This window comes from Enoplosus armatus, chromosome 1, assembly GCF_043641665.1.
Source record: "Enoplosus armatus isolate fEnoArm2 chromosome 1, fEnoArm2.hap1, whole genome shotgun sequence".
Classification (NCBI taxonomy): domain Eukaryota; kingdom Metazoa; phylum Chordata; class Actinopteri; order Centrarchiformes; family Enoplosidae; genus Enoplosus; species Enoplosus armatus.
The window spans coordinates 23,616,508-23,688,596 of record NC_092180.1 but is presented as its reverse complement, the minus strand read 5'-3'; the positions used below and the strand labels follow the sequence as shown (position 1 = coordinate 23,688,596).

General features: G+C 41.8%; 2 protein-coding genes across 2 annotated transcripts; one reads left to right on the top strand and one right to left on the bottom strand.

The window, feature by feature from the left end:
• The first annotated feature begins 17,926 nt into the window (after positions 1-17,926).
• Positions 17,927-45,033, top strand: adcy7 (adenylate cyclase 7). The gene is made up of 26 exons (XM_070906567.1): positions 17,927-18,091; positions 23,897-24,094; positions 24,435-24,599; positions 25,213-25,362; positions 28,648-28,808; positions 30,505-30,616; positions 30,888-31,015; positions 31,552-31,710; positions 32,277-32,409; positions 32,786-32,974; positions 33,218-33,261; positions 34,992-35,051; positions 35,947-36,024; positions 37,263-37,332; positions 37,461-37,558; positions 37,683-37,767; positions 38,776-38,913; positions 39,052-39,155; positions 39,597-39,841; positions 40,000-40,106; positions 40,379-40,537; positions 41,265-41,411; positions 41,680-41,787; positions 41,946-42,060; positions 43,605-43,729; positions 43,859-45,033. The coding sequence occupies exons 1-26, from the start codon at positions 17,927-17,929 to the stop codon at positions 44,003-44,005; spliced, it is 3,390 nt and encodes a 1,129-aa protein (XP_070762668.1). The 3' UTR covers positions 44,006-45,033.
• A 90-nt stretch (positions 45,034-45,123) lies between these two features.
• On the bottom strand, positions 45,124-53,581 carry brd7 (bromodomain containing 7). Its single transcript, XM_070904510.1, has 17 exons — positions 53,480-53,581; positions 52,910-53,103; positions 52,686-52,779; positions 52,537-52,594; positions 52,208-52,352; positions 51,711-51,821; positions 50,977-51,140; positions 50,008-50,122; positions 49,560-49,635; positions 49,035-49,142; positions 48,808-48,943; positions 48,118-48,229; positions 47,965-48,012; positions 47,164-47,251; positions 45,946-46,089; positions 45,407-45,547; positions 45,124-45,302 (listed from the first exon to the last, which is right to left on the bottom strand). Exons 1-17 carry the CDS (start codon positions 53,526-53,528, stop codon positions 45,232-45,234), a joined length of 1,854 nt encoding a protein of 617 aa, XP_070760611.1. The 5' UTR covers positions 53,529-53,581; the 3' UTR covers positions 45,124-45,231.
• Between the last annotated feature and the right edge of the window lie 18,508 nt (positions 53,582-72,089).

The window sequence follows — 72,089 nt, the reverse complement described above, 5'->3', positions numbered from 1 at the left end:
TCAGGATAAACCTACTGTACCTATCTAATGCTGATGACTTCCTTCCTATCTCTGCATCAGTAGAGAAATGTCATCCAGCTCTGTCTTCTCTAAACACACTCATACAGAAACACACACACACAGAGGCAGGATTGCTCACATAACAGGCATTTTCTGTTGTCATTAGACCCCATGATGTTTTCCAAATGCTTCTAGCCTCTCATAAAGCTGATGATTTCATCCCCCCTCTCTCCCATTTCCCTTATCTTCTCTCTCTTTGTCTCTCATCTTTCATCCTCACTTTCTCTCATCCATTTTCGGGTAGGCTCTCTGCTCGCTCTCCTCCTCAGGCTTGAGATGAGAATGGTGGACAGTCTGCTAATCCCTGAACACTCGCTGGGGACTAATCGGACTCATTAACTCCGACTCTGGTGCTTCCAGCCAGAGATCAACACTAATCCTTCTTCAGCACAGCCTTTGCCATGCATGTTGTAGGCTCTTTCTCCTTTCATGCGCTGCTTTTTTTCATGCGAATTAAGAGAGCGATCAAACTTAACAGAAAGAAATTATGTTACCTGTACAAAGTGATTTTGCAATGCCGTAGTTGTTTAAGAAGACACAGTGGTCCACTTTTAGCTTCAAACATCACCTCAAAATTATTTCTGACACAGTGTATTCATAATGCACTTTTGACAACGTGTGTCACGTCATAAAGTTTAACATGGCGAGGATATAAATACAGGTATGAAAACAGCAAAAACATTGGTCACCAGAATGTCTGGATTGTTTTCACACTGCTTAAGCTCGTTTGATCTATCTAAAGTGAACCTAACCTCATCTCAGTGTGTGAGGCTACAGTGAGATGACCTTTACTCGATTGATGCCTCTCTCCATCTCTCACTCCCAGGATTTCCCCCATATTGTGCTGTGAATTCGTAGGATGCTTCCCCACTGTAGAAGAATGACGAATACGAGCAGGACGCCACTGAGACCGGGCTCTCTAAAGTCACTCAGGGTTCAAAGGTTTCTGTCATTGACGTCATTGAATCAGCGGGAGACTCAGTCTCACTGTTTTTAACTGTCCAATAGAATTTCTGAGCAGACGTTTTTATTTTCCTTTATGTTAAATGCTTGTTTTTCTTACTTTCACCTCTTGACACAAAGACAAGACTCCTTGTCAGTTTGCATCCACACAAATTCATTCTTCTAAAATCAGCCAATTAAACTTTATAAAATCCTAACTGATTGTGGAAAGACTTGGCATCACACAGTCCCCACAGTCAGTCCCATCCTAAAACTCTGCAAACTAGATATATAACACATGCTGATGAAGGACATGATCTGCTCTTTTTTTTTTTAAATCTAAAAAAAAAAAAACATGTCACCAAATCTGTTCAAATTGATCTAAATGAATGCGGTCAATACTTGTACAATACTAGTTGTTTGAAATGAAGGTGTGACAAGTGGTTTCAGTTTATATACACCTGTATCTGGAGGGTCCAACATCTGGTTAGTAATTTCCCCAGTAAACTACATCACAAAGACAAAGGAACATTGTTAAAGAAATCTGTTACAAGATTATTGAAAACCACCAATTAGCAAAAGTATTTCCAAGGCCCTCAATACAGTACTGTGATTCAGTGGCTGGCACTCTTGCCTCTCTTCAAGGAGGTCTGGGTTTGAACCTGACTTTTCTGGCTGGGCATTTCTGTGTGGAGTTTGGATTTTCTCCTCGTGTCTGAGGTTTCTACGAGTGCAGACATGCTGGTTGGGTCAACTGGAAACTCTAAATTGCAGCACAGTATTTGTCTGTATACAATATGTCCAGGGCATACCCTGCCCTCTTGTCCAATGCGTTCTGGAAGACGCCTGAAACCCTGAGAAGGACAAGTAGGCACAGAGAATGGATGGTTCATCATAACAAACGAAAAGAGTATAGCTGTAAATATTGACTGAATATGATGAGAATATTTATGGCTTGTCATATCTGTTTAAAATATAATAGTGTGACTGGAAACAATAATTTGTCATTTTAAAAAAGCCACAAACGTGTGGATAATAAACTGGATTATTACAGAAACTGTCGATGAACCTAACCACTATAGCACCCTGTGTGTATGCATAGTTGGGATATTAATTATGTATTGTATTTTCATCCTATATTCTATTGACATCACCTAACCTCTAATTTTCAGTCACACTTGTTCAAGACTGCTAATGTACCTTGCTCAGGAAAGCTCTTCAGGGGCCATAAAAGGCTGTGCCCTCTTTTACTTCTGCTGTTTTGAGAGGATCGGAGCGGCTGAGATGGGATGCTTTGGAGTGCCATTAGAGAAATGCCTCTTCACCCTATTGTCTGTTAGATTGTTCAATTTCCTCAACACCTTCCCCGCCCACAGACCCTTTTGTGAAAACGCTAATTGCAGTCTGCCTTCAGCAGTTTGGTGATAGAAATGATTTTCAATGTAAGCACACCCTCAAAGTAAATCATTTATTTATATCCAAAAAGATGCCATCAATCATGCAGTCAGACTCCTAAGTCTTGTGTAATATGCCTATAATGCACTGGGTTGAAATAATGTGTTGGCCATCAAATGCTTTGAGCCACATGGATACATAGAAGTAACCTCGTGTGGCTTACTTTTAGATCGAATGCACTGTCGAATGTTGAAATACCCTGCAGCCAGTATGAGCCGATGCATGCCTCCTGTGAATGCTCGTTTGAGTGTAGATGGTGCAGATGTGTGGGTGTCGTGCTCTCACTCTTTTTTCTCCCCCCCATTTCAATTTCAGTGTTTTTTGTGCTTGCTGAGGTTCAAGGACATTATGTAATGCTTATGAGAGCACCCCATCTGGAGAAGTGCCATTGAGACACCGAGTTTGCAGAACTCACTTTAGAACTGAAAAACAGCTTACCTGTGAAAGACATTAGTAACTGAGGACACTAAATGAAAAGAGGAATCTGCAGTGCAGAAGGTAAACAGCTCTCAGGCATGAAAAATCTTCATCACGAAAAAAAAAAATACTTTTGATGGATTTTAGGTCTTAGAGTCTTCATTTTTGAAGACATTGTTAATAATATTTGTCTTACAGTAAATCTAAATTTACTCTAAACGTCAGCTTCACATGTAGAACTTAAAGGCAGAATTAGCAGGATTTTCCTAAAAATGTATAGACTCATACAAAAGAATCCCTCTCAATCATCACTAATGACCCACTAGAAGTGTGTGGCTGTGTCTGTATCTGCCTGTATTTTCTTATTTTGCTGCCCAGCCAATAGCAGCACGCAGGGTTTGATGGCGGGACTCTATAAAAACGTATAGACCAGGTGACACATCGTAAGCACGCATCCAAGAGGAAGCGACAAGCCGGGGAGAAGGGGCCATCTTTGAATGTTGTGTTTACAAACCACGGGTAATATTTGTAATTAATTTGTAATTAGTTGGTACACTGAGGTCTGCACTTGCTGTTTTGTGTTGGTATTGTATGAGTATGTGCATTCGCTCTGTCAGAAATGTGTTTGCATGCCGCAGGGAGGCTTCAACAAGCCACTCTTTGTGCTCGGCTGGCTAATGAGTGATTAGCCAGGATTGGCTGTCTGGTAGACGACCTATCAAATTAATACAGTGGAGATAAATGGGGGATATGCAACTGGATAGAAGCTGGATGGCTATACAACTCAAACTGTGCTGCATAAAATTTCAAATGTATTGCAAGAAGAATGTCCTGATCTGATCCTAAGCACCAGTTTTGAGACCGATCCCGGCATATTTTAAAAGATCTGTATTTGGCTAAAATGAAGCCGATCAAAATCAGAGAATTTAGCTCCACATGTGAGTGAAAATGAGAATGAATGTGAAAAATTGTAACTGTTCTCCTGTGCTAACAACTCCAACAGAGTGAGACATCTTCTCTCTACACAACTATAGCCTGGTTAGCGTTGCTCTCTGGGACCGTCTCGAATATGGCTATCAAAGGGTTGGGATCAATCAAATAACAGTGGTGTGAGGGACAATTACAAGTAGAATCTTATATGTTTGTTTAATGGGAATCATTTAATTTAACCAAATTTGAACGAAATGAATCACTTCCTCATTTTTCTGATGCACCCTTTTGACCTTGCTATGGCAACCGCCTTCTTTAAAAGGTCTGGTTTCTGTTGCTGTGTCACACAATACACACACACACACTGCGTCCTTTGTGAGACTGTTCACACAGGCCACTGCTGTCACCATTTGGGAGGCAGTGATCCAGTAGAGCGACCCAAAGCTTAAGGCTCAGATGTCACATAGATTCAAAAGGATGCTATTCCATTAATGAATTATGGTCAGCTGTGATGTTATCCTGTCTTCTAGCTGATACAAGAATTATAGAAAAAAGGTTTTTGCTGAGCAGAAGTGATCTGTGTTATGTGTCAAGGCTACATCCCTCTCATTTGTCATCATATGAAAAAAAGAATTTAACTTTTACAGCCTTTAAGGGACAAAGGCAGAAACCATGTGCCCATAAAAAAGTATTTGTTTCTTATCTGCATCTGTGCTTATCTATCCTAACTAGATCACCGTTTGTCCTGACATAACTTAAAATCATTGGTTGCTTTCATAACAGCATCCATCTGTGACCAACAGTGGCTACAGGTTCCCTTTTTATGAAGCTGTCCTTGCAGCGTAGTTGGGGAAATGAGTCACGGTTGCCAAGGAAGTGAGACGGTGTGCAGTCGACTGCATGTCACAGGGTATGGTTGGCCTTCACTCACTCTCGGAGTACTGAAAACCTGTGAGCTTGTTTGACGTGTAGAAATGCGTTCAGATTTGGAGAAATGAAGAGAGCAACAGAGAGAGGAAAGTAGAAAGGGGAAGAGTGCCAAAAGAGTGGGAGGGATAAAACTGTAGAACTTTTGGAAAAATGTGTTTGTCTTCATGCTGTCGGCTCATTTACAACATTCTGAAACTTGAAACATGGTGCAATCTGCTTTAGATTGACTGTCAGATGTCCGTCTGTCAATGATAGATAACAGCTGACAGTATATTCACCAAAAAGCTCTCTGTGTTCCCTTTTCAGATGAAGCCAATGTGATGCAAGAAAGTGTGTGTGTGTGTGTGTGTGTGTCAATACAAGGTATCAAATTGGTGGTTTTACTGAATTAGGAAATCCCAGTGTCACCCAAGCTGACTGGGCAGGATATCCAAAGCTGCTTTCTCAACGGTTTCAAGGAAAGTCTTCGGTAAAAGGCAGATTGACATACTGTCTATCTGCCTTTTACCGAAGACTTTTTATGCTTAAGGAAGTGCATGGACACTCTTACTAAATCAAGTACAGTATAAAATACATCTTATATGAATTAAAGAATGAGTCTGGGGATCACCAAATCCCATGAAAAGACGAAACCAACAATGAATTGAAGTATTGTCTATATCTAAAGCTTTGTCCCTGAATACACTATTTCCTGCTGTTTGAGTAACATTTGCCAACAGTACCCAGCTGTTTGATTTATTTAGCCGTTTTTGAAAATGAAAGTATATGTTTGTGACCTGTTTCTTAACATTGATGTCTTCATTAGGAATAAATGGGCTTGGGCTGAGAGACGGGTTAGCGCATTGTTGGTTTTGGTATTTTCATGGGGTGTTGTGACAACAACAAAAATATGGAATATCACCACACTTTAAGTCAATATCGGATCAAAAATTAAGCATGCTCGACTAAGAGTCTGACTAAGCGACAGTGCATATAAGTACCTAAAAAGTACTGAGATTTGATACCCAGTCCAAGCTATAGTTTGAATCAGTATTGTTTTTCAGGAGGGTTATCTCTCTTTCCACAAGCTACATATGAAAACTAGCCATTTGTTGGCTCTTTTTGGAGTGAACCATAACTATCCATTGCCCCTGTTAGATGTACAGATGAAATCATCCTTTTTAGTTCTGGTTGGGGTCATGAGTTCTTCACACCTGGATGGGCTTTTCTATATGCAGCACAGAGTGAGACTGTGACTCATATTTGGGAGGGGCTGTAGAGAAACTCATCATTCATCTTGAGCCAGTTCCTTTGAGAAATCAAGTGGGAGTAACCTCGCCTTCACCCAACTCAGCCAAAAACTCTTCTCCCCACTCAGCCACAGAAACCCCAGGAAGGGTGCTGCTGCCTGCAGACATTCCTAACTGTGTGGCGGTCCAACAGCGATGCTTTCCTGCACATTCCTTGGCTCGCAGTGGCAAAACATAGGGGGTGGCTTTTACAAAATGTTTAGCTCTAGCTGTGCCCCATACTGTCAGGCTGCCGCAGACAAGGCCTCCATTGAGAGTCACGAAGAGTAGTGTGCCATTGGAGAAGGCAGATCCAATGTAAAGACCACCGAGAGGTGGAGTAAAGAAGCTCAGCTGAGGCTGTTCAACACAAGCTGGACGTCAGTTGTATGAAAAGGCAGTACAGGAACACAAATGGTAAGAGTGTTAATGAAGACACCCAGTAAGGAGACAAGGATGCTATTAGTTAAATCCTCAGGCTCCATCCTCTCCAGTCATCCATAGCTCCCAGGAGGCATTTGAGGTAATGAGATCCCTCTGTGTTCCTTCTGCGTCACTGCCACCGTCTGACCTCTCTGCTGCTGCACAGCTGTAATTGAAGGCTTAGCAGAATGTGCCGTGCCATGCAGCGCTTATAGCACATACAGTCAGCATTTGTCTTCCCTGTTACACATGTATTATTTTCTTAGCACAGCTATTCATGCAAGTCTACACGTCTACACCAGGGAATCACTCGATCAACCTTGTGCTGAGGCAGTTGGGTAATAAAAGTTTGGTTTAAGTGAAACTCAAACAGTTTATTATATATTTTTTTACCTCTATGGGGAAATGGGTCCTATCTATTTGACCCATCCTAACTCGAGTCATCCAGCAGCCATAGCTCAGTGCCCGTGGCCCAGCTCATTCCTAATACCTAGTGCTCAATGTGCCCATGCAAACACTGTGATGCAACACCACTAATCACTGAGCCACTGTACCACCAATCAAAGTTTTATCCTGATGGTCCCTGAGCAACTCTGCTGGGGCACTTAGGGTTTAAGTGCTTGGCTCAGGGGCAACTTATCAGTAGTTTTTTGAGGGATGGGAGAGTTTCGCCTGTCACCTCACACCTCTTGTAATAACACTGTTGGTTGCCATCAAGAGGTTCCTGTGCCTGAACCATGTTGTTTGGCTCTGGCTGGATGGTGTAGTGTATGTAAGTGTGCGTGAGGGTGTGTGGAAAGGGTGTGTTTGACAACACTCATCGGTTCTCAAATCTTGAGCCTGAGCCAGACAGCTGTTAGCCTTTGCAGACAAGCTGACTCCTCCCTGCATGCAAATCTCAATGTCATGTAATGAGTCCACACTAAAGAAGTATATACTTGAAGACAATTTAAGCTTCTCGTATCCTTTTAACTGTGATTTGTTTCTGTATTGAAACAACTTTGTAGCATGTTTGGGGTACAGTCAAGTTCCTGTTTTTTGGACCCATCAGAGACCCATCGATGTGCCCACCTCCTGTATGTCTATGCATGGACAAAGAAGACCTATAACCTATTGGCATAAAAGGCACAAAGTTGAATGGGGGTATAAAAGTAATTCTCAAAGCTGAGAGCACCATGGCAGATAGCACTGTATAATCAGTTTCAATTCTGTATCATTTGGGAAGAGCATTTTTGCCATTTTTGCCAAAGTACATGACCAGTTACATTACCCCCCCCCCCCCCCCCCCCCTGCACACAAATGCTTTGACTAAGAACGTGCTAGTGCATCCTTCCTGGCTTCCCACCCACAAATGTCTGCAACAGCTGTAGCAAAGAAAATAAGCCGACTCGGAAAGAAACTGGAACACATGAGCAAAGAGCAAGTTCAGGCAGGCCGATGGTGACCACAGAATCCGAGAACAAGTTTACTTCACAACTCTATGAAACGGTTGAGCTAAAGGTGACGCTACCTAAAGCACATATGCTGTTTAAGGATTTGTTGATTGGTTTGGTGATTTTGAAATGAAGTGAATCCCACCACAACAAACTTGAACATTTTTTAATTTTTTTTTAACTTATTTCTACAAATTTAACGCACAATTCCTTTTTTTTACTCTGATGCTTGCCTGGAACATTAGCTTCCAGGATCAATGCTTTGTCAAAATCCCATTGTTTGCCTACCTACAGTACTTCCTGTGCCACTGGCTGCCAAACAAAACCAAAACATAGTAGATCCACTGTATGCTGTATGTTTGGCAGACATTGGACATCGTTTGCATCCATATTCTCATGTTTATTATCTAAGGTCACATTGCCGTGACAAGTAATAAATGCCTTCATATGGCCACAGTCGCACCTTGAAATGTTCATATCCTCACCCTTCATTTTAGCAATATTACTGCAACATATAGGTCCCGTAAGGTCCTTTTATATCCTTTTGTGTTGGACAATTTTCCTTCGCTTTTCTTGAGAGCATAACAGTGACACTGGTTGTTACAATATAATAACCCATAACTCTTAGGGTCACATGTTTAGCCATTTTTGCAATAGTGTTTTTGTCTCTTCAAAATATCCTTTAGCAAGACACTGAGCCTCTACTGTACATGCCCCATGGCTGTGGCTCTTACCTTTCCCTGCACTCTGCAGTAATGCGCTTCCAGTATATGCTGCTCAAATGCCAACCTGCATATTTATAAGTACACCTTATGTAATGTGGTAATTTGAGCACTGTGAATTTTCAATTAAAAATCAAATCAGAATCTCAAATATTAATCTTTCTCACCTAAATACTCTGGGGACATAACTGGAATGTGTTACCTTTGGTACAAGGTGACAGATATGGCCTTGCAAGAGGCACACATTAAAATCCTGTTTTAAACCCAAGCCAACTTTCATTTACATAATATTGCCACTCTGTTTGCAGTGCTTCTGTTGGAGACCTTGAAGACTGCAGGAAGAGAGGAAGAGCATGATATGCAGCAATGAGTTGGAACGCTATCATAGCCACATCATTTGATATAGCCTAACACAAGAATTAAACATTGCTAGGGATGAAGTCACAGTCTGCGCATGGACTCACCCAGGGAATTTTAATCCCCTCAATCTAAAAGCTTTAGTCTAATGTCACACTAATACACTACTGTATCTGAACATCACATCGGCCAGCATGAGAGTTGCTGTTTTGGTTCTAGTAAAAGCTGTGTGGGAATTGTTGGTCTTATCCACCTTGTGCTATGGACCACTAGCATAAACTACATCTTCAGTAGGTAGTTCTATATTTCTTTGTCAGATCCGTGTATGATCGCCATCTTGCCTGACTCATTGTCAGTTTGTGTGAAGGATTTTTTTTTTAGCAGCATTGATGGAGAGAATATGTAAAGTAGCACAATACACCCTGACACATAGTAAGAGGACAACAAGGCCTTATCCACAATGGATGGAACAATGACAATAAGACATTGAACAGTAAACTACATGTATAGTATTGTTCTACGTGCACAAGCCTTATTGACTTTAAGCAGAATTATATCACGATGAACATAAAAACATATTGTAGTATCATTTTTCAAAATTTGTACAAAATTCTGCTGTCCAAATCCATCAAAATTATAATATTCTCTGTGACATGCACTATAGTCTTACATATTCCTGTGATGCAGAGAGACTGATTGTTGTACGGATTTCTTCATAGAGCCAACACAGAAAATTACTGATAAAACCACAAACACCAACACTAAGTAAATCATGGAAAATGTACAATCACTTTTGGTTTTTATAATGCGAGAGTCAACTTTAAGTTGACTTTTAACTTGAAGCCCATGTTGGCAGTGCAGGCAGAGTCCATTTATATTATCGGCTAATTTAACCTTGAGTAGGCAGTTGACACAAACCTCAGTGACGTGATATAATTTAGGTTACACAAGGCAAATTACGTTTGAAATGGTTTCTAGAGATCGCAGTCTATGAGGAGTATGCCTAGTCTATGAGGAGTATGCCTAGTGAAAAAACAATACAAGCTATACAGTACACACACACACACACACACAGAGTATGTCTGACAGCAGGTAACCTCCCATTTTTCTTGTGATATTGTGTAATAGATATTATGTAATTCCATTGTCGGTGCGGTGTACAAATCACCGCTGTCAAGGCCCCATTAACCTAAATTTGTTTTTGATGTGGAACAAGACCTCACCCTGTTGTACAAACATTCATGAGCTAATATTGAGAATCTAAAATATATTTACAGACAGAGCACATATACACACACAATGGGGTTGTAACAGATTTTAAGTCAGAAAAGGGAAAGTTTAGCCAACTTTCTCTGTGTGTTTACTGTGAGTAAAACAGCACGTGTAGCATGAGTACACCCTTCCTGTTATGTATCCCATTTTCTTTTTTATTTCAATACCTTACTCACTCATGAGGCTGTAACAATGCAAACTTCTCCGCTGAGGGATTAATAAAGGATTATCTTAGTCACAGAAATAGAGGAGACATCTCTCTCATGGGTTACGTCTTTCAGTGACCGTGGCACAGGATGCAGGTCAGACATCACAGCTGACATGTGAGGGTGTGGTGGTGATATGGAACGTCACACACAAGAAGAAGAATTGGTTTGCAGGTCAAACTATTACAGCGCTACAGGGATTTTCCCTGGAATTCAGCTAAAGCCCTTGCAGTGTGGCCTCCATTGTTGGTACTTCCCAAAGATAATAGAGAGTGTGTTAATGAGGACGGCCATCATGGAATATGTATCTGTCTAATGCTTGACAATTGCGTATGGGGAATACTTAATCCTCGCTTCTGTAGCATCAAAGGGCCTCTCTCATAAGCACTGTAGGCTGGCTTGTAAACCTATGTACTTACACACTGCTGTGCAAACCTTATTGATGTTCCACATATTAGCTGCTGGTGTTTAAAGGGATTTCATCCTCCTCATCGAAATGCTGTTTGACATTGATGGTCAAACAGTGCAGTAACATGGGTGCATGAACAGTATGAATCACGAACACTGTTAAAACAACACTAGTTATGACAGTAGATTGTAGAAAACATGCACCAGATGGCCCTGTCAGCAGCCGGGGCTTTATGGTAGCCTGGAAAATTACCATCATCAGGCTGATCTGAAGCTGCCACCCGTCTCTGTTGCAGCCACTCTGCATGATGTCCACGTTAGGTTTTGTTTAGCTGTGTAAACAGCTCTCTGCTGTTGTGCTGGTTGCAGATGTTGAGGTTTTTCTTTGAATGGCAGCGCCGGTAGTAAGCTGGCTGGCATACTAAGGGATAATTATGGTTTTCTTATTGGCGTTGGCGGTGGTGTGGAAGGGGCTAGGAGTACAGAGGGGCCGTGCTGCTCCACAGTTACAGGATGGTGCGGGTCCAGTTACGAAACCTGAAATGGGGATGTGGCTGGCTACACCAGCTGGAAACAATGGTCTCTCTCACTGTAGCGCATTCTTTCCACCCTGCTTTTCTTCTCAAGTTTGTTTCCAAATGATGTATCTTTTGGAAGAAAGAAAAAAAATCGAACAAAAAGAAACACAACATGCAGCTCATCTTTCAGTGTGTATGATTGGGCATTATATATGTTTGATATACAAACAAAAACACTGGAACTGAGCTGAATGAAAAAAGTAACAGAAATATTTCTAAAAAAAAAAACCCAATAATTCCCACAAAGTGTGGTTCAAAATTCATACTATGAGAAAGTTAAATGTTTTTTATGGAGACTGTCTTGTCAATAAAGACTAAAACAAGAATACATTCACATTCACAAACAAGTCAAAGGTTTTACACTTCAAGTTCTGTTAGCTGCTCTCTAAAGAGGGTGTCCACTGACTTCAACATAAAAGTCTCCGCAGTAAAATCCTTTTACTAGTCAGGGTAGTATCTGTGAGAGAAGGGAGAATTCCCCTTGAAGAAGTTTTTGTTGTTGTTTATTACTTTGCAAGACCTCTTGCTACCAAATATGTTTCATCAACCATAACTGGTCTCATTGAATAAGTCAAACCTTTTCTGAGCCTCGCCTCTTTTTGTATGGCTATGATGACATTATGCTAAGGATGACTAGGGTCACTGATAGACAACGTTTTTCCCCAAACGCCATATGAGAAGGAAATGGCGTAGACTAATTCAATGAATGCTATTTCAATATTGGATTTGCCTCATGGCTGACATGTTCAGACCTAAATTCTGTGTTTCTTTAAATCAATAAACCCCTCTTTGGACTGCTGTTTGTGTCAAGCAGCAAAATTGATGGTTTCACTTGTGGCGGTGCGACTCCACTCCAGTTTGTAGAAGTAAATGTGAAACACTTGAGCAGTAATGGCCAGCTTCCGAGCACGTGGTGCTCTTGCTTGCACTTCCTGTATTTATTATAAGCAATGGCATTTGAAGCTTAAATCAGTGCTGAGATCGCATCCTGTTAATATTGTTAGGTTTCAGCAGCTCCTTCTGGCGAATGCGGCTAATTCAATACCAGTAGACGGTACTGGGAGGAGAGGAGGGGAGATGGGGAAAGGACAGAAGGCTTAATCTAATCTGCCCCGTGCATTGCTGTGCATACATCAGTCATCTGTTTATGGAAAGGCTCTGTGTATGAGCAAGCTCCTGCAAGATTACTTTTGTAGCCTACCTCCCAACCCAGTTCTGAATGGGATAGAATTTGTCCTATGTACATACTGAAAATAACACTGGGTGATTAAGTCTTCTTAAGTCACTGATTACGTCATGGCAAATATTAATATTTGTACTGTAATATGGATTCATAATAGCATATATTTTTCAGAGGAAATGTAGGACATTTCCCAGTCATTTACTGCAGTTGAGTTGGGATGCGCTTCAGACATCGTAACTACAGCTATTTTCCAAAGCAGCCCGAGCCTTTTTGGACTGATGACATTTTTTCTTTTTCCATGCGCTCATTGGTCGTGCTTAAGAGAACAGCTCCCCTCCAAATGACCAGTAAATCCACGAGACAAAAACAAAATTGTGAAAAAAAAAATAGAAGTTACTCTGTTGGAGATTGATTCCTCAAAATTGCTGTAACTCAAAAAAGTGTTGCCCTCTATAACACCTTAAACTCTACAAAACACTGTGAAACACAAGTGAATTAACTGGAAGATGGTCACATCTAGGACTCCCACTCTGCAGTTATATTAAACTGGAATATATTATCTTCATTAAATATATATAATAGATAAGTTCCCCGGGTATAAACTGAGTTGAATGCTGGGTTGGACATTTCTTGGCTTGAATATGAGTCTTAACTATGGACAGAAAAGTAATTTTGATTATATAAACATCGAACTGACCAAATAAAGTAGACAAGAGAACAAGAGAGCTCGTATGTGGGCGAGCGAGAGGGAGCCAGTGTACACAGAGAACTGAAACTGGCATTACCTACTTTTGGTATGTACTTATTGTAAGTTGGTGTATTTCTATGATTTTGCGTAGAAGTGTAACTATGAAAGTACGCTGCAGAATGGAGTCTCAGATGAATGGGTTCAACGTTTAGTATTTGCTTGTTGACGGTATGAAAGGATTATTAAGAGCCTAAAAGGCATATTTCAGTTTTTTTTTAATTGAATGCTTGACCGAAGCAAGCCAGTTTTACACCTAATGTCTGTGAGCCTGGTTCCTCTGGTCTAGCTGACCTTTACCCGCATCGCCTTTAACCCTGGATCTGTGGAGCATGGGCTGAGAAATGCTGTTCGCTGTTTTCTTTTACAGAGGTCACTCTTTGTCCCTTTTTTTTTTTGTCCAAGCTTATTGAAGGCCAACACAAAGACGGCCATAAAAGCAGAGTGATTTGCTTAGGAAAGAGACCTGCCTGTTTGCACTCCGTGAAAAGGCTTTGAATTGGACGTAGGTTTGGTGAAGATCTGACCAGATCTTTAGATAAGACTGGTTTATTACCCCCGAGGTGATTACTTGGCATAAAGGGAATGGATTGGCCATCCCCTGGCAGCATTCAACCAGACAATATCACAATGACACAGTCTCAAATGAGAAACTTTCCATGCTTCCTTGAAATTAAAATCTCCTGGCTTTCAATCAGGCTCAGGTGAAAGGAAAATTAAAATTAATTCACGATAGATAACAACCTCTCAAGTTGACAGTCAGCACTTTAACCTCCATAGTCAATGTTGCATTTCAAATCTAATATGATAAAATACAGAACCTCAACAATACAAAATGTGTCACCATCCAAATACTTAGGAACTGCTGCTTGACAGAGCTCCCCCAATTGCATTGCTTCCTGTTAGGCACCTGGCAACAGTTTTATGTTACTTTTATATTGTTATGTCTTTGTTGGATCACTATGAGGAATGTGAATGGAAAAAATATTGGCTTAACTACCTCCAGTAATCCGGGTATAAGTATGTATTCAAACAAAAAGGAGACAACAGGAATGATTATACAAAATACCACTTCTGATGAATCAAGTAATGTACAGTCTTTAAAGATACTAAGAAAAGTAACTTGTCACTTGTCACATTGTTGTTTTTCCTGAAGCTGTCTACAAAACACCCACACACACACACACACACACACACACACACCCCAGTCTCTGTTACACTTCACCTCCTCTTTTTAAACGAGGGCCTGTACGTTCCTGCGTCCCAGCAGCAAGCGCGCAGTGACGTTAGTTGGTTTTGTACAGCTGCTGTTCCAGGATCCAGTGACGCCAGTTTACAAGGCTGCTATGTGATCCCCTCAATTGCCAAGCTTTCATAGTTCAAGACTATTCATCGGTGCTTGCTGAGAGACTCGGCTCTATTGAAGCGCACATCCCTGTCTCCCTGTTCTCCCAGCTCAGCGCTACGGCACAACCGCAGGTCTGATGGTGCTGGTTCTTTTGCCATGGCAACTTGGAGCATAAAAAGCATCATCAGGGCCAGGAGCTTTCACATCTGGTAAATGAGAGTTCTTGCAGTGTCCAATGGCCATCTAAAGACTAGAAAAACCCTTTAAATGCTGCAGTCCCTGAGTCACCTGACCTCGATCATTGATTTAGAAACATTTCATTAACCTATTCACTTCCTTTCCTTGTTGTATTCAGTCATTGAGGAAAAAAGGCAGCAGGGCAGCATTGAGGCATATTGGCTTTGATCCACGATTGCATGGTTGCGTGTTTCCTGGTCATGCTCTTGCGCTTGTCACTTACACAGGTTACAGGAAAAACACCTACATGAGAGTCATTACACTGATTTCTTTTTATTTTCTTGTGTAGTTTCTTCTAAGTAGGAAGGTAGATTAGCAGATAGAAACGAGCAGCACCATCCTGGGGTCCATTGGTAAGTAGCTTCCTTGAGGTTGACTGTAGGTATGATAACAGCTCCCCTGATCCCTCTCAGACGCATACTGTGTGGACTGTCCCTTCATGTGCCTAAGCTAAACTGTCCCTTAATGTTGGACTCAATCATTGTATTGCTTGTGTTTTGCTTTCAAGTGTTGCCACTGCCTTGTTTAATGTCCTGGACTATCAAACAAGTGTTTTTACATGAAATGAACACTCCCTTGCATGTGATCATAAAGAATATATATGGCTGACGTATTTATTGCTGCTTTGTCTACTGCCACCACATTTATAGTAACCTAGAGCTTAAGAATGCTCATCAGAGTAGCATACAGTTTAAAATGTAGACGTGGGGTTGAGTAGGTATGTGGAGTAAATGATTCTCCCAGTGTAAACAGCCAGTCAACAGCTACTCAGGGTTCCCTTCTTACAGGCCAGCTGGTTCTTATTGATGCAAGAGGAGGATGTGATCTCCCACCAGCACTGTGTGCTTTGTTTTACCTCCCTGCTCCCTCCACTGCTGGTGTATTATCTGAGGCTGAGCTGGCTGGATGCTGCTCTGTCCAGCAGCAGCAGCAGCAGCAGCAGCAGCAGCAGCAGCAGTAGCAGTGAAAGAGAAAGTTAAAAGTGGTTGTAAACTGCCATCGGGCCAGTCGTCACACAGCTTACTGTGGCAATGCATTTTATCACTACAAGATGGAAACATTGCGGCTGACTCTTCACTTACACACAATGCAACAGGTGTGTGTGTGTGTGTGTGCCTTGTCCTATTTTGCTCTGCTTTTCTCTTTTTATGGCACGTAGCATCTGTCGCTGTTGCTATGTGAGGGACAAACATTAAGCCATGCCTCAGACACACTGCACACAGCGATATTAGCAACTGGAGGAAATTAGGTTTCTATTGAAGTTCATATTATTTCTATTGAGCTTCAAGCCAGTGTCTCCTCCTCTCTCCTGATACAGATGTATGCAGATTCTCTAGTTTTTGAGCAATAGAATTTACAACATAATGCAGGCCTCCGGTCTTACCTCAGCTCAACTGCCCCCGCCCCTCCTGTCAGACTGTGGTGGCTACGGATTATATGTTGTGATTATCAGGTCTTCCTGCAGCTCGGCCAAAGGCCTCTAATTGTTTGAAGAGATATCTACAGTGTGTGTTTTGACAGAGCCTTCCCAGCACCTTCTCTCAGACTCCGTAGTGTAAATACAATATAGTCCCTCACTCAGCAAGCAGACGCATTGTTCCTTGACAGAGAGAGGATACATTGCTCATATTGCAGGTTTTGGTTTATTTTTTCAGCTGGTTTTTGATCATAAAGGTCAAAATGATAGGGACTCTCAAACATATAGTGGATTGTTGCTTTACTGTTGTCTGCTGATGAGGTGATAATTGAAACCTTAATGTTTAGTGTCACCACAGATGCTCAGGTTGTTGTCAAATTGATCATCCTTCAAATGATGAGCAGGTAATCAAAGGCCGTTGTCTTCCAGTTTACATTCAATGATTCATAGTTATGGACTGCGTATATGCACACACCAAGTCACAAGTCCACTTCTCTTTAGTTTGTGTGCCTGTCTCCTTTTATCACTGTGTTAAAGTGGTTTGTGGCTGTATAGAAGTTCATGCCACGATGTTGTATTGTTCAGTAAATGGCTCCAAAGCTCTCATTAGCAGTTAGCGGCCCATCATTATGGCTGCTTTCTATGAAAGTTCTAAATGAGCCGGGACCCTGGGATAAAACGGAGGCAGGGCTTTCTGAAATGTGGAAACTGAGGAGTTCAGGTATGAATAAGCATGTGCTCATCGAGGGATCTGGATATTTGTGTCTCACTCTCACAGTATTCCCAGTGAGTCACATGAAGCGCCTGATTGTATTCTGCCTTTTTCATAAGTTGTAGCCAGGTTTCTTTTCAGATCAGTTGTTGTATATGCCTTTGAAAAATATTGTAATATTATAATAAAATGTTTGTAAAATAAGTCTTAGCTTGTTTTGAGTGTGTGTGTGTGCCACCAAACCTTGGGTAAAATATTTGTCTTATTTTCTCCCTGTCCTCTCCTCTCCTTCCATGTACCTCCTAAGGAGTGAAGCTGCCGACCTCACCACTCCGTTACATCCCGAAACCTGGTGGGATCACCGCTGACCTTTGTTGCTGCCCTCACCAGCTCTTGTTTTCCTCCTGCTCTTCCTCCTTATCCCTCTCCTCCCCTTTCTTAAACTGCCCTCCCCTCCTCCTCTGTGTCTCACAGCCCCAGGCTTATTACTCAAACCCACTGAAGGGAGCAACACAGTAGCTGGCAAAGGATGAAGCGGGTCTGCCTGCCAACACCAGACAGAGGATAGAAGACACAAAAGGACCAGTGAAGGGGAGAGAATCCGAGAGCAAGAGAGAGACAGAGAGGACGACTAGTGAAGAGAGCTACAATGAAGCTGTGAGAGAGGCAACAACAACATTCAAGATGCCACGCCGAAGGAAAAACACACGTTTCACTTGAGCGTCATGAGCTAGCAAGGGGGCCTCTAATAGATCTTGAACTGTGGACTTCTTCTTAACAAACCTCTGGCCCCCCCACATACACAAAAGTTGTGGAGACACACACTCCTGCTCCCTGGGGCTCATTGTTAACACCTGATATGCCTCTGTAAGAAGTGTGAGCCATGCCAGCCAAGGGGAAGTACCTGTTGAACGACCAGGAGCTGAAAAATGAGGCACTATACCGCAAATTCTCTTGCATCAGCCAGTATCAGCCACTGGTGCTCCTGCTGGGCCTCTCCATGCTCTCCTGTGGAATCCTCCTCATCCTCTTCTTTGCCCTTCGACTGGTGAGTCCTCACATCCACACGTTTGTTAAAAGCTGAGAGGCATTTTGCATTTTGCAGATTTCACATTGGTCATGGAGATTGTTGAATATCATGGAGGTTAGTGACCACATACAAATGTTTGAGTGCCTTTATTTCTACAGCAAGAGAATGGAAAAAGTTATCTGTGTTTTCTACACTGTGCAGAAAGCATATTTAACTGTAACACAAAACCTGTGCATCAGACTGTGAATCCTGTGTAACATTACCCCACTAATCAGCAGCCATTGAGGAAGTGGAGTGATTGGCCATTGATCAGTAGTTCTGGTGAACTCCTGCACATGAGTTAAGGTTACTTTCTCCAAAGAGACGTTAATCACTACTAATTGCTCCATTTAAAGTCAGCAAATTTGATAAGTTCTCAAAACAACTGTGAGCTGGTGGACAACATTAACAAATCAGGAGGGAGGAACAGTGTTGTGTGTAGATGTGTATAGGGATGCATTTTACAGGGCAAAAAATGGCACATGCAATGCTATGTTATGACATATTTTCCTGCCCTTGATGCGCTCTTTGGCTTGTTTTGTTTACTGTTGTGCCCTTGCAATACACATGGTGCAAGGGTGAGAGGAATGGCATAACAAGATCATGTGGTGCAAGGAAAGGTGTTGACATTCGATACAAACTGAGTTTTTGACTGTTTTCAGCACATGGTCACTTTAAATTGAACAGTAATACACAGTAATTAAAGAACAATACTAGATACTGTGAATATACACCTTTTCCAGCCAGTCAAGTAACTTCACTGGTGTGCTTCCATTTTAGAGCGAAGCCTCTGATGTCAACACAATGCTTGTTATTGCAGAGTTGAATACAGGTTGACTCTAATGGACAGCACAATGGCTAGTTAACTGTGAAACTAGTAACACAGTTGACTTCAGGTAGTGCTGTTGGACTAAACATCAGAGGCCGCATTGAAATCAATGCTTAAATTGTGTAGTGTGTGCAAGGTGCTGTGCAGCAAATGTTTCTGTCAATTATAACTTGACTGTATGGCTACATTCATATTCAACCTAAGTGTACAACAATGACAGTCACTGTCCTGGTAATTATGACCCAGACCGTAGTTGCATTAAGCAGTGAATCTCTGTTTTCCTCTCACAGGGTATATTGTATTTCTTTGACAGCTAACTGATGAAATTATGCCAGATAAGAAAATTAAAGACGCCATTATGGTCAGATCACTTATGTAATTATCAGCTGAGATGCTCGTGATAGGAAAACAACATTTTCAGAAGCCTGATGCACCTGTGCTTTTCCTGCATGTCAAAATGTCTGCCCTGAAAAAGATCGATTTCTGATCAGTTTTATGTTTCAGTGATGTACAGCTTATATTGTGCAAATAGTACACTCTGTTGTCACTTTATTGGGTACACCTGTACAGTCTATGCAATCCAATGCAACATATCTGCCATGCAGTCTACTTTTATAATGCCTATAATCTTCAGTTTTTGTTGACACAGTCACAGAGAGCAGAAGTCGTGACGTCACGTCCGGGCTAGCCTCTGTTCCACTTGCTTCTTTAACTCAATGCGATCTCTCATTCAGCGTTTATTCCATCAGCCTTTCTGACAAAATGAAGCATGCTCCTGCAGTTTACTTTCAAATCAGCATCTAATACAGCAGTTGCTATAAGAAATTAAAACATGTGTGATATTAACAAAGGTAAACAATGTTTACTTTGTGAGCACAGAAAAAACTACAGCTCCCATGAAAAAACTATAAAGTAACCGTGCTGCAGTAATTTTTCCAACTCTCTAGTTGTAATGCGGTCTGTTGTCTGAAAATATTCAGTCCCCTCTGTCCTACTGTTATTACATACATGTCTGAGCCAGCCAAGACTCGCTCATAGACTCATCTCTTCTACTGAGCTGTGATGTTTAGCCCGTGAAAGTCTAGGGCTTATGGGAAATGGTATATTCGTTAAAGGCTGAAAACTACTTTAGTTATTAGCACAGTTACAAATGTCAGTGGTATTTTGAATGAGGTTTTCTTACGTCTGGAACAGAACCCGGAGGTTTGACTTCGGCTCTCTATAGAGGTGTTAATTGAATTAGTTTGGCATGTTTTCAGACATCATAGTTAGTGATGGTGTTGTACTGCACTGCATTATATTGAGAGGTGTTTCTGATATTGTATGTAATGTATGTAGATGGAAAGGACAGTAAATTAGAGACACCTCTCAGTGTAATGTGGTCCAGTACTACGCCACCTTTCACTTTGACCAAATCGCCAAAAACTGAACATTGTCAGCATCGTAAAGATAAATATTATGGGAGGGGTGTTGTATTGGATTACATTAGATTGTACAAGTGTACCTAATAATAAGTGGCCACTGAGTGCACATCACACAGAAACCACTTGGACTGTGAAATGCAAATAGTACATGACAATATTATTGTCATACTGTAGTGAAATACTGTATGCAAATGTATGGAAGTCATAAATTAAGAGACTGAGAATAATTTTAGAATAAAGATTCACAGCCATGTAGCATTTGTCTGTCACTTTGATGGTGCCGAGAGGATTCATTGAGTTAGATAGTGTATGGGGACTAATGTGGCACATAGCAGCAGTAGCCTAATGTTTAGAGAAGTGGGATGTGGCTGGATGGTCAGTTTAAATCCCTAGGTTCACTGTGAACAAAATTGTGTCAAATAAAAAACTCTCTCCTCTCCCTCGACAACTACTTAAATAAAGCACTTAACTCCCCTTCACTACCAGTGCAGCTGCCCAGAAGCGTGAATGAGCGATAGATTGTGTAACTGAATGTGAAGGAGGACATCGCTGAAATACACGCGAAAATAGAGAATGCATATTTCAATTGCTTTCCCCAGATTAGAAAAGGGGACAGGTTTGAAATGCACCCATTAGTTTAGCATAAGCAACACCAGGCAGATGTTTAATAATGCTACTTCTCTGTCAGGAAATTGTCTTGCCTGTCTCCTCAGAGAGGTCAGAGGTCAGGGTGAGCCACAAGACGGTAGCCCTGGAGCTGGTAGCGTTTCAGTTTTGCTCAAAAATACTTGAACAGTCCCCATGCCTGCTGACATGAGGACTTGAGCACAGGTCTATTCACTGAGATACAGTCTCCCTGCTAGATACTCCACCCTGCTGCACTGATAACCAAAATCATCTGTATAAGCTTTGTTTGAAAACTGAAGAGAAGGGCAAAGACATAAAATGGTGGCTGTCAAAGTGTAGAGAATGTAATCGTGGTTCTGACTGTGACAGGAAAAGGCAGGTATTCATTCACTTCAGCTGATGGGGGGCATGCTGTTGATTTTGGCATGATGGCAGGTAGCAGAGCAGTCGGTCAGTCTAGCAGTTCATATAGTGAACTGACAGCTTCTGTCACTGGAGATTATATTACTTTCCATCTGTTGGAAAAAACATCTTAACCTTCCTTCTATTGTGTTGCTGCTGACTCTCTGGCACACTCCCTTTCTCTCGTCAATGTACTTTCACTCTGACACAGTCCTTTGAGATGGCTCCATCCTTCTCGTTCATTTTAGTTACTCCTAAATTGTAAATTGTGACATTTGAAAATGCAAAATTCACTAACTCGCTCACTTCCTCATCCATCCCCAGACATACCATCACTCACTCCTGTTCCTTCTTTCCTTTTTCTTCTCAGCTGTCTTCCTGCACACACAGTTGCCAGGGGTACAGAGGAGTTAAGAGAAAATGCTGGGATGGAGCTGTTGTTAAATGCAAAGGGGAGGGGCAGGGCGCCTGTTATGGGGTGGCCGCCGGTGTCAGAAAGTCAGTGTCAACTTATATAACTCCTCTCGGATGAAGAGCAATGCTGAGAGGAAAACTGGCTGAGCCGATGTTCCAAGTGCCACTCGTGGCACCAGTCTCAGGCCCTGATAGGACGGAGAGATGGTATTAAGCAGCCTGTTGTTTGGGTTCTTAAAATTGTATCTAAATACAAGAGGTTTATGTGTTTCTAAAAGCTGTTACCAGTGTCCTCCATGCATGGCTCTTGTTTTGTCATTTCATACTTTTTCATTTTTCAGCCACTGCAGCTTTGACCCCTACTGTTTGTTGTCTATAATTGCTTATAATCGTGATGATCTGGTAGTCGAGGCATTCTTCGCTGTTGGCCTTATTGTAAGATAACATAGGATACACCCTATTTACTTTAGTGTTTACTGTTAAGTAATAAGTAACATAAATACAGTGTTTAAAGCTGTCAGGAATTTTCCCTGGTGACGTTGCTGCAGGAATATATCATACTGGCAGCGCAGGAACAACAGGACCATTTGCATATTTAGTGTAAAAGAACAAATGCAAATATTACTGTTTATCTATATAAATAAGACTTTCTATCAGTAAGAACTTGCAGCCACGCAGACATAATCCTGAGTGATTATACAGATAACAATGCTACATCATAGAAATAAAATCATAAGGGGGAATAATAAATATAATAAACAGAGGAGTGGTTTCATGTGAGTTTTTAGTCCTTTGTGTGCCATGCGTTGAACATTAGAGCTGTATCTGTTCATGTGGTTTTAGCTCCTATCCATATTGAATAATTGTTCTTTTTCCACCTACAAAAAGGTTTTGTCAAGACTCACAGCTACATAGGGAGTAGAAAGTGCTTTAGTTGAGATCTGGCCTTTTCCAATGCTGCCATGGTAACCAGAAAGCTCCACATACAATGCAGAGATGGCCTTCTCTGAGCAGAGATCTATTAACACTGACTTTGTGCATCCGTCTCACTCTTGAGCTCTCTTTTAACCCCGTGTTTTCTCTCGTGCTCTTCCTCCAACACCCACTATCTCTCCCACGCACACAAAGACAATCACACACGTGTACAACGAAGTTGTTCCTTTCATGCATGCATTTATATGCACAACACACACACAAGCATACACACATACTTGCAAACGTGCTTTCTCGCACACACATGCACAAATGCACAATCTTCTTCCCTCATGCATGCTTCTCCCTGTACACTAACTCAGTCAGGAAGATGGTGGCCTGGAGCAAACAGGACATGACGCAGAGACAGATGAGAAGAAAATCTCCTACATAAGCCTCAATGCTCAGGCTGAATATCAATGGCTCTCAGGAGCATCTTACACTCAACTAAAACCTACAGTTTAGTTTCAGGTTCCGATCAGTCAGGACACAAGCAATAAACCACTGATTAAAAACGAGTGTGCAAGCTTTTTATTCATGTGACAGTAGATTCAAGTGTTTATACAGAGGGGTGGACAAAATAACAGACTTCCCATACAAAAAAATACAATATCCCTGCAGTATACCAATTTGGTGAAGCTCATAATGTTTGTTTTTTGTTGAGACTCGTAAAAGGTGTTGATTATACCCAGTAGTCTTGTTTGAGGGTGAAGTGTTGGTGAGGGTCTACTTATGATGATTTTTGAGACTAATGTTTCAATGTTTGCGACTGATGTACCTGCACGTCAGGCAGCAGCTGCATGGTCTCTTTGTCCCTCTGCAAGTTACCGAATGTTGTCTTAAACACTCATTTATGAAAATGGCAACTGTCTTCTATTAAAGCTGACAAATACTTGATTAATTGTAATATTTCTTATGTACATAGTATTCCATTAAATGTATCCGAACGGTCCAGAGTAAAAATCTCGCAGCATATGCCAAACACAGAAAACATGCAAGATGATGAACAATTGTAACACACTGACCCTCATCCATATTCACTGAAAGAAACAAGTTAGTATGACTGTCTTACTGTAAAAAACGGTGTGTTTTTTTTCTCCCTTGCTGCTGGAGCAGAGTGCAAAGGAACACTGTGCCTTTGTGAGCGTGGTGAGCGGCAGCCTGTGTGTGTTCCTGGCTGTGTTTGTGCTGGTGTGTACAGAGATGCTCTCGCAGAGGTGGAGGCGTCTGCTGGGCCTGATCGTGTGGGCCACGCACCTCACAATGGGCTACACCTTCATCTTCAGCGGCCCCATCATCCTTCCTTGGGACCAGGTAACCTCACCTACCAGCCGGCTTCAGATTGTGACAGTGACAGTTATAGTATGATCCTCCCAGGCCACACAAACCTGCAGGCATGGAAATCTTACAATATTTCCCATCTCTAGTATCACATTTTCTAGTGTGTATTTCTATAATTTGGCAATGCATTTGCTGATAATACAGACATACAACAACATATACCTCTTTTTCTACAAGTATTATGTTTCGTGAGATGTGTGACCATATTTTTTGGTGCCAGATTACTCAAAATGAGTGAGCAGCATTTAGTAGAATTTGATTTAGCATCCACAACAGATGACTTTTTGAAATAATGGGACCTTTATGTTTCCAGGTGCCTTTCTTCCTCTTCATCATCTTCACCGTGTACACCATGTTGCCATTCCAGTTGTGGTACGCTGTGGTGCTGAGCATCATCTCCTCACTGTCCCATATCATGGTCCTCACGCTGCGCCTCACCATTTACAACGAGCCGCCCACTCCTTACCTTGCCAACCAGGTAAAACCAGTTGGATAAAAACTATGCCACTATGTTGTACAAGTGCTTGTGTAATGCTAACGTATCCGTCTGTAGCTGTGTGTTGAAGACTTCTTATGTATGTGTTATTTAAGGCCAACGTTATCTCCCTAATAAACCTGCAGTTCAGTTTTTATAATAAATACGTTTAACCAAAAAAAAGCTGGACATAATGTAGACAATAATTAGACATTATAACTTTACAATTACACCAAGACTAAAGACATTTTTACAATTATTTGAACATATCACAAAAAACATGGACAGTTATCTTAAAAGATGGCCAATTTGTATTGTAACTGAAGACTTTGAGTATGATATTCAGATATCCAACAGTCACAGACAGACATGTGTAAATCTAAATTGGTTGTTTTGATGGTGAAGATGAACTTTAACAAACACAGATGTGTTTACAAAATAAAGCTAAAATGAAGACAGTTTTGAACAATGTTTGGCCAGGGTCAGATACAATAAAATTAACAGAATATGAAAGTAAATCCAGCAGGGACACACAGGGGCTCAGAGACATGCATGTGTGTGCGCATTGGTGTTTCCATTTGAGCGCTAACGTCTGTTACTGCGTCTGTTCCTGTAGCTGCTGTCCAATGCAGTGGTGTTTCTGTGCGGCAGTGTGGTGGGAGCCTTCCACAAGGTCCTGATGGAGAAAACCCTGAGGCAGACATTTCAAGACACCTTGAGGTGCCTGAGCATGCGGATGAAGCTGGAGATAGAAAAGAGACAACAGGTCAGTGGAACACAAAGGCTATAAAAGACTCTCTGTCTGAAGAAATGGCCATTAAATATGAAAGCCTACAGTATCTTACCAAAACCTTTCGAAGTTCAGCTCTCTACATTGGTGTACGTATTGTAAAAATAAACATATGTTGGATTATTTTATAAATGTGTTTGAAAAGAACACCTGCAAATGCAACAGTCCATATAGATCCTCATTAAGAAAGATATAGCAACAATTTACACAAGCATTAAAGTAAGTAAAGTAAACTGAGATAGTTTTCTTTAGATACAGGGAATGAAAAATAGTGAAGTGCATTACAGTCTGTATGGCTTCAGGATTATTAAGTAGGCGCCTCCCATCACACACATTTGTTTGAATTAGCCCCACACTACATCCATACACACTCTCATCGAGTAGTGACCCATTATAGAATCTTGAGGAGAGGAAAACCAATGCAATATTTATTAGAAAAACAGGATTGCATACCACCATTTCATTAGAGTGAGAGGAAAAGTATACTGTATATTCTAACTGTGATGAGCATTTTAATACCTCTATTTTACTGTGTCGTCTATATTTTAGTAACCTCACTGAATGGAAGCAAACATTACAGACAAATGATGAAAATAGCTCATCGGTAATTGTTATCGCCATACTCCTATAATTTTATTTGATCTTTAAGCTTTGCCTTTGGCTGGCCTCATGTTGACTCTCCCATGGATGTTTTCATTGCGACTACCAAATCCGCCTCAAATTAGATTTTCCTGTGATGCCTTTTAAATTAGATTCATCTGCGCTGACTTGCTTTGACTTCAGAGGCATTTTTAAAACAAATTTCCCCCTTTTGTCATTTTGTTATGACTGTTGCTTAGTGCGGGACCTAAAACGTGCTGACAGAGGGAAGCCGTTGTGTTGCCTAGCAGGACAGAGAGGAATGATATAATCGTTAACATTTAAACCTCCTGTTGTATTTGAATTGGGGCTGAGAAAAGGGAGCCTGGCGCACAAAGTTAGCCAAAGAGCACGGGGACATAATAGCATGGTTTGGGGGAGGAGGGGGGGGTTCAAAACGGCTCCAAATGGGGAACCAATGAGGAACTCGCATTGTGTTCCCACATTAATTTCAGCAGGAGGAGCCCAGTGTGTTCCCACTGAAATGTTTCTTGGCATTTAAACTGGGTGACGTTAACACTCCCCTTTGAAACCAATACTAATGAAATTCTCTTAAATACTGCTGACCGACAGTTTTCCCTTGAATCAAAGTAAACGTGTGTCACTGCATGCATTTAGTGACAACACAGTGTTTTCCCATACTTAAGATATGTAATATACATAAATAATTAAAGTAATGAACATTCACAGCAGCACTATATCATGTGACACCATCATCAATACAAAAGCCACTTTATGAGAGGTGAGTTTTCATGTTTCAGACTCTGGGGAAACTAAAAGGGTCTTTTGAACCCTGTAAGAGGTCAGCCAGAGTGAATAGGACCAGTTCAGGTTGCAGCACAGTGGAGCAAGTTCACACACACACACACACACACACACACACACACACACACACACACACACACACACACACAAAGATGGACAGAGACACACACACATGCGCATAAAATTCATTGCCTTACGTGAGTATTTAACCCTCTGGACCTTTCCCACATGTTGTGTTGTCACAGCCTGAATGGAAAGATGATTAAATTTGGATTCTCTTGTTTTTGGTTTGCATACACTCACTGGAAATGTTGATTTCAGTTTTTATGTTTGTTTTAGTTTTTCTAAAAAATTAATCAAAAGTGCAAAGCTGGAATGTTTTGAGCCAAAACACATTCATCTCTTTGTGGTAACACTCCAAATTAAATTAAGGTGCAATTTCATTATTTTGAGTCCTTGAGATGTCTGTACAACCTGGAGAGTATCCAGAAACACTCTAGGGAAATAAAAGGCTTTTGACGGCACACTTGGCTTTTGCAAAAGGGCCACATAGAAAGTTCTGACATGTTGAAGCAAAATATCCTGTGGTCTGATGAGAAGTAATCTGATCTCTTGCTGTAATGCAAAGCACTGCATCAGACCAAAACTGGGCACAAGTCAATAGCCATAAAACACGCCTTGCATACCATGAAGTGTGGTAGTGGTAACATCATGACAAAAGGCTGGGGGTGTCCCCAGCTCTATTGACTTGCAAAAGAAAGGATCCATGAATAGAGCGAAATACAGGAGATTCTTCAGGAGTTATTTCTAGTATATTAGATTGGGAAGATGATCTGTGTTCCAACAGGACAATGACCTGGAGTATGCAGCCAAATGGCTTCAAAACAAGAATGTGAATGTCTAAATCCCTTTGAAATTGAAGTTCACACACACACACACACACACACACACACACACACACACACACACACACTTCTCATCCCACCTGACCTATCTTGAGCAAATATTAATGAAAGATTAGGGAAAGAAATGAGAAAATCCAGATTTTATTTGCTGAAGTACATATTCATGACTCGCAGGGTTGTATATAACAGTACCTGTTTAAATGATAAATGTATATTTCATTTTCAGGCATATACATTTTTGTGTGTAATCGATTTTGAATTCACTTTGCAACACTACAAATTGTGGAAAAGGTTTAAAGGAGGTGAATAATTAAGCACTGTTTTCTAATAAATCTACAAATACTCATTTATTCATACACACAGAAACACAAACAGCTTCCTCTTTCTTTCTCGCAGACATACACACTTTGCTTTGGTCTCTTACCTTAAAATTCTCTCATGTGTTCACCTCTATTTACATCCACTTGTGCATTCTAAAGCACTTTGTGGCGGCTGTTTTATATTAAAAGCATTGTGTAGATAAATTTAACAAGCCTTGACTCAGCCAGTGTGGTCAGATGATCTAATGGGACGCCCCTCTGGTGGTATGAAGAGGGATTAATCATTTCTTGAGAAGTTGCCTCTTCAGATTCCTGTCTTAATCGAGCCATTGAACTTTGAACACCTCTGGCTGTTGTGGCAGACTATGGTATTTCTTACTGAATAAATGTGTCGTGCCATACCCGCACTGGTGTACACGTACTGCAGATTGTTGCTTATACTGTGGTTAGTGACGAGCAGAGGTTAAAAAAAACAGTGCTTTGAGTCTGAGCTTGTGTTATCCCAGGTCGGCCTTTTTTCATTTCAGGGCTTTAGCAGTCATCACTATACATTGAATGTGACAGTCAAATAAGCCTAATTTCCTGGCTCATCTAAACTGCGCTTACGTAACTAATTGTGTGTGTGTTTGCAGGAGAACCTGCTACAGTCCGTGCTGCCAGTCTACATCTCCATGAAGATGAAGCTGGCAATCATGGAGCGCTTGCAAGACTGTAAAGACAAAGAAGAGCAACAGCGACTCGTCAAAGATAACAACTTCCACAGTCTTTATGTCAAGAGGCACGAGAACGTCAGGTACATCCACAAACCACCTTAAAATACATTATAATTTCAATTAACCATAAAGGATCATCTCATCATGGAAGCCTTATTTTACTGGTCAAATCATGCACTTAAGGGGAGACAGGCTCTTAGACCAGAATCAAAGACTACATTTGTGAAAATGTAAAAGAAATCACCTGTATCTTAAACAGCAGCTTAAAAAAAAAAAATATCTGTTTTACCACTGTCTTTGTATTATCTCTTAATCTGAAAGGAAGAAAAACGAATCTAACATTTTGAACTATAGGTTTTTTATAGTTTTTAAGCTTGCTTTGAGTTCTTTAATCAGACTGACTTCATGTCCCTGTCTGTCTGCTTTGTCTGTATAGTCAATCTTATAAATCCTTGGTCGTCCTCAGGGAATCTCGTATTTATGCTTTTTCTATGCACGTCACTTCATAAAACATAGATGAGGCACAAAACCAAAAAAGTGCACACAGAAAGCAGATTTCTGCGACCACTTCTCGTAACGATGTAGATTAGTATGTCTGTTTGTTGTCAGAGCAGTGACCCAGTTACAGCTCTTTGTTTTACGAGGGTTTCATTAATTTAGCAAGTGCTGACAGATATTGGGTCAGCTTAAACTGAACTTTGGCAGATGGCTCACCAGCTGATTTTTTTCGGATAAATGTAGGCAAGATACAGTCTCTGCCTTACCTCAATAGGGGAATTACATTACATTGTTTCTTAAAAGGAAAAGGAAAACTCTGGAAGAAAGCTTTAGCTTCATTAGTTTTTTTTCAATGCAAATTTGACTCTGATCAGTTTATTTGAAAGACGTAATGCTGGCATAAAAAAAGAATTGAAACTGCAACTGCAAAGTGATGTGTTGTGGGCTGTTAATATCCACTCGTCCACTAGTCTTTCAGAATTATTTTAGACACTAAACTTTTGGACTTTGCTAATCAAGAGGTCACTGTGAAGGCATCACTCGCGTTTGCTGCTATGTTCATTTAGGGCCGCAGTAAGAAGGTGTTGAATGATAGGCGGCACCTCTGACCTATCCCTATAATTATCCGAGTCAGACCAGTCATTAGCTGTGCTGTCGGTGTCATGAAGCACCTGGCCGTTTTCAGTCAGGCGGTGGAACAGGGTGTCTGTGTCCCTCTGCCGGTCAGCAGACAGACAGTGGGACTCGGGCCAGGCTGGGCTTCGGGCCTTTTTGGCCTGAAATCCTACATTCCACTTCAGGGGCCATAATGGTCATAGTGGACCGTCAAGGCTGTGGAGAGAAAATCAGGGCTCCAATCCATGTCACACTGGTTGAGTGCTAACAGTGCATTCAGGTGGTCCTTATCGGTTTGTAAAGTTGATTGACTGAAAAAGCCACTGCATGGAATGATAGAAGCTGGGGATGAACTACCAATATTTCTTTTTCATTAGCAGCCTGGACATGTAAATCATGACAGATACATGGATGTATTAGTGTTGCTCACCAGTTTCCACCATCGTGTTGAAGTGAAACCTCGTAACTCAAACCTGAGAGCACCCTTTTTGGGAGAGGTGCAGAGTCAGCCAAGCCTGCTGGTCTTCTGTAGGACTCCCCCTCCGTGGATGTGGACTTTGAAGGATGCTTGTCATTGTGGTTTTTCTAGATTCATCATTAAAGTTTGAGTATTTCATTTTAATGTGGGAATGTAAAAATGTGTGTGTTTTTTCTTTCTTTTAGTATTCTGTATGCTGACATTGTTGGCTTCACCCGATTGGCCAGTGACTGTTCTCCCAAAGAGCTTGTCATTATGCTCAACGAATTGTTTGGCAAGTTTGACCAAATTGCCAAGGTGAGTCATCATTTAGACATTCTTTATGCCATTACTACAAACAACTTCGTACTAGCTAACAAACCTACTAGCTGGGAAAATCTGGGTTGGGTTGTGACCAAGGAAACACTATCTTCTTATCAAACCATGGCCCAGGTACTTAAACCTCAGCACTACAAGACTGTGGTTGTGCTGAGCGGCTCCCACATGTACACTCATATCCTGTCTATCTGCTTACCAACATTTTATAAAAGATTTTTTTGTTTTCTCTTTTTGTTTCTCATTCCTATAGGAAAACGAATGCATGAGAATCAAGATCCTAGGAGATTGCTACTATTGCGTGTCAGGGCTGCCGGTCTCTTTACCTAAACATGCCAAGAACTGTGTCAAAATGGGCCTGGACATGTGTGAAGCCATCAAGTGAGTTTGTGCCAACCATCAACCTCAACCCGGACTGAAACATATAGTGCCTCTAGATTTAACTCTTTGTAAGAGATGTGATGAACACACTCAGTTTCAAGATGACTAAATAAACAGAAAAGGTATTTGTGGAACCTCTCAGAGAACAGTGTGCTGTATCTGTAATAGTGGACTGTAGGGTGAGTCACTCTTAGTCAGGTCTCTAGTTTAGGGAAACACAGTTTGTGTTACGTGAAATTTCTTGTGCAGTTATACCTAGAATTGAAAATGCTGTGTAATTTTAAAGAATGTATTAGAGCAGTCTGAGCGACTTGAGTTGACTTGTGTTTTTTAAGCAGGTGTTGAGAATAGGACCTGGATGGGCTGCTATATTGTTAAAATTGAAAGGGCGACAGACAACAGGGCTTAGACACACATGGAAAGGACAGTAGACTATATTGTAATGTCGTCCTCAGACTGTCCATGTGAAGGAGTGTGTTCTGCATATAGATGCGACCTTCAACAACAATGAGCTTTAGTGTATGAAACTCCCGCAGGCAGGTACGGGAGGCCACAGGCGTGGATATCAACATGAGAGTGGGCGTGCACTCGGGCAACGTGCTCTGCGGCGTTATTGGCCTTCGCAAGTGGCAGTTTGACGTGTGGTCACATGATGTCACGCTGGCCAATCACATGGAGTCAGGGGGCCTTCCAGGGTAAGTGATGAACACTTTTGTATGTTTGGTGTCTGCTCTTGTTGTTTCCTTTATACACATGTGTGTCATATCATCATCATATTGTCTTACAAGCTGTTTGGGTTCCATTGCTTTCAGAAAGGTATATTTAGCAGTGGCTGTTGCATAATCAAACCTACCAAAAAGTTTCAACTTAAGGCAACTAAGTCGCACATAATACAGTATTCATTTTCAGTTTCAATGACAGGGGGTGATACACAGTGCAACTCTGATTAAATTTAGTTGCATAAAACCAATTCCATGATACATGATAACATTTTACATAACACATGACAGAGTATCCTCGATACTCAAAGAGGAAACGACTGAATATTATTGTCATTGTAAATGTTACATTTTAAAGTCTGTTGTCATGTCATCAAATGAATTCATTCAATAACCTCCTGACAAAGCCTTTCAGTCACATTGGCGAAAGTAAAATTGTAATTGGAATAAAAGTTATAATCTTTGTGGAGATAATGCCACTTGTCTTACACATGCCATGTCAAATATGTCATTGTTTCTCCTGCTCTTTCCCTCACTGTTAGACGTGTCCACATCACAGAGGCGACTCTGAAGCACCTGAACAAGGCCTATGAAGTGGAAGAAGGCAACGGCCACCTCAGGGACCCCTACCTTAAAGAACTCAACATCCAAACCTACCTAGTCATTGATCCTCGGGTAAGTTCTCTCTCCATCTTACTTGAAAATGCACATTGTTATGGAGAGAGTGAGAAATATGTATTACTTGAAAACACAACACCTCTGTATCTACTGTAAAATCATTTTAAAACAATACTACAGTTTTGTACCATACTGGTTGCTATGGGTTTCTCCCGAAATGAAGGCCATGAGGCATACAAGCAAATGTTTGGGCTCAGGTCAGATCTGTCAGTCACACCCATTACTTCAAAAATAATCTTTTGCCAATAAATCTTAATGGCAGAAAATCTATCTTCATCACTCTGTTGATGAAGATACGTTCTGTGCCTTAGAGCTTCAGCTAAATGCCTACAGTGTACCGTGAATGTAATATTAACTGTGTGTGTGTCTTAAGTCCAAGGACCCATCATTGAACAGTCGCAGCGCACCTAAACCTCGGGTGAATGATGGTCTGAAGATGCGGGCGTCTGTGCGTATGACCCGTTACCTGGAGTCTTGGGGGGCAGTCAAACCTTTTGCCCACCTTCAGAGCCGAGAGGGCTTCACCCCAGACGCCATTGTAAATGGCAAGTCACGCTGCAAGGTAAGCAGATTGTTGTTGTTAGTTGTTATTAAAGCAACAAATACTCCTCTGCTGGAGCCCACGTTAAAACATAGCATACAGATACAGATACAGATTCTTGCTGGTCTTTGCTGTAGGATGTTAAAAACTTTAGGCAAGTATGAGAGACTTTAAACTTGTTTTTATTTGTTATTCTGATTTTCTGATGTTGAATAATATTATCGTGCATTCTTATTGGGTGAATGTTGTCCCTGTCTTTTCCAGGACATCCCTCTGCGATCAGCCCCCGGCTCCAAGATTACTGAGAGGTAAGATCATCTCTTGGCTGCTACAGTAGCTACAAAATGAATTCAATTGTTAAGTTAAGTTATATTGAAAGGTATATTAAACTGTATCAGAGTCCTGGAAATTGACCCGTGTAACAACACTGTTGCTCAATAGCATCCTGATGGCCTGCAACAGGGAAGAGTGTTTCCCATCAGCTTTCCCTGCTTGGAAACTGCTCATAGAATCTGAGCTGCTCCATCACATTTCATTAACAACATTTTGTAATACAGTGTATCAAAGCCTTTAGACGGATATTGTATTATTTATTTAATTATTTTCCTGGCAGTCATTACATTATTGCCAATGTTCAGCTGCACACACAGAGATTATCATAATGTATGAGATGGATGATTTTCATGGGAGCTTAGATATTTTCATGCAATGAAACTAGTCACAGTGTGTAAGCATTATGGTGGTAATCAGGGTCAGGAGCCATGTTAGACGACTTGTTACCCATGAGATTTTCCTTTTGGCTCCCATTTCCTCACCCTTTTTTCTAATTGTGGGCGCTTGATCCAAGTTTTACATGTTTCATTTCCAGTCGATGGTCTCATTTAAATCTGTGATTCACAGTGAGCAGGCAGGATGTTTAGTGTCTTACTAAACATCCTGATGATGTGGAGGTGTGTAATAAACCATCTCTGAGCTGCTATATGTAAATGCCAGGTAGTAGAGAAGGGGAATAAGAAAATGATTTAGTCTTAGTGGTGGTTAGTTGGCACATATCCATATTTATGAGATTTCAGGTGGGCTGCCTCAAATAGAATTTATGGGTAAAATGCAAATAGACTATGAATTATCATTGATACATATTAACGAATGACTTCATGTATGATGAAGATTATGTTATTAATGATGCTGCTACCTAAATGTGTCATTGAGTCGTTATTAAGCAGTTAAAGGACATGAACATCCCAGAGGAGGGGATGATGATGCTGAAATTGTTCTTAATATCAAACATTATTTGACAATAAGTCAGCATGTGTTCCCAAAACAAAAGCAGTGTTAAAGGAGTTAGTCTCAACCTGCAAATCCAACATTTGCCAACAAAACGTTGTCAGTGAGGGGCCTGCTCGGTACAGCTGTGCTGCGTTGGCAGTCATTCCTGCAGAGTGGTGGGAGTGCTGAGCTCTATGACGCGCACTTCCATTAGCTTCAAATGATGCATAGACAAATTGATTATGGTTGTAGCTTATAATGGTTAATTCTCTTTTCCCGTCTGGCGCAGGAAGTAAGCGTACGGACAAATATTTAAAGTGTAGCTGCTGATTAGTGGGGCAGGACTCACCTACACAAACAGTGTGGGCTGGACTAATGTGATTAGAGGAGATAAGTGTGTTCCTAAAAGCACAAGCATTCCACCCCGTGAGAATGGAGGTGTGTGTTATCTTGGAAATTGTTCATTTCATTCATGTATGCAGTCCACTGTAGCAGAGGCAGGCGGCAGCTGATGTCTGAGGCTGAAGTGACAGTGAAATGAAGTGCACCCACTCAAGCTTGATGACATTACGTAGCAGGATATATTCTTTCTGTGGTTAAAAGTAACAGTTGTGAATGTGCTACTCCTGTTCACAGGCGTATATCTAGCTGTTATTAACTGTTTTAGATGGATTTTCACATTTATTTGATTATTGGCCCTGTGTTTTTTTGGCTCCCCACTGCTCTGTTGTGACGAATCTGTGTTTGTGTCTTACTGCTGGGGCCCTGACAGCTTTGATGAGTCTCTAGAAGAGCCGTTCTCCTTGCCTACCCCTCCGTTCAGCAGTTATAAGTGAGTTGGGCCTTCTTGGCCCGCAAGGTCCTCATTCCCTCAGTGCAGTAGTTCTCAACCTTTTGGCTTGTGACCCCTAAAAACAAAAAACAAATGGATGCTTGCTCATAGCCACTTGTTTGAAGTGTAAATACAAAAGATGGTGAGCTTTCGCACTCTGTAAATATTTGTTTTAAATTGTAGATTAGTACCCAAAAGGAATTCTTTAAATATTGTTGATTTGATTCATTTTTGTGGTCGTAGAGTAGAGGCTAAAATGACTCATGTATCACAATAAATAAATAACATATAACACTATAAATTTCCCACACCCCAGGAAAATATCTATTTGGTGTCCTGTTCCACAGGGTGAGAACTATTGCCTTAGTGGAGAGCCTTGCTGTCCCAACACTAACCTGAGCAGTGGTGTAATACTGTTCTTTTCTCACCGTTTCTCACTGCTACCTCTTTGTATCAGGGCAACATATGATCTCAAACGCCATCAGAAACCCTGTAACGCTCCTATTAACACTGATCACTGGCTGGGGCTTGTGTGGGTCTGGGTCTGTGCATCTGTGTGAGTGTTTCCTTCCTGAATAGAGTAGGGGGGGTTTCCAAGCAGAAGCACGGCAGAAACACTCTGGCCGAGTCCCACCGAGATCATCTTAACACGCAGCATTCTGCATCCGGCATACTCCCCCTACGTAACTCTCTGACAGGCACAAAACCATTATTTCTCCTTTCTCACTAATACCCAGAATGGCATTAACCACGTTGCCTCCAAGCCCAGCTAAACCTGGACCTGAGTAACCTGTATGACCTGGTCTGGTTTTCCAGCATCTGTTCCAGTCGGCTTGGGTGTTTCGGTGTCTGTCCGTCTGCCTCTTCCTAATTGTCTCTGTGCTTTCCGGTGCAGGAACAAGTCCCAGAAGAGCAAGTTTGATGAGGAGCTGCACAATGAGATGACTACTACCATAGACGAGCTCAGCAGCAAGTAGGCCAATTTCTACAAGTCCAATCACATTGTGTGCATGTTGTACATTTCACAAAATAATGTAACCCAAATTACATGGGGGGAAAAAAAATTCAAGTAGGTTGCACTTTGATGATAAAGCAGGTTTTTGATTGAAAAATCTCAACAACTATGAAATAGATTACCATGACATTTGGTTCAAACATTCGTGCCCCCCTCAGGATAAACTTTAGTGATCCCCTGAGGTCAAAAGTTGTCCAATTCTTGATGTGTTTATGACCAAATACCTGCGAAACTACATTCTGTCAGCCTCAACTGTACTTTGTGTTTAGCACTAATTAGTCAGTGTTAGCAGTCTAACACACTAAATTAAGCTGAACACGGTAAACATTACACCCACTAGACATCAACATGTTAGCATTGTCGCTGTGAGTGTGCTGATGCTGATGTTAGCATTTAGCTCAAATCGCTGCTGTGCCTTAATGCAGCCTTACAGAGCTGCTAGCGTGACTTAGACTCTTAGTCTTGTTACCATATCTGGGAGTGTGTCTATGTTCCCCAGCTTCTTATCATGAGACCTTTCAAAGGGTTTTTATTTTCCCAGCAATGTTTTTCCCCTAGGTCAGTGTGTTTCCCTGGGTCAGTATGTTTGAAATCACCCACCTACAGTGGGTATACCTACACTCCTTGAAACCAGTGCAAAACTGTTTCCTTGACTTAAGACATTGATATCTCCACAGTGGCTGAATGGATTTTTACCATTCAAACTACATTGGAAAAGTCCATCTCACTCGTTCTTTTACTATGTGATGAAGATAGCCCTTACTTATAGCCCTCTGAAATAGGACCCTGAGACCCCATATCTTGGCAAATACTAGTAAATATTGTAAACATATATTGATATCAAGGTAATGCTGTCTTATTTTGCCCATATCACCTCTACCTCTACTCTGTGTTAGTTTGACTCCTCCAGAATGATAGAAAACATGTAGCTTAATTTACAAGCCATCATAACAGTCTATTTGGACCTGTGGTGTACAGTATAGTACATTGGAAAGAAATAGTAGGTTTGTTTTTATGTTTTTTCATTCGTAATGAACAGAAATGATAAAACAATGTACCTTCTGCACGTGATTCACTGTGATCTGCCAGCAGTAGGCAGCTGACACTTGTTTATTGATTCAGGTCAATCCTTCCTTCCTTCCTTCCTTCCTTCCTTCCTTCCTTCCTTCCTTCCTTCCTTCCTTCCTCTGTCTTAGGCAGTGGTCTAACTCTGAAGAGAGTGGCAGCTTAGCTCTGTGGTTTCCAAAGAAAGATCTGGAAAAACAGGTTAGTCTTACACAAAGCTGCAGATTTTAATTAATTAAAAGCGTTCATGATTCCACATTGTCATGACATTTCCATTCAAGCATCCTGGTGCTGAACAAGACGTGTTCTGTTTTTTTTCCTCTTCTCAGTACCGAGCCCTGGAATTACCAATGTTCAAACACTATGTTGGCTGTGCCACCTTCATCTTCCTCTGTATCTTTTTGGTTCAGATGTTTGTCGCAAAGGAGTGAGTATGACCAGATTATCCCGTTATTTACTATCAAAAATCTATCACTTAGTTGTCAGCGTTAAAATGCAAAACAACACAATATGACGATTTTTGACTACATTCTGGTTTTAATCTCCCTCAGTCGACAGATGTTGGGGATGTCATTTGGAGTGTTGGTTTGTGTGCTGCTGCTGACCCTGGCCATCTGTTTCGCAGGTCACATACAGGTCAGTGTGTTAGGTCTTAACATTTAGATATTTCGGTGATTGAAGTCCTGAGTTTCAGCTCTTTTCAAACATTTTGTCCCTGTTAGCATTTAGGTTTGTAGAAAGTGAAAAAAAGCCTCACAGGCACAGCAAAGCTGTCATACCTCAGCCCACGCGGTGTCAAAGAGTTGTCATTTGTCCAGCAACACGTGTGAAAGCCCCACATTGTATAATGCTGACCTGGCCCTGACTGGCATTACATGTGTATGACTCACAAATGTTTTTGCTCTAAAGTGATATTCAATGAATTTAATTTCTTTGTGTATGAGAAGTGAAAATTAAATGTGAAGTTCTTTGTAGATAATTATATTGTTGTGTGAAGGCCACACAAGATAAATGCCATAAAGTACAGCAAGCCTTCAGGAAATAAATGCTTTTACTCTGCATCTGTCAGTAGCCTTCCTCAAACTTACTCCCCACAGTCCTTACATATTTGGGCTTGTATTATCCAGCAAGCAATGCACAGCGACTAACCCTGTAGTGAGATTGTTGTGGCAACTGCTGTTTCCAAGGACAATGAATGAACTTTAAATTCCCCGAAAAATACAAACACAGAATGATCAAGATATCCAACATTTCTTGCTGCCAACTATAAGAGGTTCATAGGTCAGAAAATGTAAAACAAACATATAATAACTGGCAAGTGCTTGGTACATAAAGGCGAGGGGTGGAAAGGATGTGTGTCCATATGTGTTGCACTGTGGCAGTATTAGCCAGTGTGAGAATGGGAGCATGTCATGGAAGCTATCCCTTGCATTCGCTGCGCTGTGACGCTTTCTGTAACCTCTTAACTTGGTACATGACACCCGACATTCAGTCCTTGACAGGCAGTGTCTTCCCCTCACTGGAAATAGCCAGCGATGAGTCACTCACATGTCACATGACTGTCTGGAGATGGTTGACCTCACGCTCCTTGTACCTGTTTGGATTCCGTCTTACCTCGTCGTACTCCTCTTTATCTTCCCGCAGCGCCTGTTTCCAGAGAAGCTGTCGAGGTGCCAGTGGCTGCCAGCTGCGTCGGAGGCGGTGGTAAAGCGGCCGTGTGTGCGCCTCCCTCTGGCCACCATCACCACTACGGTCATCATTATCTTGGCGGTGTTCAACCTGGTATGACAACACCCACATGCTGAGTGCTGAGAGAGTATCATTGTGGACTTTGCTATTTCTGGCCGTGCAACACTTCAAACTTCAAAGCACGCTGTCCAGTGGTCGCTTGTCAGTCAAATCTTCTTTATCCCCCCGCAGTGCTGCGTCCAGACACGTGTGACAGAATGTTCCAGCGATATTGCTGACCTGCTCCACACAAATGATTCCCATAGGGAGGGATTAGAGGGCGATCTCTTCTACCTGTCTGTGAGTGGCGGACTTGTTAACCATAGCTGATAATGAATTATTATAATATAATATTTCATGTAATTAATATTAAATAGTATTTGCAAATAGTTTTTGGCATGTGCTTAATGGAGTACCAGAGAAGGTCCCAGGAGGGTGGACTTGTAACTAAGTGTTTATGAATGTATTTATCAACAGTTATAACTAAACAGTGAATGAACGATTGATAACACAGTCTGACATAGCTGTAATGGTATTTAGTTTTACCTCAGGTTCCACTTACTAGATTTTGTCTGGAATATTTATAAATAAATAAATACTTCATTAATAAATACAATTACATGATAAATGTCCTTATCTCTTTTATATACATATAGTGTGTTATAAAAAATGTCATTCATTGTTTGTACACTGCTTATAAATGCTAAATAGAGGTTGTTAAAATAAGTTGTTACTAGGTGTTGTTTCTACGGTCTAATTCCTTTAACCGCTCGCCTTCCTCTCCCTCAGTACTCTGTGTACTGCTGTATCCTGTCGCTCATTGCATGTGGAGTCTTCCTCCGGGTGAGCTTTGAGCTCAAAGTGCTCTTCCTCACCCTGGCCTCCACGGCATACTATGTCATCATCCTCAGCACGAAGAGGGAACTCTTCATGGTCTACGGAAACGTCCTCTACACTCAGATCAATGGCAGCTGGAACTGCAGCAGGTGGGACTGAAAGTAGAAAGTAGATCAGAGCAGTTTATAACAGTAGAATCAGTTGATGCCGGTGGTCAAATAAAAACACATTTATTATTTTCAGTGTACACGGAAAAATCATGTATGAAATATGTAAATGAAAGTGTTTTGTTCTACAGCAGAGAAGATGGATCCATCCTGAGAGGGTTAGGGCTGGTGAAACACCCGCAGGTGATGAGCTGCATATATATCACCCTGTTCCTGGTCACTATGCTCATCATCTCACAACAGGTAATGACGATCTTCACCTCTCTGTCCTCGTTCCATTTCTTTCCCATTTTTATGCCTCACACCCAAAAACAGACAAACTGAAAACATATTAACAGATCTTTTTTTGCCTGTCATGAATTTATCTGTATCTATTTGTCTGTTGTCATATTAAAGTTCTGGGTGGAAAAAATGAATGTGGCTGCAAGAAATCCAGGAAAATTCCGATGAAAATAGTTAAAGGTTGTGGTTTCCTTCATTGCCTGCTCCAACCTCACTGTGTTTGTGTCGACCAGAACGAGTCCTGCTTCCGCCAGGACTTCCTGCTGAAGTACAAGAACCGCACAGAGCAGGACGAGATCGAGACCCGGGAGAACCTGAACCGCCTTCTGCTGGAGAACGTGCTGCCGGCCCATGTGGCAGCGCTGTTTGTCGGGGAGAATAAAAAGAACGAGGTGAGACTGTGTTGGTTGGGTGTATCAGGGTAACAAGCCCCCTGTTCGTTATGTACTATATGGTTAGTGATAAAGAGTAAAAAAAGTGCTCCAATGGGAAACCAGTAAACCACAATTCATGTTATATTATGATCAGTGGCTCACTTTATTCAGCCATCATTCCCCAATGGAAAGGTCAATTATCATAATTTATCAGCATTATAGAGACAGAGCCTCGACCTATACATCACCTGCCTAGGTGGACCCACAGCTTAAGTGTCTTTTTGTAAAATGTCAACACAAATCAGATATTCATCACTCCTTGCTGGTTTACAGATCGGCGTAAGTCAGCTCAGTTTGACATTTCTGACGTGACAAAAGGGAAGATATTTTATGTTTTCACAGTTCTCAGGATAGAAATCCAGCGTTGTTTGTGTTGTGTGACTTCTCAGAGGAGGCAAAGGTCACTAATGTATTCTGGTCATTGACTCAGGTCAGCTTTAAAATAAATGGAGGTAATTGTAAACGGCAGCGGATGCAGTATCGTTGCTTTAAGAACAAAAGCAGAGGGAATTTCTTGCCCTCAAGTGATACATGATACTGTGCACACGAGGTCAACAGGTTATCGCTGACATTGACTTTATTTAGGTGAAACACGACATGGAGCATCATACTAACATACTGGACTCATGTCTTCCTTTCCTTCCCTCTGTGGCAACTAAGTGTACTATTTTTGTACCCCCGGCAGGACCTCTACTACAAGTCCTATGACTGTGTGTGTGTGATGTTCGCCTCAGTGCCAGATTTCAAAGAATTTTACACCGAGTGCGATATCAACAAGGAGGGCCTGGAATGCCTGAGGCTCCTGAACGAGATCATCGCTGACTTCGACGAGGTCAGGAAGTCAAAGAAGGACGCGAAAAAGCTCTCTTTCACCCGAGTACTTCTGTGTGATACAAGACAGACGTGTCTTTTAAATCCCTGATATGTTATCGGTGGCTCTGTTTATGCACTTATTCCAATGTGATATTCCAAATGACTCATTATCTAAACTCATGCTTAAGAAGAAGACGAATGCCAACAGGAATAAATACAGTATACCGTAAATGATGAAAGGTGAAGTTCCCACACATCACTCTTTGTGTTTTTCTCGAACCCAACAGCTGCTGTCCAAGCCAAAGTTCAGCGGCGTGGAGAAGATCAAGACAATTGGCAGCACTTACATGGCCGCCGCGGGGCTTAGTGGGACGCCTGGTCAGGAGAACAATCAGGTGGAGTAGCTACTGCTTCAGAACCAGGGTCAGACCCGGGTCAGATAGGCTCTGTAAACTGTTTGTTAGCGAGCCATCCAGAGCGTGTCCATAAAAACAAACAAAAAAAAAACCTTGAAGCAGTCATAATGAGCTTGTTGAATGATGTGTTCTTTCAGGACAGAGAGCGGCAGCAGGCCCAGATAGGGAACATGGTGGAGTTTGCCATCGCTCTGATTGGCAAGTTGGATGGCATCAACAGACATTCCTTCAATAGCTTCAGGCTCCGTGTGGGTGAGTGTGCTCAGCTGCTTGGCAGCTTCAGCATAAACCTTTCATTGACAGAATGCTGCACAGCACTGTATCCAGCTCTGTTAGGGCACAATAGCCAAACAGGTTTCCTTGGTTACACCGTTACATGATTGGCATTTATGTAGTGTTCTTGCCATGAGAGCAGTTGCATTCACTGACGCTCGATTATTAGGTTCTCATCTTGCACTCAAGACAGTAGCAGAAGTGAAACCTACCTAATGTAGGTAGCTAATGTACTGTAACCTTTGACAGACATTTGTAGCATTTGCTCGCAAATTTTCCCTCATAAATTACTGTCGTAGTCAAATAATATAATTCAAGCTGTGAGATGGAGACAGAACCCAGTCTGTCGTGTCTGCAGTCCTGACAGTTATTCCCACACAGCTGATTATGAGCAGACACCTTGGATAAAAGTTTTGGTTAAAACATTTACATTTCTTGGGAGATAAAAACGTGCATAAGGTATAAACACTGACATGTTGCACTGAGCGGTATGAACCTTCTTTAACAGAATGCTGTCCTTATTAGCGGCTATGTCTAAACACCTTGTGACGTTGAAACTCCACTAACTTCCACTTTTGAAATAAGTGTTTATTTAAAAAAGCAGTTAAAGCGTTTGGAACATCGGTGACGTCATTATTTGTGATTCCTCTGCTGCCAGTTTCACAAGGCTTTGAACTGTTCTGCAGCTCTCCAGGTGTGAACGCTTTCTTAAATGACTTCGTTGTTTGCATTAGAGTTCAAGGTAGAATTGCACCTTGTAAACGGAATAAAGCTAAACTGCTCTCCACTCCTTATCTAAATAACCTTCCTGCCTGAAAGCGAGTCTGTGTAACTTTGCTGAACAGCGGCCCCTGTGGCCACAAGTGACTATTACAGGATGATAGTAAATGCTAACACAAAGAGAAGAATCATAAAGGTCAGAGAAGTGACTCAGTAATCAGTTACACAGAAATATCTATCTAATGTTTAACAACCATAAGCTACTGGTCACACCAGACCAAGAAAGGCTGTAGCTGCAAAACAACTGAATACAAGGTTTTGTTTCATTTCTTGTGAATTCAAGATTGTGTCCTTCCTTCAATCAAAAATGTCTTAGTCTCGCTTTAAAGCATCGGCATAGGCTCCCAAATTTATTGTGAATCTAAATACTCTCAAGGAACTGGTAACTAACAGTCACACTTCTTGATAGATGCGGTGAATGTTTCATGTCTTTCACAAATCTCTGACATCTCTAAGAACAGCCACACTATTGTCCAAAGCTTTTTCAACCAGTGTCCTGCACAGAACCGTGCGTTAGACTGAAAAGTTATGGGCCCCTCAGAAAACTTGCTCTGCTAGTTAATGTCCTCTACAAAAATGACTGCAAACCATGAATGAAACTCTCTTAACTGCCAACTGAGTCGGTGTTCAGCTTGAGATCTGTAGATGGATGACTCTCATTTTTCTTCTTGAATCTTATATTTCATCCTGTCTTTTATTCATCGTATACAGACTCAAACGTGAAACTTGTTGCTTTTCCACAGGCATTAATCACGGCCCGGTGATTGCTGGAGTGATCGGGGCGAGGAAGCCTCAGTACGATATATGGGGCAACACGGTCAACGTAGCCAGCAGGATGGAGAGCACCGGGGAGCTCGGAAAGATCCAGGTACATTCAGCACAACCCAATATTTCAACAACAACAAGACACACAATAATGTATAGATTTGCTGTTCACAGACTTTTGTTTGTTTTCTCAGCTGCAGCTGTGATATATGTGTTCTGCTTCCTCCTCCAGGTGACGGAGGAAACGTCCGATGTGCTGCAGAAGCTGGGCTACTCGTGTGAGTGTCGAGGATTCATCAACGTCAAGGGGAAAGGAGAGCTGAAAACCTTCTTTGTGTGTACCGACATGAGCAAGCAGCAAGGTATGGGGCTGAGCTGAGGCCAGGCCGCCGCAGACAACAGACCTGGAGACAGCCTCATGTACACAAGTTGAGAGTTTATAGACTCCTGCGCGCCGCAAGTGTTGAGACAGCTGACTAATGTGCAGCAACGTCAGAGAAACTCTGCTGTATCACAAAGGACTTGTGAGTGAACGCTTTCTACTGTGGACCTGTTGGACAGATCAGGATGGTGGAGAGATGGTCAGTACGTACAATCACCATCTTTTTTTCTATTCACGAACACATTTACGTCCAGTGATCAGTCACTTTTGTACTTTTTTTTTGTCTTTAACTTAGATGTTGTTTGTGATAAAAACAAAAACAAAACGTGGATTGTACTAATGCCAAATACAGTTGTGTAATTTTTGAAAACCTCTTCGGTCCTTTAAAAACAAAACCAGTGGATCAGAATTTGAGACCCATCTGGTTTTCCTGTTTGAGAGGGATGGACATGCTGCTCTGTTACTGTGTAACAAGCATGATACACATGAGCTGTTTCAAGATCAGAAACAGGCTGCACAGAAGATGAAAGAAAAACTCTTTTCTTGCTCCTTTCACTTTCAGGCCAAGCTGCAAATCTTAAAGTTACTGTATCCTCAACCCTTTGACTGCTCAATACGTTCTGGTTCAGGTGGAAGATGCGTTAGGTTCCAGCTGTGTACAACAACTGTTTAATATTACATATATGACAAGGTATTTGCTGCGGAGATAGAAACATCCATGTGCTGTATGTGCGTCATCTGCTCGTCTGCATACATGCTGCAATGAGGGAAACCTGCAACGCTCTCCTTGGTGTCTTTAGTCTGTGATCCAACAACCTGCCTGCTGTGAATGTCTTTCTGGCTCCAGCTCAAATGATCACCTGATCTGATCTGGATCGCTCTCTCTCTCCGTGTCTCTGAAAACTTGATTTGTCTTGTGGCCTTATCTCATCTTGTCTGCAATTGTGGTTACATAATAATAATAATAATAATAATAACGTATTGGCCTTTATGTGAACAACTGTGACATTGAATTTTGTACAGTTACGGAATGTAATAAATGTTTTCATATGTCTGCAGTTTGTCATACAGTATTTCACAAGGCTTATATATATATATACATATATATACATATATATAAAAAAAACAAAGTTTATTGATTTGAAATGCATACAAATGTCACACAAAAAGCACCTTTCGTACAAAACTTAAGTTATTAAACTGTAAGGATGGTTGGAATTTCATTATACAACGACGACTGGAACCGCATCCTGACCACTGGACAAGGTTTCCATCGGTTCAGCCATTTCCTGAACTGAAAACATTGAAAAGTAAATGTTAAAGTGTATATTTAGATAAAGAATATTCAAGAGAAAAACAGTATTTAACAACTTTCAATACGCCCAGTGAGGTGTTTACCTGTAGTGAGGTCGATGAAGGGCTCAGGTGGTTCTGGAGGTGCAGCGATGCCCATGGCCCTCCTGATGCCGTAGATGCTGCTGACGTCACACGGGGCCACTTGGCCAGTCAGCTCAGCCAGGTTCCCAGTCACCTTCTCAGCTGCACACAGGAAGAAGGAAAACATTATCAAGACAAGAAATGATATGAGACTTTGTGTTATTTGCATTTGTAAGAAGAGACAGTCGCGGCCAATCATAGATGAGTCAGTCATGGTTGAAGTCTCCCTTCTGCTGACTTGCTACCGATTCAACCTTTAACCACAACATTTTACACAAGAAGCTCTGTGCTGTGCTAAAGGAGTAGTTCGACATTTTCTTGGTGATTTGAATCAGATCACTGTCGAACGGTGAATTCTTGTCTGAAGCTAAAAGACAAAGCGCGTCTGTGTGGGCTGGCTGCTAAAGAGGTAAATGGAGTGTTGTTGGAGGTCTACAGCTGGTGGCGACGGATTGAGTGGAGGAACAAAAGGGGGGGGCCGTGCATTGAGAGGCTCTTACCCAGCTCCAGCTCCTTGGCAGTCGGGGCCAGCAAGCAAATCATGTTAGGTGGCTGCTTGGCGCTCAGACGCTCCTTCTGTGCTTCCTGCAAGTCGTGCAGCAGCTTTGTAGTCTCGTCCAATTTCTGCTGGAAGTGCAGGGCCTCTGTACGAGAGAGGAAGAAAGACAGCATGCAGTGAATACTTCCTCTGGGCTCCTCCAGTTACCTTGTGGTGACCCCTCCTGTCCTTGGTTACACAGATTGAACACAGTACATCCATTCTTCAACCCTAATGTGGACCCCTCAGTCTTACTGCTACATTAATATCTGAGAATACTGGGAGAGGAGAAATGGGCTGTTAGAAAGATCTAAGAGGACACATAATGGGATGCTGAATGGCTCATCTGACTGCTTTAGATGAGGGCTGTTTTCTTTGTTTTGAATGACCTCAATGGCAACAGCATTTAGAGTGCGACACACAGAAAGAAGCCAGGTTCAGAGATCTGTGTCCTGCTGTCTGGGCCGGGCAGATCATGTGTGTGATCTTTCATGAGAGTGGGTAGTTACTTCAGTTGTATAAGTTCATTATCCAAATGATGCACTTGTTATTGTGGAGTTGGCTTTCTTCTATACTCTTAAAATCACAATCTAATATACAATCAATCTATCTATCACAATCAATTAATTGAATTTGCAACGTAACCAGGGCGGAGACAAATGTATTGATCAGCAGAAGATCAATGAACAACCATTTTGAAAATAGATGAATCATTTGTCAAGCAAAACTCCAGCTTCTCAAATATGAGGATGTGCTGCTTCTCTCTATTTATATCACAGTAAATTGAATATCTTTGAGTTTTGGACTTTTGGACAAAACAATCAATTTGTACAATTGTGATTTTGTGCTGCTGGAAACTAGGCATTTTTGTTTTACTATTTTCTAACATATCACAGACTAAATGGTTACTGCACACACAATCCACTATCATACCAACTCACTTGTAGTTTATAGGTGCACAACGTGTCCAGACAACCCGCAATTACATACAAAGAATGTAGAACTAATGGCAAGGCAAGAAAAACACTCTAATGCATTTTTTGTGGGAAGTGATTCAATGTTTTTTAAGACTTTCAAGACCTGCAGATACCCTGATCATTAGTTTCGAAAAATGAAGATTAATCTATCATGAAAATGATTGCAGCCCTATATGCAACACAAACTTAGTCAGAAGTTTTACCCCCAGAGAGCTCCTCAGCCACCTGCAGGCCTGCAGCAGAGCGCAGGAAGTCCAGCCTGTTGCAGTTGGATGCTTCGGGTTCAGCTACCTACAAGATGCGATGGGAGGGAGACAACATGTTTAGTCAGATTAGAAAAATGCATTCCACACCGGACAGCTGACACATCCAGGGAACATCCAGGCCTTTAGAAGCCTCTTTAGTCACGCTGCTTCTGCGCTCCAATAAAATCAAACCTAATGAAAAGCTGCAACACCCGGGCAGGGGATGAGAGTAAACTGGAGAGCGGCCAAGAACAGCAAACAGCCCGGACAGAGGGTTGCTGTGTGCCTGACGGAGGGGCCTGTGCTTTGGTTTCCTCTGCTGCTCTGAGGAGCGAAAGAAAACACAGGCCTCTCCAAATTCTCCAGCAGCGAGCGCCGAGCGAGTGGCATTGCTGTGTTTTGAGGGGAAATGTTCTTTCCGTGCGTGGATGGATCGCAGCTAAAGGCATGCCCCTGCTATGTTGACACAGCTGGTTGACGCAGCAAACCATCTGCAGAGGCCATCTATAATGACAACATGAAATGAAAGTATCCACACACTAGCTGCAACACAGGAACACGTGCTGCACGCCGAACAACGGCACAGCAGGAGCTCTTCCTCCAAACATGGCATCCAACACTGATGAGGGTGAAGCTCCAGTTTTGAATTACGTAGCACCATGCTGATATTTGTCATTATGAACTTAATGTCTGCTTCCATTTGTACCGTACAGTGAGGACAGATTTTCATCTGGGATTCAGCTCCAGATTTACTCTCACCTCCATGTCATCCTTGTCCTCTTGTGTATTTGTGGCCTCCTCCACCTGCTGGACAGACAAAAAAACAAGTTCAATCAGTCCATTGATACTTAGACTTCTACCTTGCGCTGTTTAACTCAAAAGTCAACTTGGCTCAGTTGCGGTGTCACTTACCGGCTCTGTCTCCTTCAGAGTTTTTGAATGCTCTCCGTTCGTCATTGCATCCAGAAGATTGTCTGCCAGTTTGTACACATACTCGTCTGATTTGGCCAGGAACTCTGACAGGCTGCCAAACGCACACACACGCACGCACACACAATTGACTGGATTGTCACCGAGCAGCAACAATAACTGCTGAATGAGGACAAACTAAATACATAACTGTTTTCTGCCACAACGATTCAACACATACAATGAAAAGCAAACCGCAGGTGAAAACACTCGCGCGTCAGATGACAAGCTAACACAAAAAGAATCCTTCAAAGTATTTACTTTTAAAATTTAGTACAATAAATTCAGAAAGATTAGAACAGAACAAAGATAAGTACAGTAACAAAGCATTTCTGCTACTGAATACCACTGTTAATAAGATTATTCTTGATGGGATGGTGTGATGAGTGTATAACACAGGTGCCCAGAGTACCGTGAGATAATTAGATAATAATCACGACAGACAGAAGATGAAAGTGTAAGAAGTAAAGGGGGGGGGGTGTCAGGTTGAGGCCCATTCTGCAGCTGACCTTCTCTAGACTGGACAACCTCAGTGAAAAAAGTCTAGAGAGTATTCAGCCAGGAATGCCTCAAGTGACGTTTTGTACGAATGCCGCAGAGCTTTGAGTGCGTTTGTTGTCACGCGGCACATACCTGTCTGAGCCCTGCTGACTGGACTCCTCGCCGTAAGAGGAGCAGATGAGGTCAGAATCGTCCTTGCTGACGTTAGCGAAGCTGGAGTCGTAGGTGGGTGCGTAGGAGGTGAATGGCCCGTAATTGATGTAGGACACTGTGGAGAGAGTCATTATTGTCTGTCACGTGAGCTTGACCAGCAGGGGGAAGGAGAGGTCTCTGATAGTAGCATTGGAAACGTGCGGTACCTGGAGTGATCCGGTTCCTCTTGTCCTCCCTGAACCCCTGCAGGGTGTTCACGCCGCTCTGCAGCCGATTGGACATCATGCCCAGTTTCACAGGACAGTAACCAACATCTGCAGCAGAAAACATTTGACTTTCAGAAGTTCTCTCTCCACCTCACTTTCATAATGAACCTAAGATCTGGGGCTGTACCTAACTTTGATTTTCATAATCGATTAGTCTGCTGATTACTCCCTTAATTAATCATTAAAAAAATAGCAAACATTTACAAATAGCTTTTTTTGTCCATGCAGCACTCCAAAACCCAAAGATAATCAGACAATCAAAGAAAGCTGAGAAAACCAGCAAACATTCACATTTCCAATTACATTTCCTGGAAGCAGCTACTTTTTGACATTTGTGCTTAAAGAAAGACTTTTTTATTAAGAATTGATTATCTTAATAGTTGCCTATTGCCCGTTTTGTGTTGATCAACTAATGGATGAATGCACTAATTGTTTGAGCTGTAGTGAGGTTCCAGATGGACATACCTCCCACTGATGGATCTGCCGGGTTGAGGATTGCCAGAGTGGTGGAGCCATCAGACTTCCGCCTTCCAAACTCCAACTACACAACAACAAAATGACAAGGCTCAATGGCAGGAAACTCATCCGTTTTTACTATGAGAAATGACTGTGTTGTGGTTTAACATTTGGGACGGACCCTGAGAACATTAGACAAACTTCTAAACTATCACTGATCGACCAATACCACCACCCCGAAGCCTCACATTAAGGGGCAAAAACTCTCCGGACCACAAGTGAATCCTTCAAAATGCCTAAAACACCAAATCCCCTATTAAGCTACAAGAAAAGTATGAATATTATCTCAACTGAGAGCTTTAAAACATGACGCTTTTCTTTCCATGTCATAATTTTGAAAGAGTTGTGATGTTTTTGGTTGGATGTGCCAGTCGTGAGTTTAACCCTGCTTCCTCACATCACACTGCAGCACTCTGTTGGACAGCTTTCCTCCAGACTCCGCGATGACCTTGCGGATTTCCTCAAGCTCTTTCTCTGCCTTTGCCGCTTCGTCCTTGGAGTCCTTGTCCTGTCTGCAAATGAAGCACAGATTGAAAGACAGGCAGATGAGACACTTTGACCATGAATGAAAAGGTTTTTACTTTGTAGCAATAATAAAAAAAAAAGCATGCACTTTGCAGCAAAAATACTGCGGGGAGAAAAACCTGCATGAGCGCTTCTGTTCATTAAAAGCCTACGTTCTACTTTCATTCCTCTGATTATCTACCTGTGAGCGGTTTGTGACGTCAATAAACGCCATCAAGAAAGATTTTATTCACAGTGTCTTCTGATGTAACACAGACGAAAAGAAGCTGAATGAAAAACAGCACAGTAAAGGTTTCTCGGCTGTTCCTCTGACGTTGAGTCATAACCGACACGTGATATTAATGGGCAGGTACTATTACATCACCGGGCAACAACACTGATTAAAAGATGTACAGCCATGAGAGAAAACAAGTCTCAACATGCTGCAAAGGCATTCCTTACATTCTCAGCCTCCAGCTTCACAGTGGAAAAGTGATTCACTTTAGTGTCAGAGGACAACAAACTCACAGAAACCGACAGTGTGAGAAAGTGTTTCCACCAACGTGCTGCATTTTTACCTCTGGCTGTCATCTCAACCTTACCTGGGCTGACGTGTGACTGACAAGTTCAGCATTTATTTCAGTTTTAAAAAATTAACAGGTTCTGGCCATTTCCTGATTGACATGAGATATCTGTGAGATTTTACTCATGTCACCCAACATAAACAGACATTAGAATAATAGAGATTTAAGTAGTAAATCCACAGTCATGATAATTATTTCACTTCCTCACATTGAAATCTGGGCACTATGCTGATGTGGCATTTGGATAAATGTATGTAAAGTCAGCAGGTTTAAGGGACCTGGGTGTGCTGGGTGTCTGGGAGCTCTCGCTGGTGTCTGTGGGTCCCTCTCTCTTCTGGTCCAGGCTGGTGCCCCCTTGCTCCTCACACTTCCCTGGCTGTTTGGCAGGAGGGTCGAGGCCGGACATGAACTCTATGCTCTGCTTCAGGCTCTCCAGCCTTTCCTGTTGCAAAGATAATCAAAAGTGTATAATTTTTTTACCACATAGGATCAGGAAAGAGAAGAGAAGAAAATGTACCGGCTAAACCTGCTGGTGCTACGGATGATGCTGTGTGAAATCATTCTGAGGACAATTTGAGGCTATCTGCTGCCCCCATCTGTTGTTTTATAGCAAAAGCAAAGTCATTTAACTTTGTTCCAGTGCTCCATGTAGCATTAACAGCAAACACAACGCTGCTGCACTGTTTAATTAGTATAGTAAGTTAAATAATGACATCTTGTCTTGCCTAACTTTTCTGTCACTTGTTTGGTTTCCTCAGACAATGATGATCATGTGTCGTAGACCTTTATTTATCACTTTAAATTATAAAGATACAGTGGGAATAATAAATGCTCCAAGAAGCTTTTTCATACTAAAATGCTATTTTTTAATAAAACTAGTGCACTACAACAACTACAATCCCTTAGTGAACACTGGTGTGAATGACCTACAGGGGACAACCAAAAAACGTCAGGGTCCATGTTAAACTGAACAACAGAAAGAGTTTATTTTTCAGAAGCGTCACTTTCATACCTGGCTCAAGATCTTCATTCCAGAGTGTAACAGTTTTCGAGCTGCTTTATGGTAAATCGTCTCAGGTTTGTTGTAAATCATGGCGTTTTCACACATGATCCTGAAATCCACCTGCATCAACATCACATGCCACATCAAACACTTGACAACACGACAAAAAAAGCATGTGAATCTAAATGCACTGAAGAATGTATAATCCTGGTCTTCATGACAAATCTCATGGCTTGGCCCATGCTATGGTTATGGGGGCATTTTTGCTTTATTGTACTTTTATTTTTACTCACTGTGCGAGTGCTTTTATTTTGACATTAATCCAACATGATCAACATCTTCTGGTTATTTATAGGGATGTTCCGATTAAGTTTTTCCCCCCACCCCAATCCCGTTCCAAGTCCTAAATGTTGATTAAATATGTATCTGACACAATGACCTAAATCTGCTGTGGGTGTGTATACTTATCATGCAATAATACACCTGTGTGTAGTACAGACAGATACCTTGAGTTCATCCAGCGACTGATAGTATTCTTTCTTTACTTTGTCCTTCATTGTACTGAAGTCCATAGGTCGTTTGATAATCGAAGAGTAGCCGGGAGCGATGAGGTCTGTCACAGGAAACGAGAAGAATGCACTGGGATCTTTCCTACAGAGAAAACACACACATACAGTATTTATTCACAACACCAGGCATACAGTCACTTTACTGTAGAGGAGGGGAGGGCTATGGGTCAGTAATGTACTCACAAGCACTGTGAGAAGAATTGCTGCTGATAAATTAACAAGCAGAAGCACAATTATCTCATATCAATAAATGATCAATGTTGCACCTTTGGAGCTGCCTGATGAGCTGGTTCAAAGCTTCCTGCAGAGGAGTCTGTTCCTTTTCTGCAGGGGGAAGATTAATAAAGCATCAAGGAAAGATTTGAGAGATTAGAGTGTGGATGTAAACTGCAAACAAGAGGACATTTGAGACTACCTTCCAGTTTATCCAGCTCTGAACGTATCGGAGTTCTGCTCTGTTCTCGGTCATCATCTCCATCTGCATCCTGTCCCTTCTTCTTCTTTGTCATCTGACAAAACAAAACAAACATGAAATCTAACATGTAGACACTCCATGTAAACTATCTACGCCATTGAAGGGGATAAACATCCTTTACTGTCCAATCTAGAAGACAAGGATAGGATCTTTGGTGACGTTACCTTTTTCTTTCCTCTGTCATCCTCTGGCGACCCAAAGCTCCTCTCTTTATCCTTCTTCTTTTTCTTCTTCTTGTCTTTGGGTTTGTCATAGTCCGCCGGCTGCTCGTCGTAAAAAGTGTCCAGACTCGAGCTTCCCGTCGTCACTTCGTTTCCAGACACTTTCAACACCAGCTTCAGAGGTCTCTCTCCGTACTCTGAGGACATCCAGTCAACAAAAAGCATTATTGACACCCATGACAGCGGAGGCTAGAAACAATAGCCGCTAACGGCTAGCCTAGCAAACAGGCGTTGCAGTGAAGCTAACGTTACAGCTAACATTACAGCTGACGTTGTATTGTAATCTTAAATCCACGACCTTGTATTCACACCAAATGGTGGCAGAAACGTCAAATAAACAGCTAGCTAGCTCAGCCCGGTAGCTTGCCTAGCAGTGCGCTAGCTAATCAGCTAGGTTGTGACTATGGTCGTGCTAACACAGCTAACAAGCGCGAAACCGGGGAGAACGTATTTAAAAACTAATTAGTAAATAGTTCAAGTGGATAGATACTAAACTATCTGCAGATGAAATACCTTCATATCCGTGTTTTTCGGACTTGTGCTTTTTGTGCTTCTTGCCCATTGTTTGTATTTTGATCTGGCACCGGTCGGTTGCTCTCTCAGAGCTCTGTGGTGGCGGAAGCACTTCGGGGGAAACTGCGGAGTGCGATGCAGGCCTCCAGCGCCACCTGCCGGCGAGGATGCGATATGACGACTCTTACCGTCGGTAGGGGGCGAAGTAACCCCAGTATTAAACTTCTGGCCCAAATCCTGCAAAACTTTTATCCTGCGGTGAGTACCCTTGTGATTCCAGATTTGTGCTGTCAGTCTGCATTATGGATCATTTAGAGAGATGATTTGACACTGAATTATATGTATTTCTACATATGTATATCAGGAAGCCATAACAGTCAGCGAGGCCATCTTTCAATTGGAGCAAGCAGGTTCAATCGTTCACCCAGCCAAAGTGCTCTTGAGCAAGACAGTGAGCTCCTCTCAGCTCCACTGGGCCAGATGTGTTGTTAATTCTGCACTCAGGGCCCAGTAAATACAGAATCTCTCAAAATGTATGAATAAGACAAAACCAACAGGGACATGTTTGGGGAACAACCACAACACCAATACATGCATGTCCACATAAACACGCAAAAAGAGAAAGTCCACTGCCAATTAAGGGGTTCTCCAGTTATTTAGTATTACACTTGACAAAGTTAGAATGCTTGCAAGTAACAGATGAAAGGAAGAATGGTCAAAATTGAAGCAGCTGAGGTTGAAATCCAGATTTTCAGTCTTTAGTAAATGTCAACCTTCAAAAACAGTGGAACCTAAATTTCCCATAATGCAACTCAATAGCACCTTTCATCAGACCTGCTTGGTAAATGCCCATGTCTTTCAAACTCAACGTCCTGTTTCTAATGCAGGCTTTCCTTTATACATTTGAAGTCTCCAAAGATCAAGTCTAATAACCTTGATGACAATTAAAGTCCAACTGAAATCACATTTAGTCATCACTTTTAGTAGACAAAAATTATGTCACTTTTTTTTTTTTTAAATTAATGATTAATAGTTTTTTATTATTAAAAAGAAGAAAAGAGATCTCAGCCAGCTGGAGGGACGTGTCAGTGTGTGACTGACAGCAGACTGTGAGACAAAGTAAACAGACTTGCGCTGCACCCTAGGACCACACCAGCATCCAACTGGACCCAAGTGACATCCGCATGTCATTTAATGTCCTGCAGCTGAGCAGATAATTAGCTATCTAGCCTGCAAACCGACATTAGTAGTGTACTTTTGCACCAGTGAATGTTTGTTTGGTCACTCGTTCAACGAGCTAAGGACAAAGCGTGTGTTCATGTTTGTAAGCTAGATAAGAAGGATACTTAAGCGTGAAGCTAATGTGGGTTGAGCTAATGTACCTCTTGTGTTGTGTAGCAGGCTGAGGGTGCTTTATACAAGATTTGATTGGCCGGTATTCCGTTGAATCAATGCAAAACCAGGGGGCAAACATATACATTTCTCCCTTTTGGTTTCTGATTTTGAGGAGAACACAGGATAAGTGCTTTACAGAGCCGATATGTATGCTGTGGCAGACAAAAACATGATATTTCATTTTAGCAGGACTTGAACAGAATCTTGTTTAAATTAAACCAGATAAAGCTCCAATGGGAGACAGAAGACACTCGGTTATGGTTGGTCTCCTTAGGACACTGTACAGTCTGGCACTTCCCTGCATTGCAGAGCTGTTATGCTCTGTTAAATCAGCACATATTGTACCGGCTGATGAATGACAGATGTTTTATTCATGGAGGAAAGATAGTGTGCATTCTTTGAAGCACATTCCAGGTTTTATGAAGAGGGTAGAGGATGGGGGCAGAAGGTTTGAAAGGAATGAAGATTGACTGAATCCACCATTTCAGCCATCCCTGCTTTCAGATGAAGACGTGATTCTGACACTCTGTTGATGTTTAAGTCTCCTATCTAAGCAAGCCCATCCCCAACAAATTACCTCCTGATCTGTGTCAAGAAATACCAGCCCCGTAATACACCCTTTAGATACCGCTACGATTATTAGCTGACACTCTGATGGCGAGGGCTTCAATTACAAGGACAACAAGTTTTTATCTGTGGAATTCAAGGGTCAGAGAAATAGTGCCCTGGAAATATGCATGCAACCCAATGAGCGGAGTGTAGAAGTGTTTTTCTCCTCTTCAACAAAAGTTGTGTAAACATCTTTAAGGTACTACAAACAACACACAAAGAGAAAGCGTTTTTTTATGGATCCACAAAATCATTGACTTATTTACTGATTTATTATGTGTTATGAATGTTCTGTCTAATGTCTCATATCACCTTTATGACAAACTTGTTAGTAAATAGCTGCTTATTTTCACATCCAGCAAATATGGAGCAGCACTGGCATTCATTTGTAGACATGTTTTTGTTCACCTGATGAATGTAGCTCTGTTTTGCTCTCCACCAGCTCCTGAGGGAAATATCTCTGTAGCTGCTAAATGATTGTCTTGCCAGCTAGTCATTAACTTTGTCTGTCGTTTGGTGCTTGGCTGGTAGCGTACAGTGGGGTTATCAGAGCTTTTTGACTGAAATCAGCTGGTTTCTTGCCTGTGTCCAGACCTTTGAATCTGCCCACTCCACCAAGTCGACTGATCCTGGTCTGGCATCATGAGATGAAACAATGGTTTCTTGGTTGGTGACCGCTATGGACAAGATAGATGCTTCTATCGAGGCTGTTCTAAATCGAGTGCAAATGATTTAGAAATCTGAACGGTATTCTGTTTTGAAGGCATAGATTGCATGTCTTCTCAATATCGCTCGACATTGTTGTTTGTCTTTACTTCGCTCCGCTCCACTCCAAAACCCAGAGAAAACCAGTATGTTGGCATGGCTATGCATCATATATATCGGTCTCTAGTGATTGGTTAGGGAAAATTGAAACCCCCTCCCTCACAAAATCGGTTAGAGGGGAGGCGATGTCAGACTGACGATGGAAATGGAGTGTGACGAGTTGATAATTCAGTCTGATATCAGGAGAGCTTCTGCTGTGTCTGAAAATGACGCTGATGAGTGAGAATGAACCAAAATAGTAATGTTGCGGGCTGGAAAACCAAAACAATGAGCTGAAGGGAACTGCAGAGTGACCTCTTTCACACTACACAGACATTTTATCTGTTGTTGACATGTTAGTATTGATTAGTGCAGCTTTAAAGGTCACTTTGAAATCTCTTCTGTAGGTATAGCATCTTGCAAATGATTTAGATGGCAATCGAAGCATTTAGCAAACCTTGTCTAGAGAGTGATTTAGGATGAGTGCAACAGGTGACCAAGCTTAAATTCATAGAATGCCTTCATCACAAGCAAGCAGTGCTAATGATTGTGGTGGTCAAAGGCAGTGTGTCTCAGTGCTCTGTGTCTCGGGCCTTGGGGGGGGGGGGGGTGGGGGGGCAGGATACATGCCAGCCCCTGGCCGACCCGCTACAGCTCCAGAGAGGCCGTGGGATCCATCTGCTTCATTCCAGCTGCGGAGCTGCACACGTGTTGGAAGTCCACAGATTAAAAGGAGATCAGTTACACCAAACATGGCTAACAAATGGCAGATGTTGTGAATTTCATTATCCTCTGTCACAACAGAGGGGCTAAAGGGACCCAGAGACTGTTTCCACATGAAAGCGGCATCCCGGCAGAACCATGGGAAACCGCTTCCCACTCTGCGGACTGGATGGAACTGGGATGTTTGGTCTCTCCACATATACACAACAAAAATACAAACAGGCCTACAAAGGCAGGCTTTGAACGGTTTATCTGTCATGCACATGGTTCGACTGAACCAACATTGGAGATAAAATGAGCTGTTTGGATGCCACTGAGCCAGAGCACTACGGTCATTTGACATTTTTTAAGTTTCTGCAACAATTCAGTTTGAGCTGCGTTAAAATAACATGGAGTTGTGTTGTAAGTCTTTCTGACTTTTCACTTTTATGTGCCGGTGACTGTTGTATATGTCTACACCGTCTCTTATCTTCTTTCCTTACATTCACTTGCATTAAGTTTATTAAAAATAAACCTCGCCTTGATTTATTTTATTGCTTCCACATGAATATGTGTCTCATCATTTGTCTGGCTTTTTGTAGCTTTGACATTTTCTTGCACTGACTTGGATTTTAAAGTTACTTTAAAGTTAGGTAATTACGTCGAACTTAAAGCCCGTGACAAATGTGAATTAATAACTTCTCTCCTTATGGATAGATATTAGAATATGGCATGAAGTTTTGGTCATAGAAGTATATTCTTTTCACTAGAAATTGTCAAAGCGCTGTTCAGATATGACAGATGAAATGTTTGGGGTCATTACAACTGTCAACGCAGAACGGTTTTGAAGATGTAACCAGCCATCACAAGTAAGTCAGACAGAAACATCAAAGAGGAGAAGCCAATCATTCTGCCTCAGTGTTTTTCTCCCGCCTGCCAGTCTGTCATGGCAACATCTTTGAGCATCAATCACTCATCCCCGTCAAAGCGTTATGTGTATGGTGACTATTTTTATCTGCAACCAAAACACCTCTTGTGCGTGGCTTTGATTATCAATTTTTTACAGCTCGCCACTGTCTCTGTGACGCTCACATTCACTGGTCCTCTGACATCCCACCCAGGTCTGAGGATGAAGGTGTGGGCCGATCTCACGCTGCAATAACACGATACTTGCGTGTTCTAATGTAGAAACCGCAAACCTGTTATCCTGCCAGAAAATACACAAAGCAGCCATGATGACTCAAGTGGAGGTAGAAATGTTACGGACACACAGAAGCGGTAATTGTCAAGAAACAGTGGTGCGATAAAGGTCCCCCGCCAGATTCAAAACCAGGACATCATGGTTTCACTGTAGGCATCTTGGACCACTGAGCCAACAGGACGCCTTACTGAAGTTATTTGAAGTTACTGAATGTGTTTGTCTCAGCATCTGCCTTCTACGATTGTTAGCCACAGTTCTCTGTGATCCAATTACTGTAATGTATATTTCATTGGGCTTGCTTAATGTTTTTGTAGTTTAACGTCACCCCCTGCTTTAAGGTACTTAATGTATTATTCTGTTTTTGAAAACTCCATTATAATAGAGTATTTTTTTAAAGGAGGCTGGTCTGATGTGTGACTCTACAGGGGATGCTTGTTGGGAGTTGTCTGTGTGTGTATTTTCATGGAGCACACACATCAAAATGCTTACATGCATCATAAATCTGCAAGTGTGTGAGCATGTGTGACAGGACAAGCAAGGGGGGGGGGGGGCTGTTTTTCTGTCGATCTGAGCCTTTATTCTCCCTGAGCCTCTGAAGACAGTGGTCCTGGGGTGGGAAAAATACACAGGAGAGACGTGTTAAAAGCCTGCGAGCTTGGTGACGATTCACCGTCAGATCCTTAGCCGTTTGAAAAGTTCATATGAACTGAAAGACAGCCACTGGGAAATGGTCTTTGCAAACTCAATGAGAGTTTATCATCTCAACACAGGGAGAGGCACCGTTTGAGGTGGAAACGCGCTGCCTGTAATCTCACTCTCCCTCAGAGGTGTATCAGGGACCCCACCCTCCTCAAAAATGGGTAAACCTGGGTCCTCATAAACAAGGTATCTCTGCTGTCATCATTCTTAGACCTGTAGCCCCCTAAAAACAACTCCTTTTTTGAGAACTGGGGATGCTGAAACAGAATGATGAATTGTGAACTTTTATTAACTTTTTCCTCCCTTTTCAAGCAATCTTAGCAAACTGCTAGAAGAAGCAGCTGGAAAAAGGTCATTATTTCAAAAATTTAATTTCTTTCAATTATTTAAGTACTTATCTGTTGATGGAATTAAGTCCCAAGTGGGTTGTTTGTGTCAATTAATGGCTGTTGTTTGCATGTCCAATTGAACGTTCACTAAACCCCTCCCCCGCACAGCGATAGTCCAATCATAATTTAGCAACCGTAACATGGCCGTAAGCAAGCCTATTAGGCTTTGGATTGGCGTGCTGCTGTTGGTAAGAGTGATACTCTGTATGTAAAGAGTCTTTTTTTAGCCTCTCCAAAACCAAAAACACGAAAGTGTAAGGAACACTGTGTTTCTGCTCTAATGTTAGCAATAGAGCAAGTGAAGCAAATGCATTGATCCCCATTGTTCAACTTTTTGTCTTTTTAAAAATAAAGTTATCATCATACCCTGTCCCTGCAATGAGGTGTTTATATTTAAGCAGCCTATACCAATGATCATCTTACTATCTTCAGCAACTGACAAAAACGAGTAATTAAAAAATCCTGCTCTTTATTGGATTTGGGGAAGTTTATGCGCCAGCAATGAGTCTGATTTTACATTTATTTTTTCTCGTCTAGCACAATATTAAGTATATAGCCATCAATTGCATACAATCTCTTTTACAGGATTCTCATTTTAAAACAAGTCAGCTGGAAACATTAAAAAGTCAGCTGGAGACAGCTTTTCAACCAACTCATGGAGCTAATGTTTTCCAATGTTGGAAATCGACAGTCGCCAGCTAGAAATGAGGAGCCAGCTTTTTTCTTTTCTTTTACCTCTGTCTGAAATCAAGGACAGACTGTTTGAAAAATGACTAAGAATTTCAAGTGGTAAATCTGATCTGTGATCATTTTAAACTGCATACGTGCCGTGCTAGAACGGAAAGGGCAGCAACAGTGGGAGAGGATGGCAGTGCTTAGTGCATGATCAAATACCTCAGTAAATGCCTTTTATATCAGATCGTAACACTCAGTGTTAACACCAATAGAAATGTTTTGCGTATTTATTAACGGAAGAAAATTTGGTTTAGTATATTTCCCAATGACTGAAAACTTTCTTGTAAAGTAAACTTTGAGCTGCCGGTGGCTGGTTGTTCTGCAGTCTTGTTCAGCCTGCAACAGACAAACCAACAGTCTCCTCAGCTCATGAACAATCAAATACTTCCCACTGGTTAGGCATAAAAAGACCCACATGACAGTGATTTCCAGGGCCTTGGAAAAGTGGGAGGAAACCAGACATCACTGTGAGGGGATGACGATAATTGTCTCATTTAGAGACTGATGCCCACAGGTAAGAGTAATTACGGAGGACCATTATTCTCTCCCGTCTGTGGGTGTGTTTGTATTTGTATGCCGCGGAGGCCAGTGTTTCAGGCGGGTCCCAGCAGCAGATTACAAAGGTGTGGCTTTCGCGCGACATCCAAATGTGACACATAAAAGACAAAAGTGTGGATCAACAGAGGGTGTCTCAGCCCCATTCCGCTACTTTGCCATCAATCTGACAGATGGCATGGGCCTGTCTGAGGCCCTGGCAATGAGGAGTGCAGTGGCTTCAAAGGCCCTCTGTAATCTGCAGAAACATCACAGGCTGGGGGAAAGTGACTGTCTCCCAGACACCCGCCCTACTAAGAGGGCGAGTGAGGTGCTAATGAAAGGCAGATAAAGGGATTGAAAGCACAGACAGCGCCTCATGGAAAAAAAAAAGAGAGAGACGAAACATCAGGTAGGCTCGCCTTTTTTTCTTTGCCTTTCTTTTTCTTTTAAAGAATCTACAGATAAATGGTCTCGTCAGTCCTTTTGTGTTCCCTGAAAAACAGCAACACACAGATAAAGAGTTATTTTCAAAGCTCTCCTCCCCCATTGAGTGTGACTCAATTCAGACTAAATGGTCAGCGCTGAGTATGGGGTAAAGTTAGTGATGATGGAGGAAGGATGAAGATTGTGTTTTGGGTTTTTTTTTGCTGGAAATGCCACCGGTTCCTTGTGTTTTTTGGTGGCTTTGATGTGCCAGTCAGGCCTCGCGCTCGCTGACAGCCACAGCATTAATCAGAGGAACTCGGTTCTTTGTCACACTTTGCCGCATTCATTTATCGCCCACGAAGGAGCCACATCCCTTTATTTGGACTAATCAATTCTTGCTTTTTAGTGACATCTCAGTGCACTGCAGGTTCACATCTCCTTCTAGCTAACACTGATGCCTGACAGCACCAATATCAATAGCACAATATGTCCTTTTACTTTCTAGGAAAGGGTGGGGTGACGTCAAGCTGTACAACCCCCAACTGTACAGAGCATTTAGCTGAAACACATTGTAGTTTTATTATATTATATAAAAGTCAATTATTATCCTGTGGGTAAAAAAACCCCACAAGTTTCCACAAGCTTGACACCGTGTGATGGGCAATCTGGACAGCTAGGAGGTCCCTGGAGGCATTCACAAGTTTACTTGGAGCAGCACGCGATATGGACAGGTTCAGTGGAGCGAGTATGGATCAGCCATAGTTTGCAGACCCTCACTGAGCTCCAGAGCCGGGGGGATTTGTTGCTCTCAGGGTAACCAGGCCACTCTCCATTTCAACACATTTGCCTGTTTCTTTTTGACAAGCCATTGGACTGTGTAGGCCTGTCAAAGCTGGTAATGGCTCTTACTTTCAGGGAGTACAGCCTATGTTATCCATCCTTTTCAGTGTGTAATTCATATCACAGAGGTGCATAACAAAGGAAAGAGAGAGTAAGTTTGAACAACCAGGTTAACTAGACTAAATCACGGAAATGCAATAGCTAAAATCACAGTACTTAGCAACCCAGCTTCACTTCAATCAATCAAATACTGTATGATTATAAGAGATCAATATGAATTTTGACTTTAAGTGCTGTGACCAATACAATACTAGTCTTATACAAAACAAACTTTCTGTATGTGTATATGAGAGTCCACTAACTTTGGATTTGTCAGCCTGTCTCTGCGCCCACACAGGAGTTTTTTCTTGGTGACATATCTGTTGCAATTAATGGGATTCTGACTCTGATATGGATTAACCTTGTCTGCCAGTGCTGAATCCTCTTAAAGTGGAATGCTTCAGATGCTGCTGCTTCTTATATTTGAGCGGCAGGAAACGTCATTTTTTTGTGCATCTATTTTAGAGATAGTCTGCCACCAGTCAGTGTTATTTTTGATCTTCATAACAACTGTAGGAATTGCTGATGTTGTGTTTCATACTGATTTAGAAACAGCCAAGAATATGGACAAGGATGCATGTTCAAGGGTGTGTTTTGGCCTAGAATGGCACCGTCCCCATAGAGATATGAATGGCCACCATGGATTTGTTATTTCTCATTTACTAGACTAGCCATACTTGCGGCATGGCTCTGGCATGGCAATGTTGCACCCATTCACCACTTTGGTCCAGACTAAAATATCTCAACAACTATTGGATGGATTATCATGAATTTATATGCAGACAGTTCACAGTTTCACAGTCCCAAGAGGATGAATCCTACACTTTTGCTGATCCCCTGACTTTTCTTCTTGTGCCACCATTTGGTTGACATTTTTAATGAAATGTCTCAGCAACTATCAGATGTATTGCTGTGAAATCAGTGCAGATATTTTTGTCCCCTTCAGAATGGATTGTAAAAACTTAGGATCCCGTTAACTTTTCATCTAGTGCCATCATCAGGTCAGAAGTTTAACTTGTCTAATACCTAATGACATTCCCATCAACTTCAGTTGCATCTTGTATTTAGTGCTAGTTACCAAATGTTGGCATGCTAACATGCTAAACTAAAATGGTGAACATGGTAAACATCATACAGCATGTTAGCATACTGATGTTAGCATTTAGTTCAAAGCATTGCTGTTCCTCAGAAACAGAGCTGTTAGTGTGGCAGATAACATAACTTTGCAGATACTTTGGTAAATAGTGAGATTTGGTGGTTTTTAGAATAAATGCCTCGTGACGTATTAGATGGATTGCCGTGAAACTTGGTAAACACATTCATGTCCCCATCGGGATGAATTGTAATAACTTTTCATTTGATCAACATTAATACATTAATTTATAAAAATAAATACATTGGTTTGATCCTTTTGTTTATGACCAAATAAAATTATTTTTTATAAAACTGCCAAAATAGCCACCTTAAAAATGATACAAAATATCAAAGAAAAGAATAATAAAGCGTCACCACTTTAAAGGCATCTAGTTGTCACAACAATGAGTTAAGCTCTTAGATCACCAAAGTTACATTCAACCAGTACCAGTCTGAAGCCTCTGCAGATGAGGGACGTGTCCATAAAGCTCTGGTTTTGAGTTAGGGCAGCATAAAACATCTGGGTGTCAGCTGCTGTTTCACTTTTAGCTCCGTTGGATTCCTCTCCTCCCCACGCCCAGCTGGGGATACAAAAGTCATTCAAGAGTTGTGTAATTAGCTGGAGTTTAATTAAAGGACGATTTGAAAAAAAAAAGGCAGACAAAAAGGCAAATTAAAGAGACTTGTAAAACAGAAAATGAAATGCTTAACAAGCTCAGTATCACCATGCAGAGACCTAATTTACATGGCGAACCTTTACAGCGAGCGTGTTTACACTTTTGCGGGTTCACTGTTACCGTTACTATAAAGCTGTGATTCTATAATTGAAACGCAACGCAGCAAACATTTTACAGCGTGTCACGCCTTAAACATTTTATATATAAAATGCTCTTTTTCTTCATAAGTCTCGTGAAAATCGTTTGCATTTGTGCCTAATACTTATGTGGGTTTGACCTTGCATACATTATTTAGTGATTAAACCAAAACAAGACTTCATGATCTGTACAGCATGTATTGTGAACTGCAAATACAGTAACCCATATTAATTAGCAAATTTGGTGAGTGATGTAGTTTAGTAAGTAATAAGTTAAGTGGTGTCCAAATAGAGAAAAGTTCCCATGCTGTCACTCCAACACCTCTGTTAACTCAGCGATAATGAATATAAGTAAGAAACAGGAGCCTGTCTACCCTCAGTGCAGCTAATTGCCCCGGAGGGAGTCCAAAAAAGCCACAAGCTGTTCTGCTCCTTGTCATCGCTGGACTGACTGCAAACTGGCCGTTCCTGCGCTCACACACTTTTCAGTTAGCGTTGAGAGCAAAGTGCAAACAAAATGCCCATACATCTACTGACAAAACAATGGAAGCCATGAAAGTGAAACCTCACTATTTAGATGTCATTAGAGCTGTTAGTGATCATCAGAGCTTTACTGATGAGTTTTGTTTAAGAGAAAGTGATGATCTGTATTTTTTTAATTGGCAAAGCGCGTTTGGCAATATTTTCCTTTTGCTAAAAATTCAGAGTTTTGGAATGAGAGTCTTGACAGGAAGATGATGCCAATTTTGGAAATGATTGAAACGTTCCTAATGAGTTTCAGATAGCCGCCATGATTTAAAGATGATGGCTGATATTTGGGGACATTAAAAGAAGCGAAACTGAAAGAATGCAGTGAACCCTGTAATTTATAGGTTAAATGAAGAAATATGGCTTTTTTGTATAATTCAGCCACTGTGGAGATCTTGGCAATTTCCATACAGTTTTAGACCAGGAATCTCTCAACTCATTAAAAAAAAGTGGTGAAAATGTGAGACAGAACCACCCAACCATGAAAACATGTGCCACGGGGACATGCATCCAAAATGACAATATTGAACTAAAAAACCCCACAATTCTCCTGATGTTTTTCAGAGCATATAATACGTGACCTGTAAAAGATCAGCTTGGCAGACGTTTAAGGTGGAATTATATGCCCCCCCTCCAATTAAATGAATTTAGAGGATCACAACTTTCAGCAAATGATAAAAACATGATTACCATCTGCGCGTTTGAGGAGCTCTTTCTCTGCCAAGCCTTTTGATGAGGCTGCAGAGTTATTCAACAGCTTTAGCAGATGTTGTGGTATATTGAGCTGAAAAGCAGCTTTCAGACATTTCAGTCCTGTTGAGAGATTGTTCTCAACTGGTACACTTTGAATCTAAGAAAAGGTTAACTGGGAGCTGCGGCAGTGACAGCAGCACACCGCCCAGATCCATTACAATGGCAGCACCTTATTCTCTGCTCTCCGAAAAAAAGCCTTCGCGTAGCATCTGTAAGGACTGCACTCACCCCTCCATATAACACACATGTGCATTGAAAGCTTGCACACTCAAGAGGAGGAGGGGATTACATGTGGCAGGATTACTTCTTTTTTTTGCCCAATTCTAGTGACTGTAATGTCTTTACGGTTATAAACAATTTACATTTTGCACCTTCAAATGAGAAATAAAATTATTGTTAGACAATATTTATGTGAACATTTCAATTCATATTCATTGTTATGTGCTTTAGATTTTGTTTTGGGATATGATTGCTGAAGTAACTGTGAATAATCACAATCAACCAAATGAAATGAAATTTGCAGTAATGTGCAGCACGTTACACTGTGAAAGTGACATTTACAACCTGACACACTCAGCGGGGTGGCAGTAAGTTGAATGAAGCAACCCATCAGCTTTTTCTCAACCGACACCCTTTCCTTGGTGCAAAATAAGAAAATGCCGTTGAGTCTGGAACTGCTGCTCCTTCAAAGCAGCCTCCTTTACAGGAAAGCTGGCATGACCTTGTTTCCTTGGGAGTAAAAGACACAGAAAGCTGGAGGGGCTGGGCGAGGAAGAGGAGGGGTGGAGGAAGGAGGGTGTGGGGGGCATAGTGGAAGAGGTGGGGTAACTTCAAAACCCACATCAAAAGGAATAAATAATTGTTTCTGCTGGTTTTGTTGTTGTGATACGGATCGGCGAAGCAGCAAGTGGCGAGCAGGAAGCTTTGATTTGAGGCAGCCTTCCTGGAGAGGGCTCCTTCTGTCGGCAGCTGAGCAGAGAGAAGCGGGGCCCACTGATTAAAGTCCTGTTTGTTTTAATCTTCTCTTTATCCCGGGGGAGGCCCATAGAGAGGGAGAGATCCCGCTGGGGGGTGGGATGATACACTCCTCTGGGGACCAGTTCTGAAAAGTCTGCAGCATCCAGACACAGGATGAGGAGGACGAGTGAAGGGTCGGAGTGGGGTTGGGGGGTTGATGATAGGGGCCGAAGGGTTTCGGGTCAAAGGGAAATTGCAGATTATCGGGATGATAATCACGTATTCAGTAAACCCGCAACTCATTTTCCCTCAAAACTAGGTCAGTTTTAGTGGTTAGTTCGGGAATGTACATTAAACACTCGATCACTGACGTTTCAACAATCCTCTCTCCACCCCTCCCTCTTTTTCTCTAACTGACATTGCTGTTGTTTATCCCAACGACCACCTCCCAATGCTATGTCCTGCCTCTAATTAGGTCCAATTACTTATGCATGATATCCACTTCATTGTGACTTTAAACATTGACACATTACGATGCTATAAAGTTTGTCTGATGAACATGTTAACAAACTGTTGCTTATTTGTTGTTGCTGTCTGTCTGTTGTTTGGTGCTGGGCAGGTGGTGTACAGTGGGTTTATCAGACAGCCTGCTGTAGCAGGAAACAAAAGATTAAAGGTGCAGGCTGTAAAACCAAAACAATGGGCTGAAGGGCACTTAAATGCTCTGTGGAGCTGATGGAAATTGCAGTCAGAACCACAAATGTTAACCTCATGGTGACACTAGAAGAAAAGTCAGGGGATCACCAAAGTCATTAGGATTCATTCACCGAATCTCATGGATAACTGTACCAAAGGTGACGGTAATCCATCAGATTTCACTAACTTCACATTTCCATGTTGGAACTAGAGGAAAAGTAGGTGTCAAATTCATGCTTCCCTGAGGATGAATTTGACACCTACTTTTCCTGTGTTCAATCCATCCAGCAGTTGTTGAGATATTTCAGTTTGGACCAAAGTAGTGGAACGACTGAACGACTGACCATATTACAATCCCTGGAGCGACACTGCTAGCGTGGCTAAAAATATTGATTTGAGCAGTTTTATAGATAAAGCCCCTGTGGATTTCAGTGTTGTAATCTTATTTCTTTGTTGAATCTTTTGACAATGCAACTCCATCCCTGAAATCTTAGAGAAAAGTTTTCATCTCTAAAGATCCTTTGCTGCAGTACCAGATGAATGTATATATGGCACTAACTCTGTAGTGGTTGGCAGCAACTGGGGCCACTTATATAAAAAATGTATGCGCTCATGGCGTTATACAGCTGTTAAGATTAAACGATGACCACATGACATACGATATGTTAATAGGCAGCTGTTTGGATAAAAGTGATCATCAAATGGCGTGTGATACTGTATATTAACAGTTTGCACAGTGATGCAGGCCTGCAGACCTGCAGACCTTTTCTGCTTACTGATTTGAAGATTGCATGTATTTCCTCATGAGCTGCACAGGAGCTCAAGAAGAAATGAGGTGTAAATAGGACCCCCTGCTGGCAGCTTATGTGGAAAATGGCAGATTGTAAAGGTTCACGTTGACATGGGTCAAAGGTCATATAGTGTAAGACAGCAGAGCAGTGGGGGGATTGCATGATGAATGTCAGAGCTTTTAGGGGAATGGACGCCCTCACAGTGGAAATCTCAACAGATGAGCGTGCTCTGCACATGAAACACATATTTGCACGCAATGCCCAAATGTGAACACACGCATGCACATACAGCCTCAAGCCTCATGAATCCTCCTCACATGATGGTAACATGAGAGGTGACACATAACATGAGAGGTAGAATAGGTCAGCACTGTGAGAGAGGAGCTGTGCACAATAGTTGAAATGTACGAATTGCATTCGGGTTGGTTTAAGGAATCAAAATAACACATTACAGGAAATAATAACTGAGATCAGACCAGACTGTTCCTCCCAGGCCTGAAAGCGTTTAATTATTCCTACAGTTACCTGCAACACATCATTCCTGCAATAACATGAATCTAAATGTCACCATGCAGGGTTGAAATATTTCCTGCCACCAGACCCCTCGCCAAGAATAAACGGAATATTTGCACTGTGATATAATCTGCGAGATTCCCACTGATTTGCATCGACTGATATATATGCGACAGTAAGTCTTTGATTCTGACAGAAATCCAGTATTGGCAAAAATGTCATCAGAATTGCTGAAAGAATGAAATAGACTTGCTGAGGCGCACATTGCTCGGAGCCCTTTATGCAGTTATTCAAACAAAGTAGTCTCATTGGATCTTATCGACATATGACGAAACAATGGAAGGCAGCGTTTTCCATCCCTGACAGTAAACAGCCGCTCCGTCCACGGGCCTGTCAGTGTAAGAGACAGAGCTCGTTAAGAGCCGACATCAAACGCTTATAGAGACTGATGATTTAAATATTGAATCGACGAGCGGCAGCACGCAGACAGAGGAGAGCTGGTATGTGCTGACACTAAGACAGATGTATATTTTAGCAGCCGTTTCCCAGCTAAACTGCCTAATGGCCTTGGGGATGAGGCAGATGAAAGTCAGACCTGCAGATCTGCTGGGACGGCTCCAGGGTTTGTTGTACTGTAAGTGGCAAAGACCCCCATCATCCGCCCCCCATTCCTCAACCTTCCTCTGTCCCTGCCCCCGGTCCCCCTTACATGCTGCTCCACTCTCAGTGGGATCACAGGAGAGGTTCCCCAAACGGAGGCCTCTCGCCAGGCCCCAGGCAGCGGGGACACTAACAAGCTCTAATGATCTCCAGCCAGGCCTGTCTCTCTGCTCTTCCTCCACTCACTCACACCACAACCTGCAGAACAGGCCTCGTAGCAGACAGACAGACAGACAGACAGACAGACAGCCTGACTGAACCCACTGCCACTGGTACTGCATGTACCGTCTTCTGTCCAGCTACTTTCAGTTTAGGATCAAGATGAGAGAACCTCTGCCGGGACTGGATGGATGTTTCTTTATGGAACACTTAGCAAGAATGTGAACTGATAGATATATATGGATGAGGGCAAATGAACGTTTGGTAAATAGAATAAAAACTCAATGACCCCCTTTTTCATTCCGCACTTCTGGTCTGCAGACTTTTATTGGCATGTCTACTCTCCGAGGGGAGACCAGATGTGAGGCACTGGAGGGACTGAAGATAATTGCAAAATTGTTTTGGTCTGCTTCTTATCTTAATGGGTCCAAGTGTATCTATCTAAGACCAAAGAAGAGTGGACGCTGCTCTCCCACATCACCATGACTCAAAGGCCAGGAGCTACAAGGGCAGGTTGGATCTTAGACTGTTGGCCATTAACCAACAAGAAATTAAAGGTCCACCCTAAAACAGTTTTGCAATGTTTAAAAAAAGCCGTTGTTGGCAAGGGATGTTGCATTTCTAGGTTCATTTTGTTTCGATCCCATGACATTAAGTTGAGATATTTTCAGTGCAGCTACAATAGGGCTTAATGGCACATAATTTTTCAGTTATCTAAATCATCAACACTAAATGTCAGGTTTTGGTTTCAGTCCCACAGAGCTAAAAAGAAAGGGCTCCTCTGTAGACGTTTGTTTTTGCACAGACTGAGAGAAATCCACAGTCAAACGTGCTAATACAGCAAGGCTCTAAAAAGTCACCCCTTTGTCTTTATTATCAGCCATGTTATTATCAAATATCATCAAGATGCAAATACATAAAAAAAAGGTAAGGGAAATGGCATGACAATGTGCAGACATTGAAATTAGAAGAGAGCAAAACTGTGAATGGTGTGTTTGCACGCTCATCTCCTACATGTAGGAGAATGAAATGCAAACACAGAAATGCTCCGTAGAGATGAGGGGAACTGCAGAGTTGTGTGATAATAACTTTAAATACTTGACAACTTCAATTAACCCAAAAATACTTGACATATACTGGTGTCTTCTGGGCCCCCAAGCATTCGCAGAGATACCAGTTGGACCAGTTGTAGAAGAACACTAAGAGAAGATAATAAAAGCGGATTGTAACAATATAAATCGGAAAGCTGTTTTTGGATTCCACTGAAAATCATAACATCAACTGATGATCTCTACGAGTGTATAAGTGAGTATTAAAAGGTTGTATTTTATATTTGGTGTATTTCTTAAGGGCAAGCCAACAAACTTTGTTGACAAAGGAAATTAACAACAATCTCAATCGCAACAAATCAGGATCAGCACCTCCTTTGTAGTTGTTACACTGAAATAAGCATAACACCAAAAAGTTCAGCTCCTTGTTGTTAAAATGTTCTACTTTCACACATACATAAAGTGTCTGTTAGGACAGGAGAGCATTCATAAAAACACATTATTGTGTATAACTTTTACTTTGTCGTTTTTATGACAAGTTGCCAGACCTCTTTCAGTGTAATCTGAGTAAAATATCACATAACTCTATACATTTTTGTGGTTTAATTGGACTAACAAACAACCTAGTGCCGAGGTATTTACATTGCTGCTCTGCTGTCTGCTCTTCTGGCTTTTTGAGGACAGGAAACTCTCTCCAGCGAGACCAAATCCAGTCCCTAAAAACCATCAAAAGAACCATGTGGATGCTGGCATGCAATCCAGGCTGGATGGACCCGCTTAAAAAAAAAGTGAGTGCATTAGCACCACATTGTTTAGATGCTGCTCAAAGTCCAAGAGTATAAATTAGTTTAGATTTAGTCTTAAGGGCGGGACTGCTTCCAGTGTGTCTGTGTAGTCAGACAGAGTTGACCTCAGAGACAGACACGGCAAAGATGTCCTCTGCATGTCACGAAACCTAATATTCGGTTACAGTTTATTCACATGTAGTTTCTTGAACCAAGTTCTGTTTAGCTTTGTTTAAAGCTAAGGGGGAAATAGTCGCACACAGTTACGCCAAACACTTTGAAACAGATTAAAATGAATTGGAAACAAGCGGAATTGTCAGATCTATCACTTGTTTTAAGAATATTGTCAATTTAAGGCTGAATAACGAAAAATGACTACTTACAAGAGGCACTTTTTGCAGCGCACTGTCTGCTACATGTCAGTGTCCTCTTTTGTTGTGGAGTGCATTCTCCTCGGGGGAATAATGAGCATGAGGCGATCAGACAGCAAAGCTTGTTTCGCTCTCTGAAGTTTGTGCCAGAAACGCACATCCTCGTTAGACTGGTCCACAGCAACTGGGAACAGAAAGTTCCCCGACTTTGGCTTTAGTGAGCCATTGTGTTTGCATCACTCTCTAACCTCTAAACCTTCAAGTGTATAATTGAGTGGTTACAGAATATTTTCATTAAGTCAGAAGTCGCTGTCCAGCCCTGGCAAGCGGCACGTCTCTGCTCTCAGCTTAGTGTACTTCAAAGTTCTCTTGAAACTTAGCTCCGTGTTTATTTCTGTCAGTCTTGAAGCCCGTGTAATCAACAGGGAATTGACTTGAAGGTCTTAAAGGGTCCACTTTGAAATAGATCAGTACCCGCTTACATCCAGCCTCACCCTGGACATGAGAGGTGTGGACATAAATTTCGCATTGGGCCAGTGCATAAAATGAATATGAATTTTCAACATTTTGATCTAAGCATTGAGAGCGGATAAAAGGCACAGTCCAAAGCGCATCCGAGAAAGGAGCTTACATTTTCTATAATATTAAACTTAAGTCCGCCTTTGATCTTTTAATCCTGTGCTCATAAGGTTGTGAGATAAGCAGGCATGACTAACATCTCTTTCTAATAGTCAAGAAAGAGCAGAGCCCACATAATGAGCTCTTTTACCCCTTTTGAAGACAAATTGGACTGAAATTCCATATTTAATGGATCTTCCTTTCAATAGGATTCTGTTTAAAGTCAAGGGAGAGATGGCCGGTCGCGCTAACAGCACTGTTAAACACAGTGTGGGCGCCTGGCCTTGTTTTTCTCTCTCAGCCTCCCAGATGTCTGTCTGAGCTGTCGGCTGTTGTCTTTGTGGTA

What these genes read in the sequence shown, in the direction of transcription:
- adcy7 (XM_070906567.1), top strand. Translation starts at nt 17,927, where the DNA reads ATGCCAGCCAAGGGGAAGTACCTGTTGAACGACCAGGAGCTGAAAAAT. An exon ending in TCTTGGCGGTGTTCAACCTG is followed by an intron (nt 38,914 to 39,051) that starts GTATGACAACAC and finishes ATCCCCCCGCAG; the next exon opens with TGCTGCGTCCAGACACGTGT. An exon ending in GAGGGCGATCTCTTCTACCT is followed by an intron (nt 39,156 to 39,596) that starts GTCTGTGAGTGG and finishes AGTTGTTACTAG; the next exon opens with GTGTTGTTTCTACGGTCTAA.
- brd7 (XM_070904510.1), bottom strand. Translation starts at nt 53,528, where the DNA reads ATGGGCAAGAAGCACAAAAAGCACAAGTCCGAAAAACACGGATATGAA. An exon ending in GAGGAACCGGATCACTCCAG is followed by an intron (nt 48,944 to 49,034) that starts GTACCGCACGTT and finishes CTCTCTCCACAG; the next exon opens with TGTCCTACATCAATTACGGG. An exon ending in AGGACAAGGATGACATGGAG is followed by an intron (nt 47,252 to 47,964) that starts GTGAGAGTAAAT and finishes CGCATCTTGTAG; the next exon opens with GTAGCTGAACCCGAAGCATC.